The 72089-nt window shown below is 46.4% G+C and overlaps 1 protein-coding gene and 2 long non-coding RNA genes across 3 annotated transcripts; 1 reads left to right on the top strand and 2 right to left on the bottom strand.

Moving 5' to 3' along the window:
* The first annotated feature begins 11878 nt into the window (after positions 1-11878).
* Positions 11879-47271, top strand: LOC137415204 (E3 ubiquitin/ISG15 ligase TRIM25-like). Its single transcript, XM_078768970.1, has 3 exons — positions 11879-11991; positions 40356-41027; positions 47245-47271. Exons 2-3 carry the CDS (start codon positions 40401-40403, stop codon positions 47269-47271), a joined length of 654 nt encoding a protein of 217 aa, XP_078625096.1. The 5' UTR covers positions 11879-11991; positions 40356-40400.
* Positions 47272-48948: 1677 nt separating this feature from the next.
* LOC137417497 (uncharacterized) lies at positions 48949-49356 on the bottom strand. Its single transcript, XR_013621589.1, has 2 exons — positions 49216-49356; positions 48949-49002 (listed from the first exon to the last, which is right to left on the bottom strand). It is a non-coding gene; the product is annotated as an uncharacterized LOC137417497 (long non-coding RNA).
* Positions 49357-49367: 11 nt separating this feature from the next.
* Positions 49368-50222, bottom strand: LOC137437383 (uncharacterized). The gene is made up of 3 exons (XR_010986515.2): positions 50109-50222; positions 49580-49677; positions 49368-49420 (listed from the first exon to the last, which is right to left on the bottom strand). It is a non-coding gene; the product is annotated as an uncharacterized LOC137437383 (long non-coding RNA).
* Positions 50223-72089: the final 21867 nt, after the last annotated feature.

Here is a 72089-nt window from a genome sequence, read left to right as displayed (position 1 = left end):
ATAAAAGGAACCACCAGGTTATTTATTATTGTCACCCTTGCCTTAAGCGATAGAAGGTGGTGCAACCGTTTCCATCTAGCCAGTTTCTGCTTAATTCTTTCCAAGAAACCCTCCAAATTTTTTTGTTCATATGCTTGGACTCCGAGAAATAACCCTAAATATTTAAACCCCTCTTTGTTCCACTGCATTCCTCCTGGTAACACAGGCAGAGCTGAGGAAGGTGGACTGGGGCCCACCCATAAGGCAGCACTTTTGTTCCAATTTACTTTTGCCGTGGAGGCGAGCTCAAACTGGGACAGACATCGAAAGACCTCACCCACATCATTTTGGCTGGAAACAGCAACACAAATGTCATCCGCATAAGCTGAAGTAACCATTTTGTGGTTTTTTGTTAAGGAGACTCCTTCCACTGAGTTTCGGAGCAAAGCTAGTAAAGGTTCGACCGAGAGACTGTATAGCATTCCTGAAAGCGGGCAGCCCTGACGGATGCCTCGCTGAAAGGGAAAATGGCAACATAAGCTGTTGTTTACCTTCAACAGACAGGATGCATTTTCATACAACAACTTAACATAGAAAACAAAATTTTGTCCAAAACCAACTCTCTGTAGTACAGCAAACAAAAAAGAATGGTCAACACTGTCAAAAGCTTTTTCTTGATCTAAAAGAACCAAACCAAAACCATGAGATGTAGTACGACCGAGACTGATCAAGTCTCTCACCAAAAAAATGTTATCGTAAATAGAACGCTCAGGAACACAATAAGACTGATCAATATCAATCAAAAGGGGGATGACTTCCTTTAGACGTATCGCGAGCGCCTTCGACAATATTTTATAGTCCGTATTTAGGAGTGACACAGGCCGCCAATTTGTGGCGTCTTGCAAGTTCCCTTTTTTTGGAAGGAGACACAAAACTGACCTCCGGCAACTTAGTGGCAATTCACCTTGTTCAAGGCTATCATGAAAGATGTCAAGTAGAGTAGGGCCTAGAATGTCCCAAAAGGCCTTGTAAAATTCAACTGGGAGGCCGTCAAGTCCAGGGGCTTTCCCATCTTGAATTCCTTTAAGAGCAACAGTAAGTTCTCCGAGAGAGATGCCAGGCTCCAGTTATTGTCGCTGGTCTTCAGACAAAGATGGGAGCAGTTCAAACATCTCGTTTCTGTTTTCCTGGTTCACAGTTATCAAGGCAAACAGCTTTGAATAAAAGTTTCGTAAATCATCTTTGATGTCACTTTGAGAAGACAGAAGCGCACCGGCAGAAGAGCGCAAAGCGTGAATTTGTTGAGGGGTCTTGGCTGTCTTTTCCAGGTTGAAAAATTCTTTGTTTGGTTTGTCAAGTTGGATATTGTCCATTCGCAGTCGGACGAAAGCACCAGATGCACGCTCACTCACCATTTCAGCCAGTAGTGTTCTTTTCTCTGACAACTGCTGGACATTTTCGTTGGACATTCCAGATTTCTGCTCACAATAAAGTATATCGTTTTTTAAGGCAGTTATCACACCGAGTGTGTTACAGGTATTATAACGACAGTATTGCTGGCAAAAACACTTAATTTGGGATTTTGTGCAATCCCACCATTGCCTTAAATTTAGGTAGGAAAACTTTTGCATTTCACATTCCTTCCATACCATTCTGAATGCTTCTTTGAAATGCTCACTTTGTAAAAGTTTGACATTGAAAGTCCAATATGCACTTCTACACACGTGATGAGGTAGGCCACATACAACAACAACCATGTGATGATCAGAAAAACCAGATGGCCTTATATATGAATTCTTGACAAGATTTACCTTATCATGGTTAACATAAATTCTATCCAAACGAGCCATTGTCAAAAGATTTCTTGCGGCACAAACCCACGTGTACTGCCGGATATTAGGGTTCTGTACCCGCCACACATCCACAAGTTGAAATTTTTTAATGAGCTGTGCCAAAGGCCTTGCACTCGGTGGATGAGGCTCAGGAGTGTTTCTATCAAGTTGTGGGTTGAGGGTACAGTTGTAGTCTCCCCCCAAGCAAACCAACATGGACAGGTCAATAGTGCTTAAAAAATCTGCTAACTTGTGAAGAAAAGCACTTCTTGCAGAGTTTGCACTAGGGCAGTATACATAAGTCGTGCAAATTTTTTGGTTACCGCTGACAAACTCCACAGATAGTAAATGGCCCTTGCAAATTTCTCTACATCTGATCTCCAACGGCTGGAGTCTAGGATGTAAGACTACTGCAACACCAGCCTTGGCATCAACAAAAGCACTGGAGAAAAAGTGACAAACTTTAAAGATTTTACGCCACTCAACCTCAGAAGACTGATTTGCATGCGTCTCTTGTAACATCAGCACATCAATTTTTTCATTCTGAAACATTTGAAACACCTGTAGGCGAAGCACACAACTGCGACCACCGTTGATGTTTAAGGATGCTACTTTTATCTCCACTCTGTTAACTATTCATAAAGTTCCTTGCCCGCTCGAGTTACACATTTTCTTAGCCTCTGGAATTGAGGTTCTGACATGTTAACCTGATAAGGTTCACGAATCATGTTCTTTGCAGTCAAAATAAAATCATGCAGATTCGGAAAGTAGTCTTTGATTTTTACATGTCTTTTCCTGAACGTTTCTTCAAGGAACTTGATAACATTTTCTTGAGAAACCATGGTGATGGTATTGTCATCACATGCCTCACTCTCTTGAGCACTTGAAGCACTAAAGAGTGGAGTAGAAGAGGTTTCATCAGAATCAAGTGCTTCATCTTGATCTGCATCTTTTCCTCCTATTTGCTGAACACTTAGTTTTGGAAACAGCAATTCTACAGGGTCAAGGACCTCCGCACTCTTTGCAGACCCTTCCAAATTTACCATATCCTCTGTGGCTATAGGTATGTCCCCCTCCTCATCATCCCTTTCATTTTTATCTGTCAGGGAAGGGTTAACGTTATCCTCACAGTCGCAAGGACTTTCCCCTTTATCTATTTTTTCCTCACTAGCAGATCCAGCTGCCAACTTGTCTGAGCGAGTTTGGTTATCAGGACAAGGACTTACCACATCCTGAGAGGATCGACTATTTTCCGGGTCATACTCAATCTCAGCAAGTGGTGCCAGCGAATCTTCCTCATGTACACACACTTCCTGTACCATCTCCATTACCGCCAAGGAGTTTCCGGTGTAGGCCTCACCCTGGAGGTCCTGCGAACCTGACACGATCTGAATCTTATTTTGTTTTTCTTCGGAATCACAGGATTCATCACTTGAACGCTTCTGACCTTTTTTCCTGGTGTCCACAACGGATACTTCCATGGTATCGTCCGCACTGTCGTGTACCGTGGACGAAATGAGAGAGGGTTCAACCACTTTTATTCCCACCTTAAGTGGAGGGGCAGGGTTAGTCACCTCACGTTCTAAGTCTATCACTCCCTCCCCCACCCCCCGGTCGGGGGGGACGGGTCTGGCGTTTCACTCACCGCAGTCGGTGCGGTGGGTGGCTTAACCACTCGATCCGCCTCCTCCCCTTCATGGTGCGGTGAAGAGGAGTCGCTCCTCACCAATCCTCCGCGTTCCTGCGGTTTAACCGCATTGGGACAGGCACTCCTCACATGCCCTTAAGCCCCACACTCGAAACACGTCATAGCCTCCGAGGAGGCATACATTTTGTATTCAAAGCCGTTGATTTTCACACTCAACACGACATTGAGCGTTTTTACATTTGCAGGCAGTATCATGTACACCACTCTCTTAAAGGACATGATATGTTTGAATCGATCGCAAACATTTCGCATCGGCACCATCGAAATCCTCGATACGACCTTACCGAACTTGTTTAATTGTTCACGTAACTCCTCATTTCTAATAAATGGCGGGATATTACTGATGTTAATCTTTACCGTCGGGGCTTGTAAAGCGAACTCAGAGAGGAACGTGTTCGGTTCAATGAACAAGCCTTGTTCGACTACACTCGCTACCATGTGCTCCTCGGACAAAAAAACGACAAATTTCTTATTCATACGAGAGGCAGCGCGAATACTGTGTGCACCAACGATGTTTCCAATGGCGGAAAGCACATCGTTAATTTCCACCTCGTTGGGAGGAACACAAGCTAGGCCGTGTTTACGAGTTAGCGATTCGTACGTATCAATGCGGAAACGTTCGCCCGCCATTCTAACTCGACCAAATAAAAGTTTGTAGCCAAGAACCGAGAGAACCCAATGTTTGTCGAACACCAACAAACAGATCAAATTCCCCCCCCCCCCCCCTTGTCCGGACCGGACAAGAGGGTATCAAACCTAAATAATCGAGCTAAAGTAAAAAAAAAGCGTGCGTTCTAAGCACAAAAATGGCTTACAAAGCGCCGTCAAAGCTAGTAGGCCGCACCCAACAAGGGCCCGCTCTCAATCCTCTCTCTCTCGAAGACAAGGGTGCAGAACGGATGAAAACACAATGCCGAAGCACACAGGATGGAGAAGGAGAGGGAGGGGGGCAGGGGAGGGGAGGGGAAAAACGCAACGGCCTCACCAAAGCACAGAGCAGTTGCTCACAGCCGCCATGACGCCACACCCAACGCACCAACAGCCGATAGGTGGCGACAGAGAGAGAGAGAGAGAGAGAGAGAGAGAGAGAGAGAGAGAGAGAGAGAGAGAGAGAGAGAGAGAGACTTGACTTTTATGTGCTTTTATTATAAAAGTATCAAAACACACATGAAAGAACACCGCAAAATTTTTACAAGAAAAAGAAAGTTGCACAAGCAAAAAGAATGTATATACATGTATATGTGGACATTGAGCGTAGGTATAATTTACAAAAACAAACTCAACACCTCATCTGTAAAACAATCATCGTTCACACTGCCGAAACTTATCCGGGCCGACACTATTCCTTTGAAGCAAAACATCACATTTTCATCTCTGCCACTCAATTTGATCTTTCTAGTTTTATATATTGCGAGTTTAGCAATTCCGCACAGAAAATTCAAGAAAGGGACCGCTGTCTTGTTCTTGGTGCTCCTTTCAATGCCATACACAAAAATTGCAACAGAAAAAACAAACTGAAATTTATAAAAGAGCTGTTGGAGGAAACAAAAAAGGGGTACCAATCTCTTACATTTCACAAAAGCATGGGTCACATTTTCAGCCTCTTCACAAAAAGGACAAACATTCAGTACAGAAGGATCAAACTTATTAAGTAAGTATTTGGTGACCAGGGCATGATGAACTAGTCTCCAATTTAAGTCTCCGGTTCGACCTAAGGTTGGAGACCTATACATCTCTTTCCACACTGGAGATAGGAACGAATTAGCCGGAATGATCTCATCCCACCGATTTTTTAAAGGTTTTGTGAAACCCGGTATAAGCACCTCTTGGCATATCCCATAAATAACTTTTTTTCCCATCACATGGAACACACCGCAACCATCTGACTTTGAGAAGACACCCTGTTGTTTTTTTGAGGTGATTTGGAGCTCGGGGAAATAGAGACGAGAGTCCACCACTTCATCTGCCCCAGTCCACCCGATATTTAATTCCCTGAAAGTTTTAATCACAACTCTCAAAACTTTGTCCACCATTCTGGATGACCGAACCCCCACTTCTGATGTGAGAGAACCGGTGGATAACCATCCATTTAGGGAAGGCTTCATCAGGTCTCGCACTCTGTTTATTCCATTACAGGTGAAGCAATGCATAAATGACCTGGAGGTTGAAATTTCAGGGAATAAAGGATTCAGAACCAATGGCTCATGCACATATTTTTTTGCATCGTAGGACACCTCTAATCGTTGTATTCCAAGGACTTGCCAGGCATTCAGAAGGCTCTGATGAAACTCGGGGAGCAGAGTCGTGTTGACATGCTGCAGGTCCATGAGGAAGAGCTCTCGGTCATACTTCAACCCATCTGCTTCCTGCAGCCAAGCGTTTGTGAGAGGCCGCCACGGGACACACTCACCATACAATAAACGCTTTATCGTCCACATGCGGAAAGCCATTATCCGACTCGGAACATGTATCAAGCTTTGGCCACCTGCATTTCGGGGTCTGCACACCGTGTCTGGTCCAAGCCAATGGTGGCCTCCCCAGAAAAACTGAGTTAGAACCCTCTGAATGCCTGTGACCAAGTATCTCGGAGGTTGGAGGGGGATAACTTTATGCCAAATAAAAGGAACCACCAGGTTATTTATTATTGTCACCCTTGCCTTAAGCGATAGAAGGTGGTGCAACCGTTTCCATCTAGCCAGTTTCTGCTTAATTCTTTCCAAGAAACCCTCCCAATTTTTTTGTTCATATGCTTGGACTCCGAGAAATAACCCTAAATATTTAAACCCCTCTTTGTTCCACTGCATTCCTCCTGGTAACACAGGCAGAGCTGAGGAAGGTGGACTGGGGCCCACCCATAAGGCAACACTTTTGTTCCAATTTACTTTTGCCGTGGAGGCGAGCTCAAACTGGGACAGACATCGAAAGACCTCACCCACATCATTTTGGCTGGAAACAGCAACACAAATGTCATCCGCATAAGCTGAAGTAACCATTTTGTGGTTTTTTGTTAAGGAGACTCCTTCCACTGAGTTTCGGAGCAAAGCTAGTAAAGGTTCGACCGAGAGACTGTATAGCATTCCTGAAAGCGGGCAGCCCTGACGGATGCCTCGCTGAAAGGGAAAAGGGCAACATAAGCTGTTGTTTACCTTCAACAGACAGGATGCATTTTCATACAACAACTCAACATAGGAAACAAAATTTTGTCCAAAACCAGCTCTCTGTAGTACAGCAAACAAAAAAGAATGGTCAACACTGTCAAAAGCTTTTTCTTGATCTAAAAGAACCAAACCAAAACCATGAGATGTAGTATGACCGAGACTGATCAAGTCTCTCACCAAAAAAATGTTATCGTAAATAGAACGCTCAGGAACACAATAAGACTGATCAATATCAATCAAAAGGGGGATGACTTCCTTTAGACGTATCGCGAGCGCCTTCGACAGTATTTTATAGTCCGTATTTAGGAGTGACACAGGCCGCCAATTTGTGGCGCCTTGCAAGTTCCCTTTTTTTGGAAGGAGACACAAAACTGACCTCCGGCAACTTAGTGGCAATTCACCTTGTTCAAGGCTATCATGAAAGATGTCAAGTAGAGTAGGGCCTAGAATGTCCCAAAAGGCCTTGTAAAATTCAACTGGGAGGCCGTCAAGTCCAGGGGCTTTCCCATCTTGAATTCCTTTAAGAGCAACAGTAAGTTCTCCGAGAGAGATGCCAGGCTCCAGTTGTTGTCGCTGGTCTTCAGACAGAGATGGGAGCAGTTCAAACATCTCGTTTCTGTTTTCCTGGTTCACAGTTCTCAAGGCAAACAGCTTTGAATAAAAGTTTCGCAATTCATCTTTGATGTCACTTTGAGAAGACAGAAGCGCACCGGCAGAAGAGCGCAAAGCGTGAATTTGTTGAGGGGTCTTGGCTGTCTTTTCCAGGTTGAAAAATTCTTTGTTTGGTTTGTCAAGTTGGATATTGTCCATTCGCAGTCGGACGAAAGCACCAGATGCACGCTCTCTCACCATTTCAGCCAGTAGTGTTCTTTTCTCTGACAACTGCTGGACATTTTCATTGGACATTCCAGATTTCTGCTCACAATAAAGTATATCGTTTTTTAAGGCAGTTATCACACCGAGTGTGTTACAGGTATTATAACGACAGTATTGCTGGCAAAAACACTTAATTTGGGATTTTGTGCAATCCCACCATTGCCTTAAATTTAGGTAGGAAAACTTTTGCATTTCACATTCCTTCCATACCATTCTGAATGCTTCTTTGAAATGCTCACTTTGTAAAACTTTGACATTGAAAGTCCAATATGCACTTCTACACACGTGATGAGGTAGGCCACATACAACAACAACCATGTGATGATCAGAAAAACCAGATGGCCTTATATATGAATTCTTGACAAGATTTACCTTATCATGGTTAACATAAATTCTATCCAAACGAGCCATTGTCAAAAGATTTCTTGCGGCACAAACCCACGTGTACTGCCGGATATTAGGGTTCTGTGCCCGCCACACATCCACAAGTTGAAATTTTTTAATGAGCTGTGCCAAAGGCCTTGCACTCGGTGGATGAGGCTCAGGAGTGTTTCTATCAAGTTGTGGGTTGAGGGTACAGTTGTAGTCTCCCCCCAAGCAAACCAACATGGACAGGTCAATAGTGCTTAAAAAACCTGCTAACTTGTGAAGAAAAGCACTTCTTGCAGAGTTCGCACTAGGGCAGTATACATTAGTCGTGCAAATCTTTTGGTTACCGCTGACAAACTCCACAGATAATAAATGGCCCTTGTAAATTTCTCTACATCTGATCTCCAACGGCTGGAGTCTAGGATGTAAGACTACTGCAACACCAGCCTTGGCATCAACAAAAGCACTGGAGAAAAAGTGACAACCTTTAAAGATTTTACGCCACTCAACCTCAGAAGACTGATTTGCATGCGTCTCTTGTAACATCAGCACATCAATTTTTTCATTCTGAAACATTTGAAACACCTGGAGGCGACGCACACAACTGCGACCACCGTTGATGTTTAAGGATGCTACTTTTATCTCCACTCTGTTAACTATTCATAAAGTTCCTTGCCCGCTCGAGTTACACATTTTCTTAGCCTCTGGAATTGAGGTTCTGACATGTTAACCTGATAAGGTTCACGAATCATGTTCTTTGCAGTCAAAATAAAATCATGCAGATTCGGAAAGTAGTCTTTGATTTTTACATGTCTTTTCCTGAACGTTTCTTCAAGGAACTTAATAACATTTTCTTGAGAAACCATGGTGATGGTATTGTCATCACACGCCTCGCTCTCTTGAGCACCTGAAGCACTAAAGAGTGGAGTAGAAGAGGTTTCATCAGAATCAAGTGCTTCATCTTGATCTGCATCTTTTCCTCCTATTTGCTGAACACTTAGTTTTGGAAACAGCAATTCTACAGGGTCAAGGACCTCCGCACTCTTTGCAGACCCTTCCAAATTTACCATATCCTCTGTGGCTATAGGTATGTCCCCCTCCTCATCATCCCTTTCATTTTTATCTGTCAGGGAAGGGTTAACGTTATCCTCACAGTCGCAAGGACTTTCCCCTTTATCTATTTTTTCCTCACTAGCAGATCCAGCTGCTAACTCGTCTGAGCGAGTTTGGTAATCAGGACAAGGACTTACCACATCCTGAGAGGATCGACTATTTTCCGGGTCATACTCAATCTCAGCAAGTGGTGCCAGCGAATCTTCCTCATGTACACACACTTCCTGTACCATCTCCATTACCGCCAAGGAGTTTCCGGTGTAGGCCTCACCCTGGAGGTCCTGCGAACCTGACACGATCTGAATCTTATTTTGTTTTTCTTCGGAATCACCGGATTCATCACTTGAACGCTTCTGACCTTTTTTCCTGATGTCCACTACGGATACTTCCATGGTATCGTCCGCACTGTCATGTACCGTGGACGAAATGAGGGATGGTTCAACCACTTTTATTCCCACCTTAAGTGGAGGGGCAGGGTTAGTCACCTCACGTTCTAAGTCTATCACTCCCTCCCCCATCCCCCCGGTCAGGGGGGACGGGTCAGGCGCTTCACTCACCGCAGTCGGTGCGGTGGGTGGATTAACCACTCGATCCGCCTCCTCCCCTTCATGGTGCGGTGAAGAGGAGTCGCTCCTCACCAATCCTCCGCGTTCCTGCGGTTTAACCGCATTGGGACAGGCACTCCTCACATGCCCGTAAGCCCCACACTCGAAACACGTCATAGCCTCCGAGGAGGCATACATTTTGTATTCAAAGCCGTTGATTCTCACACTCAACACGACATTGAGCGTTTTTACATTTGCAGGCAGTATCATGTACACCACTCTCTTAAAGGACATGACATGTTTGAATCGATCGCAAACATTTCGCATCGGCACCATCGAAATCCTCGATACGACCTTACCGAACTTGTTTAATTGTTCACGTAACTCCTCATTTCTAATAAATGGCGGGATATTACTGATGTTAATCTTTACCGTCGGGGCTTGTAAAGCGAACACAGAGAGGAACGTGTTTGGTTCAATGAACAAGCCTTGTTCGACTACACTCGCTACCATGTGCTCCTCGGACAAAAAAACGACAAATTTCTTATTCATACGAGAGGCAGCGCGAATACTGTGGGCACCAACGATGTTTCCAATGGCGGAAAGCACATCGTTAATTTCCACCTCGTTGGGAGGAACACAAGCTAGCCCGTGTTTACGAGTTAGCGATTCGTACGTATCAATGCGGAAACGTTCGCCCGCCATTCTAACTCGACCAACTGAAAGTTCGTAGCCAAGAACCGAGAGAACCCAATGTTTGTCGAACACCAACAAACAGATCAAATTCCTCCCCCCCCCCCCCCCCCCCCTTGTCCGGACCGGACAAGAGGGTATCAAACCTAAATAACCGAACTAAAGTAAATAATAAACGTGCATTATAAGCACACAAAGGGCTTACAAAGCGCCGTCGAAAGCCAGTAGGCCGCACCCAAAACGGGCCCGCTCTCAATCCTCTCTCTCTCGAAGACAAAGGTGTAGAACGGATGTAAACAAAATGCCAAAGTACACAGGATAGGAAGGAGAGGGAGGGGGGGGGGGGGCAGGGGAGGGCAGGAGAGAAGGAAAACTCGCAAATAACTCACTGCACCACAGAGCAGTTGCTCACAGCCGCCATGACGCCCCGCCCAACACACGAACGGCCAGCAGGGGGCGCGAGAGAGAGAGAGAGAGAGAGAGAGAGAGAGAGACAGACAGACAGACAGATACAGATGGGATGGGAAGGGGTGTTCAGAGCACTGAGGTGCTATACTGTAAATATTTAAATGTAAATATTTTAGGCCTGTTCAATCGGCTTAATTAAAGTTCTTTAAATTGTACACCAAATGGGTAGTTGGTCTAATGGCAACACTTTTGCTGTGTCTACTTTTGTTTAGTTCAACTGATTGAAATATAAATCTGTAAATTGCAATAGTAAGTTGTTTTGTCAGTCAATTAATTGATGTGGTGTTGAGTAAAAGGAAAACTTACACAAATCTGCTATTTAGGAATGCACATATGTGAGATTTAACTGAGAAATTGACTGAATCTCATTATCTATACTGCTGCTCAGACAAGATGTATTTTCATTGATCTGCCAACAATGTGGGACAGCACTGGCTACAAAGCCAATGCCAATGTATGAGTCTTATACATCAGTAAAATGCAATCTTTCTGATCTGCAGCTTAAGCAGTGGATCTGAACCTATGAAGTTTCTTTCATATCCACAGAACAACTAGTCATGCTCATCTGCTCACACTTTTCGTGGAGAGATATGTACATCCATAAAAGCATGAAAAATGGCTTAAAATTGGCAACAATTTCAAAATGTTCTAGTGGCGGGGCGGGGTGGTGGGGCGTCCCTTATTTTTCCACATTGAAGGTGGCAACCCTAGCCACATCCCCTGCTCCTCCTCCTTCCCCTCCTCCTCCTCCTTCCCCTCCCCTCTCCCCCTCCTCCTCCTACTCCTCCTCCTCTTCCCCACCCCTCTCCTCCTCCTCCTACTTCGCCTCCGCCTCCCCCTCCTCCTCCTCTGCCCCTCCCCTCCTCCTCCTCATGCCCCTCCTCCTCCTGCCCCTCCTTCTCCTCCTCCTCCCCCTCCTCCTCCTCCCTCCTCCGCCTCCCTTCTCCTCCCCCCCTCCTCCCTCCTCCTCCCCCTCCTTCTCTCCCTCCTCCTCCCCCTCCCCTCCCCCTGCTCCTCCCCCCTCCTCCCCCTCCTCCCCCCTCCTCCCCCTCCTCCCCCTCTTCCCCCCTCCACCCCTCCTCCCCCCTCCTGGAGGAGGGAGGAGTGGGACTAGTTATTCTAGTTATGCTGGTTATACACCAAAGCAAACAACAAAAACGAACGGGAAAGACTTATCTTTGAGGAAGTTGGCAGAGGTGAAAATCGCACATCCACTGCTCAGAGACTGGAACCGGTAGTGATGATACCAGGTGAACCTTTCGAACTTCGTTTTAATAAAACTCCCATTGAGTGATGGATCAGATGTTTCACTCATGAAATCTCATTATAATCTCTGTTTCTGTTTTTGTTGACACAAGCACATTGTCACGGGACACCTGGCGCTCTGTTGTGTTACCTGTGTTTGTGATGATCGAGTGCACCTTCTGATGATCTTCTTATCCAGTTTGTCATTTCATTTAATACCCTGAATGATTATTCCGAATTATACCGGGAGCCCAGGGGGGTCAGCCTTGCTGGAAAGTTAACCAATTTTCATGTATATAGCAATGGTCCATGTGCATGTCCATATAAGGAAATGGACGTCTTCCGGGCACATTATGGTGGGTGTGGTCAAAAGGGCCATTAGAAAGGGACCTCAAAATGGAGCTAGATCAACTCTGTGAGTTAACCTGATGAAACCTAGTGGAAAATGTTCGGCGTAGTCCGGGGTATGAATGGCCACTGCCAGACATTTTCAGTGGTGGGGTGTGCCTGCCAGATTAGATAACCGGAACCCCAAAATTGAGCTAGATCAGCTCGTGAGTTAACCCGGTGAAACCTACTGGAGGATGTTCGGCATAGTCCCAGATATCACGAATGACCACTGCCAGACATTTTCAGTCGTGGGGTTTGCCCGCCAGAAACCCCCGAATGCCCCCACACCCAAAATTGAGCTAGATCAGTGTGGTGAAATTGTACCAAAGTTGAACCCAGGTGTGGTGCTCCCTTAAACCGCTGGGCAGTGTCTATAAGACCTCGGACGTCCGTGACTCGTGGCCACTCCTGCGACATTATTATACAATGACATGTAGAATTGAATGGTACTGTAGGGGAATTTGTAGCTGAGAGACTCAGGACTCCAATGACCGGACACAGGTTACAAAAGGTCTAGTTTATTAACTGTATTCACTTCATCCAATTACCAAAATGATACCGCATAATATAATGGATCAGGTTAACTCTTTTCGCTGGTCCTTCTCGTTCATCCGACACTCCCGTTCGGTCAGCGCTTCACGTAGCAAGTCCTGTCGACTCCACGTTTGCTCTAGTTTATATGGACGAACTGGACTTAATCCTCTGTCCGCTGAAACGTTAATCCTTTCTCCGCTGATGCCCCGAGGTCATGCATTGCACCAAATCCTGGCATCAACTCGCTCCCCTCCTGCTGTGATTTCCATTTACACAGTAGGAGGGTGCTCTAGCCTGGGGCCTTGACCAGGTGTTTCAAGAGATTATCATGTTCATGCACATTCTGCTTCGTTACCAGATTTAATCAATGAGTTACCAGGGCCAATCAATACGTTACACTGAGTTACACTTCCACAATTCCCTCATCTTTTTGTTTTTGTTTATATTAACCATTAATCTAAACATCAATATAAGTAAACAATCAATCACTACTAGTAAACATCATTACAAGTATAAGTAAATAATCAATCACTTTGGTAATCAAATTCCCTTAGGCATACACCGTCATCCTGCAAGAATCACAAAACATTTCGTTGGTCATTGACTCCTTCCATATTGTTCAATCTATTGCATTTGCATCACAAATATATTTTCAAAACAACACTTCACCATCACCAAGATACAACAATTTCGCTTCATTTTCAAGTTTTGTAAAGCATCTGCACCATCTGGAAAAAACGTTTGCCTCCACACACATGTTGACTTTGTTTGAAAGGAAGGGCTGATCACTTGTGTTTGAATCCAGGTATGAAACATTTTCTCCTAATGTCTTCATAGCTCCTGCACTACTTCGTGTAGGATTTCGCTGTTGTGGTAACACTGCGGAGTCATAGACTGACCCTTCTCTCCATGTAGCATTCTTGCCACTTTTTGCTGTGAACCATAATGATTCCTTGAACAAGGCCTTCGCCCAGTTGTAGTCAACTTGCCTCCTCCCTCATTATGAGTGGGCAGCAAGTATTGGTGTGACGTTGATTGGCCAGCAAGATGTGGAACAGGGATGCCGGATGCATCCACAATGATGTTGGGACCATGGTGTTCAGGTCATCCATGGTCCATACCAGGCGTGGCCCGCAGAATCGCGCACAGCTGTTGTGAAAAGGCACAGCCATTGGTTTGCAGCTTCATGCTGGCTTCCCGGAAGTTGGTGAAGTAATAACATATGTCCCCGCATTTCACAGAGGTTGCAGGTAAAATGTCGTTGTCCTGCAACTTCTGATGTGATGAATGTTCGAAGCCTTCGAACAAGAGTAAGTGATCGCCTTTCTTTCATATGTTGCAGTGTGATCCAGGCAAATGGTCACATAAATTTCCTTGGTGAAGGTAAGCATTCATCTCCAAGTTACATGGGAGAATGTCTTCATCATTCTTTGAGAAAGAGGGTGTATGCCATGATTAACTTCATTTTTTAGCCACAAATTTTCTTTCTCGAACTTCTTCCCAATTCCGTTAGCAATCCCTCCAAAATGTGATCTCGTCTTATCTTTATGCTCAGTCACATCTGAATCTGCTTTCCGCACACACTGGATCAGATAGGGTACATCTTACCATGAAATCAGCATAATCATGTATATCTTCCGACAGTTTCACATTCAACAATTTGTTGTTTTTTCTTAACACAAAAAGTTATATTCATTTATATGCGTCACACAAATAATATTCAATCAGGTATGTATTTTATTACTAACTAAGAATAGCATTGTATATGATTACAATCACAAACGGGAATACCTAATTCCCAACAACAATTTTCCCAAACCAACAAATTAAGCATAATGTATTATTACCATAATTCCTCTCCACGTTTTCTTTTCCCTCTTTTTTTTCTCCTAACAGTGTGTCACTCGTGGTGATATGAGTTCATTGATATTGTAATTGACACAACTCATAACATTGTCGTTATGCCATTATCTTAATTCTACTGTTTATGTCGCCATAAAAGTCTTCCTTTTCTGGTTCCACATTTCTTTCCTCATTTGTCACTTCATGCGTTATCATCGTGTTGTTGGTTACCTTATTCAAACACACCGTCACTAAGGCTTTCAAGCAAGCCACCACTAAAACAATTGCCAATATAACTACTAAACCAACAAACAAGTCTGCTACTCCTTGTATATATTCATACCTATGACATAGTTATATGTCGATGACATTTAACATTATATACCAAACTAACAAGCTCCCTAAAAGGTAAATAAAGAAAATCCCTTAATATGTAACATAATCAGATTATTTGTCTTACCCTGATCCCCCTATCTCCCGGGGTTGAACTCAATCCCCTGATCATGAGTGTAGTTGTGATACATTTTTCACTCATGCTGTATTAATATCAGCAGGTAATTGTATGTCATGTAGGCAAATAAATGTCACTATTCCAAGTAGGAATATCACATGTTGAAAATGTAATGTTTATCAATGCAAGGGGTGTTAAAATGTAATTCAAATGACTGTAAATCACTACTATCATTTATCTACCACTGAATGTTCTGCTGGGCTGCTAGGTGCAGCCTCATTTTCTGTGGGATCGTCCACCTTAGCCCCATGTGCTTGTTTGCAATGAGGGGCATGAATCCAACTTTCTATTTTGGGTCCATCTTTTTTCCTATTCTTATCAATCTCCTATGGTTTATCATTTCGTTCCAAGATATCGCAACCAAAGGTTTTAACCAAAGCTCTACCAAACTATTTCCAATTTGAACAAAAATGCCAGTGAAACAATGATTCGAAGAATTAACTTCAAGGGGTCAATAAATTTATTCTATAGCCAGATCTAATTTTCCCATCCAATAGTTTGCCTTGCCACATGTCATATTATAACACCTTAATAAACCTTCGAAAAAATGTTTCCCATCTCAACAAATTTCCTTTTTTACAAATAGCCATGTGTAACTTACGTATTTAACTACAATTTCCTCTCAATTTGTTTGGCCTAACTGGCCGTAAAAGTGGCTGCCAGCATGCAGTACCGTTTTTTATCTACCAAGGAAGTGTTCCACACAAGACCTCTACCAAAATGTTGTTTGTAAAAAACAAATCTGGGATTTCTGATTACATGGATGCACACTCTCAGGACATTTTCAGGCTGCTGTTAACAATCCACTACGATGACTTAATTCCTTTACCCACAATCAAATAATTAGTACAAATTGAGGATATTATCCCTATCACATTCTTTTATAGATTCATTATGTTGGATCTAATTTTTCCCAATAATTTTCCACTGCTGTAAGGCGGAACAATAGCTCTCATAAGTCTTAGTAATATCGTACTTAATTTGCCCAGCAGAGAATAATTCATTTACTATCCTTTCTCATCTGTTAACCAGTGACTTTGTTTAAACTCCAGAACTGAAAACCCACAATAGTTCAAACCAGCAAAATTTTCTTTACTATTTTCCCATATCATCTATGCCTAAAACACATCCATACATACAGCACAATTTATATGCTGATAAAATTCAAGTTTATATATATAAAATCCCTGAGCAGAGTATTCTGGGAAGTCAGTGTAAGACCTCTCCCAAATTTGGATGATTTTGTACTTCCTCATTTCCTTTTATGAAGCTCATATCCATAAATAGATGTTATTCTCATATACATTCTATCAAAAAATGGAATCCCAAAATTACTCACAATTTTACTATTAATTAATGGCTGCTCATAACCCAGCACATCAAATTTTTTTATATTCCATTTCCCTTGACAAAAGAGATAATGTTCATAATCAAATTATATTTCTATTTTATTTTACGGATTCTCTGGATATTCAATCCCATCCACATATCCCAATCCCATCCACATAAAACTATCCATTTCCAGACAGGCACACTGTCGGTGTCAACAATCTTGTAAGATTGATACACAAAAACACACACACACATGCATTATGCATATTTGTTTGCGTTGGAACCATTATTTACAGATCAGATGGGTGTCAATTTTATTTCAATTTCATAAAATTTGTCAATCAAATTCAAAATGCTTATAGACAAATAAACCAAAAGTCCATTCTTAGAAAACCCTCATGATGTCACATTGAAATTACCCTTTCAGTCTTCACAATAATCTATCCAAATTTTGACTACACACCCATTTGCATGTCAGTCGACCATTGACCTATCAATCGTGCGGAACAATAGTCCGAAATTCCCACCTGATCATCATGTGCCTCTTGTCACTTGGTTTGCCAAAAAATTGCAACGCAATTGTTCCAAACTTTGTAAATTTAAAATTGCTGTGCCCAAAATAGAAGATCCAATTTTGGCATTTGATCAATTAATTATTAATTTGTTAACAAGCAAAAAAGAAAAAATGAATCATTCTTGCTCTGAAAACTTTTCAGACACAAGAATCATCGACAGTTATTCATGTTTGTCCAGTAATCGAATCTGTTGAGGCCAATCATCATTTGGGATTTGCAGCAATGAAGGCCTAATCATTGTCTGAGGTACCGGTAAGCACTGGTACCCTTGATCTTGGTTTGCCCCATGACCTTGTCTTCCTGTTGACATACGGACATCTTCTTCTCCAATGTCCCATCTTTCCACACTCGAAACACCGGTTTCTGTCGTTGTCTGATCTGTGCACCTGTGCACTTGTATTGCTGGGCTGCATCTCTACATCCCTGAGTTGCCACTGCAATCTCTCGTTATCTCCTGAAACACGAAAAAATTCTCTGTACCGTCCTTTTTGGGGAGACAACTGGAAATCAGATGGGACAACTGTGACTTTCATTCCTAATTTCGAGGGCAGTTGTGCATTTGTCTCCTCCACTGTATCCTGTATCCTTTTTATTTTAAGTTCTAGTTCCGTTATCCGTTCTTGCTGTTCCCGTTGTCTGGATTCACCATCCCAAAGATGGAATGCAAGCCAGTCTACCGTTAGATTCTGTCTCTTCCTGGCTTTCAATCTTTGTTCCAATCTTTCCAATCGACTTCGCTCAAATGTACCATCTCTTGGAAACGCCTCATCATGTCCCTTTGTCCACAAATACCAATTCTCGACCTGCCTTATAGCTTCTGCACCATAACGGTCGTACATATGATGTGTACAAGTACCTTTTTTTGGAATCTCTGGTTGTCCTTGTGTATTCTTGCAGGCTCCATTTCCCATTCTGCCTTTTATCAAAGTAGCGTTGGATGTGTTGTAGTTTGTTCCTCTAAAGCTTCACTCGTACCTCCAGGAAGGGTCTCTCCACCTGTTCGCACGGTGATTTCCAGAGAATCTCCCTCAGCCGTGGCTTTTGCACAATCCAATCTCACAGATCAGTATTTGCAGATGAGCCGGAGGGTCAGTATGAAATGGGTGAATCCTCAGGTGTCCGCTCTGTTGACGGGGAAATCACACAATGGTAACCGCACATATATATCTGTATATAAACTCACCACCTTGCTCAATATTCCCAGGTTGTCTCCACATTGTTAATATCACGCAAAGATATCAAAGCTTCTTTCTTGAGACCGCATTTTCATCAATCAAACAATCAATATATTCAATTCAATTTATTCAGTTCAATTTATTCAGTTAAATTTATTCAATTAAATTCAATCAATTAGATTTAATCAATCAGATTCAATCAATCAACAATTCAATCAATTATTCAATTTCAATTAATTCATCAATATTCATCAATAAATCAAATTAATCATTTTGGATGTCTCCTTGCATAAGCCCTTTCCCCAATGATGTCAGGACAGGTCCATCCATTGACTGAGATCGAATTTCATCGGTCGTCACCTCGGATTCGTACCTCATGTCAATTGATGAATCGCCGTCCTGTCCTAGGGTCATATCTGACATATTTTCCCATTTTGCCTGGTCTCCACAAATTTTTCTTTGCAACCACTAAAGGCAACTCATCCTTCATTCGTGAGACAGCCAAAATGGATGCCAGATATTAAAGTTCTTTGGGAAAAATATCTCATCATTTTTCTTTTAATAGTACCCAAAATCTCTTGGCAATATAAATTTCGTAAAACTCCTGAAATGGGACTGTCAAATTCCTTCAATCATGCTAAATTTTGAAACTCCATCGCTTGTAATACCCAATTTATCCCATAGGGCTTGAAAGTTCTTTCCCAAGTTCATGCAGCATTCTGCATTTGAACCCTATGATATCATTCATAATAATCATCATGATTTTATAGTCATGGTCCTATCATAATCATCTATTTAAACGAACATTTCCTTTATCACCACAGCTATGTGGTATAATCAACAATAGAATAAAACTGTACATAGCAACAGGCTACCTCATGGCCACTTAGTATACCTATTGACAATAAGTCATAACAATATCGAATAATCATTGAACAATTCAAAAATCGCTTCCACTGCTCTAGCCGCAGCATCCGTGATATTTGTTTGCTCATTCCCTATTCCTGATTCGTCATCAAGGATCTCCATCATCACACAGCGTACTTAATTCCGCATTTTAATGAGAATTCAACAGGAATTTACGACTCAAAGGAAAAAGAACGAGCAGACCTTTTGCAGGATGATCGTTACAAAATCGTTACATATATTAAAGTATTTATAATGTCGACAAATCATATCTTAATTCTTGCAAGATTTGGTTCTTTGAATAAATCACAGCACCGGGAGAACCAGCTCCAAAAATGGATCTTTGTGTTTATTCAGCACCCTAGTAATTGGTTCTTTGTGTACTAATTACACAGCACCCAGGCCCCGCTCATATGGATCTTTGTGCAGCGCTGCACAGCACCTGAGCAAAAGGGGTTTCATCTACATTTTCCTATCCGGCGTACCATCCGTGATATTTGTTTGCTCATTCACTATTCCTGATTCGTCATCAAGGATCTCCATCATCACACAGCGTACTTAATTCCGCATTTTAATGAGAGTTCAACAGGAATTTACGACTCAAAGGAAAAGAACGAGCAGACATTTTGCAGGACGATAACTGGAATTAGTCGTGAAAATATATCCAAATACCCAAAAATACACACCCACACAAATAAACAACATTTATTCCGTTTAACAGAACAAACATTTCCTCTATCATGACATGCATGTCTTCAAAATTATATGACCAAGAGAAAAGTAAAACTAATTAAAACTGTGGGCAGTGATAATCCGGGGACCATACCGCTCCATCCTGATTGGACGAGTGCGTGCTAGAGTCGTTAACAACGACAGTCCAGATCCGAGTGTTCAAAATTTCAACTCAATCGATCGAAAAATGAACGCAGGGATGCATTTTAAAGGTGCAGTGGCACTAACTGAGTTGCCACGAATATGGCCACGAAATTGCCAATATGGCCAATATGACAAAATATTTTCCTTAATCAATTGGCTCATAGCATAACCAATCTGTAAGTATTTCATCCGAAGATGTATCTCTGAGGACTTTTAATTAAATAAGTCATTTATAAATCAACGAGTTAATTTATTAAATGATTAATCAATAAATCAATATTTTCCTTGACAGCCACATCACTTGGTCAGTGTCATGTCCAAATATCAGCTTCCTTACTCAAAAGGTGCCTGAGTTAATGTAATGTAATTACTGTAATAAGATTACTGCAATTACTGTAATGATTACTGTAATTACTGTAATTACCGGAACTGTAATTACTGTAATTACCCCAGGTAATTACTGTAATGTAATTACTGTAATTTAATAAGAAATGTAATTAATTAAATGAGTACTTCATTAATCGCTCATAATGAAATAATTCCTTAATTTTCATTCGATTCACTTTACATTCGACTGGGATTTATATATCCGTCAACTATTTTATTCAATCACTACATTTTATTCAACATAGGCCAAAGTCCACAACAATTTGAAAAATCCTTCATTTTCATTCGATTCACTTTACATTCGACTGGGATTTATATATCCGTCAACTATTTTATTCAATCACTACATTTTATTCAACATAGGCCAAAGTCCACAACAATTTGAAAAATCCTTCATTTTCATTCGATTCACTTTACATTCGACTGGGATTTATATATCCGTCAACTATTTTATTCAATCACTACATTTTATTCAACATAGGCCAAAGTCCACAACAATTTGAAAAATCCTTCATTTTCATTCGATTCACTTTACATTCGACTGGGATTTATATATCCGTCAACTATTTTATTCAATCACTACATTTTATTCAACATAGGCCAAAGTCCACAACAATTTGAAAAATCCTTAATTTTCATTCGATTCACTTTACATTCGACTGGGATTTATATATCCGTCAACTATTTTATTCAATCACTACATTTTATTCAACATAGGCCAAAGTCCACAACAATTTGAAAAATCCTTCATTTTCATTCGATTCACTTTACATTCGACTGGGATTTATATATCCGTCAACTATTTTATTCAATCACTACATTTTATTCAACATAGGCCAAAGTCCACAACAATTTGAAAAATCCTTCATTTTCATTCGATTCACTTTACATTCGACTGGGATTTATATATTAATTCTGGACCGGCATTAGGTGGGATTGTCTGTCATGAATTTATTTGTTGATCGAACGAGTTTTAATTTGTCTAAATCCGACCAGTCGTTTCGAAAGATATAAGCCTTTTTGTCGCAGTACCATATTGGAAATATATATATATATAAATATAATTCCCTTTCCCGGTTCCCTGTCGCTCGCCGAGCGCCGAGCAAGTCAAGTGCTTCGAACAAGTGCAAAAAAAAAAAAAAGTACCCCATACGTGTACGGGTGGGTAAACGAGTGTACCGGCCTTACACGTCCTGGAAGCAAACGGTCGCAAGGTGCACACTTGCTCCGTTTGCTTCCAGGTCACAGTAAGACCCTTAATGACCAGCGCAAAAATACGTATTTACAGAAATCATTTAGAAAAAAAAACGAATAAATTGCTACAGTCGTTTATCGAAATCCCATTCGTGATGGCTCACGCCACCTATATCGCGGCATCGGTGCGCAAAGAAGCCCCAGACCACCTGCTCCCCCATGTATGTACCCATAACTTCCAAGTTCGTAAATCATATTGGACCAAACAAGACACACTCACCTTTTAAAGAAGACTTGTTTGTGTGTACAATTGATGTCAGCGGTGCCTCCAGATTGTAGGGGAATTTGTAGCTGAGAGACTCAGGACTCCAATGACCGGACACAGGTTACAAAAGGTCTAGTTTATTAACTGTATTCACTTCATCCAATTACCAAAATGATACCGCATAATATAATGGATCAGGTTAACTCTTTTCGCTGGTCCTTCTCGTTCATCCGACACTCCCGTTCGGTCAGCGCTTCACGTAGCAAGTCCTGTCGACTCCACGTTTGCTCTAGTTTATATGGACGAACTGGACTTAATCCTCTGTCCGCTGAAACGTTAATCCTTTCTCCGCTGATGCCCCGAGGTCATGCATTGCACCAAATCCTGGCATCAACTCGCTCCCCTCCTGCTGTGATTTCCATTTACACAGTAGGAGGGTGCTCTAGCCTGGGGCCTTGACCAGGTGTTTCAAGAGATTATCATGTTCATGCACATTCTGCTTCGTTACCAGATTTAATCAATGAGTTACCAGGGCCAATCAATACGTTACACTGAGTTACACTTCCACAGTACGTACCCACCTATATTCTAGGTTTGCTTGCATTGACTGATATATTCAATCTTTCTCATATGATGCCTAGATCCTGACATGTATGTTGCATGATGTACTTTACAGGATGATGTAAAGATCTGATTGAGATTAAACCATACATATGGAACACGTTGTGGATCTGGTTGATTTCCACAACACTTAATCTCAATCAAGATCTTCGGGAATGGTGGGACACGAGTCTGGCGATGGCCGGATGAACGCTGATCTCAGACGAGCGTTTCCCGATGTTCTCCATGCTCCTGCACGGCCCACCTCGGAGAAGAATTACCAGCTGAGGGCCCATCGAGCTAGCTCCAGCCACGGAGCTCCGATGACTCTCGCTGCCGGTCTACCTCGACGGGACCGGATGCACAAGCATTTTGCCGAACCGCGCCGTCAAAGCGCGAACTGCTCTCCTGGGGCCCGAACGCCGGAGCGGGCGTGACGGACTCCGGCAAGGCGCCTGGTGAAGGAGGCTACTGGGAAACGTCCTGCGGCCACAACCCCGTCGGAACGACGGACCCGCTTGGAGCCGACGGTACAAGTCTAGCCTTGGTTGCTCGAAACGCTAACGGCTCCGTCCGAGAGAATCATCCTAGATTTGCGTGCCTCGGCCCGAGATGAGATTCCCATGCGAGTGATCACGACTCCCATGTCGGCCATGCCTCTACACGGCCGGCACACTCCGACCACTCGCTGTTCGGTGGAATCGCCTCCTCCGCGCGGGCCGGCACACTCCGACCACTTGCTGCTCGGTGGAATCGCCTCCTCCATGCGGATCGCGCACTGCTTGTCGGGATCACGCCGTGCCTCACACGGCCGGCTCACCCTGACCACTCGCTGCTCGGTGGAATCGCCTCCTCCACGTGGATCGCGCACTGCTCGTCGGAATCACACCGTGCCTCACACGGCCGGCTCACTCCGGCTGCTCGGTGGAAACACCTCCTCCCCGCGAATCCACTCGCTGCTCGGTGGAACCACCTCCTCCGCGCGTATCGCGCACTGCTCGTCGGAAACACGCCGTGCCTCACATGGCTGGCTCACTCCGGCTGCTCGGTGGAATCACCTCCTCCGCGTGAATCGTGCACTGCACCCATCGCGTGCACTACTCTGGGAGGCCGACGATTCCGATCGCTGCTCGGAATCACCTCCTCGCCACGAAGCCGCACGTTGCTCCCTTTGCGGGCCCTACTCTGCGAGGCCGGCGATTCCTATCGCTGCTCGCCGGAATCTGCTAGGCCGGCGATTCCTGTCGCTGCTCACCGGAATCACCTCCTCACGCACGAATCACGCGCTGCACCATCGCTGGATGGAATCCTCACTAGGCACGACGCGCCAGTCGCGCGCGTCGCATCTTCGCTGGATGGACCCCTTCTTCACGCGAAGCGCATGCGATTCCCCTCGCTGGCACTACTCTGTGGCCCCGTTGCTGCTGGTCGGAATCCCACCTACGCATGGCTTCTCAGCGAGGCCGGCGAACACCGCTGCCCGGACTCGCCTCAACGCGTGAGGCTCGTTTGGCTCCACTCGGGGACTCGCCATAGCACGGATGTCCGGCTTGTCGGCGCCGTCATCTCGGTCCTGATTAACGGACAGGCCGCGAGCCTCGTCTGGCGGCTGCTTCTAAGGAAGTCGAGCATGGTCTTCCTAAACTTTCATCTTCTTACGCTGTCATAACCTTAATAAACAATCTTAAAGGGTTCTAAGGGGTTCACGGCACTCGGGCACTACAGGGGGATTTGTGAAATGTGAATTGTGTTGGCGTGATGTATCGTATCATGCTAGATACCATTGATAACTACCGCACTGCTGCCGCTATTCCCCGCTTCAACCCCGGACAAACCCGGCCCGAAAGCCATCGAACGAGACGCTACTTCAGGACGTGCAAATTATTGCGGCCCAGCATGCTCGCCCACTCGTCTCAGCATGCCACGCTGGCTCAACAGGCCGAGGACGACTTTCGGTTTCGCCAACGAACCCGCACGCGCCCGAACCAATTGATGACGTCACCGACTAATCACGCGTTTGCCCTATGGCGTCATTAACGTAATTGCGTGCTTCACGCGATCTCATCATCGGGGATTCGTCTACATTTCCATGTACCTTGGTAAACTACGTACCAAATGTCCTTTACGTAAACGACGTAAACTATGTATCGCGGCGCTACCTCGAGGTCGCGCGCCCGCGCCATTAGGCAGTACACGGTGACCTCGTGAAATGGTGACATTGAGCGTAGCGCCCGACTCTCTTGTCTCCTGCGCAAGTAACGGGGGCACCATACTGCCTGCTCGCCCTTGACTCTGGGCTTGTTGTTTATCAGACAGAGCTCTTGGCTCGTATCCACGCACATTTCGAGACTGCGAGACGCCTCGTCTGATTCCATTTTCCCTCTGCCCAGACTGACTGTGACTCCGACTGACCCAGACTGTGAAGGTCGTCTGACTTCGGTATGCAGTGCGCAGCTGCAACCTCGGTGGGGGGGGGGGGGGGGGGGGGGATCCCAGGAGGTTGGGCAATCCATCCGCGATCCGGATGCCGTTCGGTATAACGACTCCCACCTCGCCCCTTGTGGGGACCCAGGATGACGTCCATGGATGTCTTTGTGTCTTTGAGTGAGTCTTTGAGTCCATGGATGGTCGATCCATCCGCGATCCGGCCGGATCTGAGCCATTCAATGAAGGCGTTGAATGGATGGATCGGTCGGACATCCGTGGATGGCCAATCCATCCGGGACATCTAGCATGACAATCATCTAGACAATCCATGACATCCGGGACGTCTAGCATGACAATCATCTAGACATCTAGACAATCCATCCGGGACAACGCTGAGACAAACAAGGTTTGTCCAGCCGGGACTTTCTCTCGGTTTGTGAATGGGACAATTCAATTCGCTTTGAGTGGGACAATCCTTCCATCCGGGGCATCCTCTCGGTAGCCGGTATAGCCGATCTTCTCCTTCCTCCGAGCGCTGTACAGCAGGACAGGATTGCCATATGCATCCTGGAGGTTCTGCGCGCTTCGCTGGAGAGGCGCGTTTCGGCCGTTTTTGTCGTCCATCCGGGACGTTCTCTCGGCAGCCGGTAAAGCCGATCTTCTCCGATCCTCCGAGCGCTGTACTGCAGGACGGGATTGCCGTATGCATCGCGGAGGTTCTGCACGCTTCGCTGGGGAGGTGCGTTTCGGTCGTTTTGTGCGTCGTCGTAATCAGCCATGCCGGTCGTCCAGGCAGCCTTCAGAGGCCGCTCGTGTCTCGTGCGAAGGATCACTGCCAACGGTAGATTCACGTGCCGAAGCAAGAGTTTGTAATGCGTATGAGCTGCCGTCAGAGGACGCTCGAGTCTCGTGATTCAACAGGGCCGCTGCCGGTGTCGAGTAACTCTCGTTATGGCTCTCATCGATTCTCTCCCTCGGCAATTCCATGACATGGACCTAACATGGATCGACCATGCACCCTTGGGAGCCTAGGCCGGTACAGACCTACTGTAATGGACTTACTGTAATGGCCTCCTGTCATGTAACCTTACTTACAGTTACAGCTTACTGGAAAGAGGCTTACTGATTTACACATGTGTTGCATTGCGACGAATGGACATTCGCTCTTCGACAAGGTACAACGTATCCTATCTAGCTACTGTGCCGACGACCCCGCTGTAAGACTAGACTATTGTGACCCACGTGACCGTCCCTCCCTTCGCCTGATACACCCCTGCCTGAAGCAGTGAAGGCACTGAGGTGCCCCTCCGACACCTGCCTCCAGCGGCTACTCCGAAGCAGGGGGACTCCGGGCTTGGGGATGTCATACCCGGTAGTTTCCGACCCTGTGTTGGCAGGGTAATTTCGCCACCCTGACCGCTATGGATGGACCGACTGACTTTATAGGGAAATATGTCTTTAACACCCCAATAATAATATGATGACTTCCTCAATCCATTAATGCTGATGCGCACTCACTTCCTGCCGAGCAGCAGTATAGTTCTAACGGTGGGAAGAATGTGGTGAAATTGTACCAAAGTTGAACCCAGGTGTGGTGCTCCCTTAAACCGCTGGGCGGTGTCTATAAGACCTCGGACGTCCGCGACTCGAGGCCACTTTATTATACAACATTTATTATACAACCTGCGACATTATTATACAATGACATGTAGAATTGAATGGTACGTACCCGCCTATATTCTAAGTTTGCTTGCATTGACTGATATATTCAATCTTTCTCATATGATGCCTAGATCCTGGCATGTATGTTGCATGATGTACTTTACAGGATGATGTAAAGATCTGATTGAGATTAAACCATACATATGGAACACGTTGTGGATCTGGTTGATTTCCACAACAATCAGCTGTTAAGTTAACCCGGTGAAACCTACAGGAAATAGTTCGGCAGAGTCCATGGTATCACGAATGACCACTGCCAGACATTTTCAGTGGTGGGATATGCCCGCCAGAAACCCCCGAATGCCCCCACCCCCAAAATTGAAATAGATCAGCTAGTAAGTTAACCCGGTGAAACCTACAGGAAATAGTTCGGCAGAGTCCATGGTATCACGAATGACCACTCCCAGACATTTTCAGTGGTGGGATATGCCCGCCAGAAACCCCCGAATGCCCCTACCCCCAAAATTGAAATAGATCAGCTAGTAAGTTTACCCGGTGAAACCTGCATGAAATGGTTTGGCATAGTCCAAGGTATCATGAATGGCCAGTGCCAGACATATTCACTGGTGGGGTGTGCCTGCCAGACACCCCTGAATGCCACCACCCCAAAATTGAGCGAGATCAGCTTGTGATTTAACCTGATGAGAATAACATTGAGAATAAAATACAATGGAATAACAGCATCATAACTTTTGAAAATCAGATGTTTTATTTCAAGTCATGGGAAAAGAAGGGGTTTCTAAGGTGTAACACGTCATTTGTCGTGGGTGTTGTAAAGACGCTGACGTTATCTGTTAAATGTAATACATTGCCGAAACATTTATTTCCCTTTAAGTTCGTAAAATTCCGAGATTATGGTTTGATAAATTGCATACTTTATGAAACAGGTAGGGATTAATCAGGGAAACAATTTATAGAAATGTCAACTGCAGTCAATGCTATCAATGTTTTAAACATGAAAACAAAACACTTCTACTCATTGATTGTAGAGAGAAAAAAAAAGCAGATAGAACCTGATGTATTTCATCTTTGGCAACAACGATGAGCTGTGGTACTAAAACACAAAGATGAGCTGTGGTACTAAAACGCATGCCAGAGCTCTTTTGCACGAGTTGAAATCTGAACTGATTTTTTTTTAAACAGTAAACCAAACGAAAGGAATGGCAGACGCCAGGTAGAAAGATTGTTTGACATGCCACGGTACAGTGTTCGATTTCATTTGTCTGTACATTTATGTTTTGTAATGTGATTACTGATTACATATGATGAAACAATAAAGTCCTTCAAATGAGGCAAAGAAAGAAAAAAATAATGAATGACCACTTGACATTTTCTGTGGTGGAGTATGCCTGCCAGACACCTGGAACCCCCTCGCCAACTCCAAAATACAGAACTAGATCTGAGCTCATGAGTTACCAATCCCGATGAAAGTTGCTGAAAATGTTCAGCATAACACGGCACTGCATAGCCAACATGAATGACCACAAGCAGATGCCAGCCATTCATTCAAACAAATTCAAATTCTGTAGAGTGGTCTCCTATCAGTAATCCCCGTCTTCCTCCTCTGATTCTGAGTCTTCACTCCAGGCTTCGCCATCTGAATCGTTCAATAATCCATCAATACTTTCTACTTCCAACTCCGACTCGCTGTCACCTTCGACCTCCATGTCCTCTGCGTTGTTACTGCCATTCACAAACAAACTGTCTGGTATGGCTGGCCCTTCAAACCAGGTTGTCTTCAGGATATTGTCATTCACAGACCATCCATAATCGGTTGATGACAAACCGTCCCCAGGAGATGCTGTCAAGGCATGTGTCCACAATGCTGTTACATACTGCGTTCATCGAATCTTCATGTCAAGGGTCCGACGAGAAGGTGGCAGCAGCGCACAGTCGATCCGTTTGATGTTTGCTAATGGATTCTCCTGAATGTCAATGAAAGGCATGATTAGAGATGTTGTAAGGTATTCTAATTTTATAATGATGATCATATTCTCAGTTTCTCGTGCCTTAATTACCTGATCAACTTTGCCAGGAATTTGCATCAGTTTGTTGTACCCCCCCCCCCCCACCGAGGTTGCAGCTTCATTGACATCTCGAGTCTTGCTTCGTCCGTACATATGGCTTTTGCCACAGAAAATGCAAGTTCCTTTCAACATGCCCTGCTGATCAGACTTGGGAAGGACACTGCAGCGTCTTGTTCGGATCGAAGCCTTTTTGGCAGTTGGTTCATCAGGTGGCAGGGGTTCTTTCGGACGCTTCACTGCTGTGTGATGCTTATGACAGGAAGGGTGATAGCTGACAGTAGATTCGTGATCAATGCTTACCAAAATCTTGTGTGTGACCTCAAAGTATTTGTCAGATTTCAAATTTTTACGCAAGGCAGCAGCATTCTTTACTGTTGTCCATGTCCTGTCACTGAACTTTATCAGCTTGCCGTCCTCTTCTGTGCACTTGTAACAGATATAGCAGCTTGAAACACCCTCAGCATCATTGTTTTGGAATAAAAATAGGGTCCGTTAATGTGGAGTAAAAATTAAATGGTCCAGGGACCATATGATCACATGTGGATATAACTGTCAGCTAGGCAACCGCATAATGTTGGAATCGATATTCTGTGCAAATAAATTGACCTGTAACCTTTGATCTAATAACCCCAAATCTAATCATGTTGCCTCTTCTTCCAAGTGCATACAGGTAAAACGTTTGACGAAAATCCTTTCAACGGTTCTTAAGACATCGCGATAACGAGACTCGGACGGACGGACAACCAGAAAACATAAATTTGTGGCGGAGGCATAATGACGTTTGACATTTGGTTATGGGAATTCCGAATTTCACCTCTGTCCTTGGTTACAAAATTATGCTAACTCAGTAGACATTTTGAGAGGAGATTTCTCTGGTGGCTTGGTGAGTGGTATGAAAGGACAAAATGTCAATTTAGTGCTTTGTGCAAATTCAGTGCTTTAGTGCTTTAGTGCTTTAGTGCTTCAAGTCAGTGCTTTAGAATGTGCAAATTAAGTTTCATTACCCTTACCTCTTGATTGACAATAGTGGATGAACGATTTGATCCTTGGGCTGACTCTCCCAAACATTGCTCTTCTGAAGTCACACATGTTTCTTCTGGATCCATCCTCCTGGGTGATTCTTCCGAACCTTGCTCTTCTGCAGTCATCCTCCTGGCTGACGTCGATAATCCAAAGCTGAAAGAATAGAATAATGCATTGTATTAAAAAATCCCCAGAGCCACACTTTTGCTAACACCCATTATAAAAAGAAATGACTACAGTAATATTAAATATTAATTGAGAGGAATCAAAACTGACATTTATCGTAGTATGGGCATTAGCTTACCTTGAGGGAAATGGTTCATTAACATGTACAAGAATGATCATAATGGTCCAGTCAGACACGAAAAATATATGCCTTCATTTAACTCGATCAAGAAAAGAGTATACATTCATTGTTTCCCTTTGAAATTAATGACCATAGACCGAAGCATAGAGGCTCCACTTGTAGTATATAGTGTGAGTAACCTTGGCTGCATAAGGTTCATTGAAATATCTATATCAGTCGATAAAGTAGGCCTAATTAATGGACAAGTGGCCCTCCATATGATGGATGGACAGCATCAGCAGGAGGGTGAGGGTTAGGTGACTCCTATGCAGTTTGTGATTAGGCCTCGACGCTATTCTGGTAACATACCCATACCTGATGGATTCAAAGGGATGTAAATGTACCTGTACCGCTTTGCATCATCATAAACACACTGATTTTGAGTATAGTTACAAAGGAGAGACTTCTCTTAAATCTTTAAAGTTTTAAAGCTTGATTAATGAGATAATATGTGGCAGCATGATATCTATGGGGAGCAATTTAAGTAACAAAACTTACCTCAGAATGCGTCGAATATCTTCTTGGATGTGTTGATGACTCTGATCCTCAATAAAATAAGTTGGGTTGCAGTGCAAAGAGAACTTGACTACCTGATTCCTATTTTAAAACTGACACATATACCGGTAAAAGTGTCACAAAACGTAATACATGTAAAGTAACACGCCTGGCACCTTAATGTTGTCTAGGTTCAGGCTTGGTCAAATACATGCTATATTGATAATTGTGAGTAAATTGCAATGCCACAGAATCAAGAGATACATTGGGCTTTTTCTCAGAATTCCGTCTGGCTCGATGGAGGGCAGGCATTTTGGGGTGTCTGGCAGGCACACTCCGCCACTGAAAATTCATGATACACGGAGTTATGCTGAACATTTTCCAGGAGGTTTCATTAGCATAACTCACGAGCTGATCTAGCTCAATTTTGGGTGTGGGGGAATTTGGGGGTGTCTGTAGGACACACCCCACCACTGAAAATGTCTGGCAGTGATCATTCCTGGGACTTGGGACTATGTCAAACATTTTCCAGTAAGTTTTACCGGGTTAACTCATGAGCTGATCTCACTCAATTTTGGGAGTGGGGGCATTCGGGGCATCTGGCGGGCAAAACCCACCACTGAAAATGTCTGGCAGTGACCATTCATGATATCTGGGACTATACCGAACGTTTTCCAATAGGTTTCACCGGGTTAACTCACGAGTTGATCTCGCTCAATTTTGGGAATCCCGGTTATGTAATCTGGCAGGCACACCCCACCACTGAAAATGTCTGGCAGTGGTCATACATGATATTTGGGACTATGCCGAACATTTTCCATTAGGTTTCATCAGGTTAACTCACAGAGCTGATCTAGCTCAATTTTTGGTTCCCTTTCGAATGGCCCTTCTGACCACACTGTTACGTGGTCCCCTCGGTGAATACCTGGTCTCGGTGACCCCCGGACAATGAGAGGAACTTCGCCAGAAAGCTGTATTATATATGCGCTTTCGCCGCGCACTCCATATGAATTTCACCCAAGAGACAACTGATGTTCAAGGATATATTTCAATGGTAATGATACCATACAATTTCAATGACACAACCACGGAGATTTTCCCCGAGCAATCAACAATACACAACCATCACCAATTCCCAATTCACAATCAATTCCCTATGATTAAGATGGCCATCTTATACATGTGTGTCCCGGTGAGTACTCACGACACCCTTTTGGTCTCGGTCCCGCACAATGTCTCTGGGCCCCTCCTGACCAAGATGATGGTCGCCGTCGCCGCACTCGGGCGGTTGAACGAACCCCGGGTGGACGTGTTTCCACCGGGCAGGTATCGTACCAGGCACCATGGCTGCAGCCCCTCGTGGCCATGCGAAGCGGATACGGTAGAGCAAGCCAAACCCCACGCCGCTTGCAAGGCGCGTTAGGCCCCAACGTGCGACCCGCACGCGTCTGTTTGGACGGTGCCGCGAACGATGCCAGACGCGGGGTCGATGCACGGCCCCACGTCAACTTGACGTCTCCACCGGGCAGGTACACATCCCGGTAATTCCTCTCGCCAGACAGGCTTCGGAACGCCGCTGTTCCACGCAGCGCAAGGTCGATCCCACCTTTTTGTCGGAGCGGGGCGAGGAAGAAGAATACTCATCCTTTTTTCCTCGTGTCTTTTCCTCTTCCGTTTCCGGTCACTTCCGTTTCCGGCCACTTGTTCAGAAGGGCTCCTGACCCTCCAACCACAACAACTACACAACAACTTAATATACTACACACGGATAAGCAAAGACCTGAATGGTAATTCACATACATTCACATAAATATGTAACACTCCCCCCCTTCAAGAAAGAAAGTTTGAACCCAGCGAAAACTTTCTTTGCCGGCCAATTTGGAGAAACAAACCAGATAACTCAACCCCCCCCACATTATCCGTTCTCCCCGGGCACAGTTATCACTTAAAAATAAAGCAACCAAAATTTCACCACAACCCCTCCAGATTACTCCCTCTGGACTAAGTACCAACAACGACATTGTCCCTGCCAAATCAAACTCCATCTCATGACCCTCTGACTTTGACCGTCAGTTTCTTGGGAATGAAGGTTAAGGGGTTGATCAAAGATCCAAAGTTAAGCAACTCGATAACACTTTTTCCGGGAGGCCAAGCCGAGTATTCACTACATGGATGCCTTTAGGAACGCGGAGTTCACGGTTAGTCCGTGCAGGAAAGTTCTCTACATGGGCGCCTTGAGGAACGTGGAGTTCACGGTTAGTCCATGCATGAAAGTTCACTACATGGACGCCTTTAGGAACGGCGTTCACGGTTAATTCGTGTAGGAATCTTGGCTCGGCGGCTCCGCCGCCTTCAGTGCTTCAACTTCTCAGAACTTCCCTAATAATTAGGGTGGGACCACTGGTCCCTGTAGTCCCATGAATAGCGGTCTCCTTCTCGGCCACTACTTTGCCAATCCTTCCTTTTGGAGCGGCCGTAACTCAGGGAGCCTCCAAAATAATATTGATTGCGGCCACCACCAAAACTACCGCCCAGTTGTCCTCTCCTGTAGACCTCTCGACGCCTACGAAATGCCTTCCCTACTGTTATGGTCCGACCCTCCAAATCCTTGCCATTCCAATTCTTCTCTGCCTCTCTGGCGTCTTTTGTGCTGGCAAACGTGACAAAGCCGAACCCTCTTGACTGTTGCGTTTCCCAGTCTCTTACCAACCGCACTTCCACCAGCGGCCCATATCTGTTGAAGACAGAGGTCAGAACTTCTTCCTCTGTTTTGAAGTTCAGTCCCCCTACAAATAACTTGGCACTTTTGTCGCCTTCCCGAGCTGGTGTGGTGTTATTTTCCCTGCTGGGCTCTTTACCAACCCTCAGGTTACCATAAACTTGACCCCCGGCCAAATCATTCCCGATAACCACAGATACACCCTCTACAGGAAGCGTGGCTTGTAAACCGACGGTGACCGGTCCTGACACCAAATCGGACTCCAACTGGATGACATGAAGGGGAGCACTAACACCGCCCCCGATCCCCTGTAAACGAACACTATCCCCCGTTGCCGTCTCCTCGGACCATGGCAAAATGCCTTCAAGCATTAAAGATTGATGGGCCCCTGTGTCCCTCAATATCCTAACCGGTCTCCGGTTAGTCGAGGCTCCATCCAGTGACACAAACCCCTCTGAAATAAATGGTTGGTAACCCTTTTGATGGCGATTTCTTACGCTAGCCATCGCATTCGGAGTTGTAATAGTTGGACTCCGCTCTGGGTTGTCCCTTTTCATGAGGTAACAACTGGACATCACGTGTCCAGGTTTCTTGCAAAACGCGCAAGTAGGCCCGGAGGAAACTCTCGGGGTCTGCCTCGGGCCCCCCGAACTATAAGTTTGTCTTGGGCCCGCATCCCTCTGATTTCGAACCGGTGGGGTATCATAGTTGTCCCCATAATCATCTCGAGGCCGCCGCCATGTATGGTCGTTCTCCGCACTTGCTGTTCCCCACCTCCCCTGCGGAGATCTAGGCGAGGAGTTAGGTTCGTGGACCCCTATTCGGTGGGTTAAGGCATAATCATCTGCCATGGTGGCTGCGTCCCACAACTTTGGTACTTTCTTTTCCTGCAGGTACACTTTGATGTCCTCGTGGACACACTGCTGGAATTCCTCCACCAGGATCAAGTCCCGCAATGTTTCGAAGTCTTTCCCGACTCCTTTTGACTCACACCACCGATCAAACATGTTTTCTTTCACTCTGGCAAACTCCACATGGGTCTCACTCTCCCTCTTCCTGGCATTCCTGAATTTTTGCCTGTAAGCTTCCGGAACCAACTCATAGGCCTTGAGGATGTGCTTCTTCAGTACCTCATAATCTGCACATTGGTCCATTGGTAGCGCCGAATAAATTTCCTGAGCTTTCCCCACCAGCACACTTTGCACGAGTATGGTCCAGGCCTCCTCCGGCCAGTTTAATTGTCGAGCCACTTTCTCAAAGTGTGGGAAAAATTTCGCGACTTCCTTTTCACTGAACGGTGGAACCAGCCTCACATGTCTGCCCACATCCCAGGTTTTCTGGTTAGGTGTCGACCCCGTCAGCAAGGGTGGTGCCTCTCCCCGTTCTCTCATTAACTCCAGCTCCTTGAATTTGATTTCTTGCTGAAGCTCCATGTCACGTTCCTTTAATTCCCTTTCCGCTTTTCTCTCCTCTGCTTCGAGGTCCCTTGCAGCTCTCCTTTCCTCTGCTTGTTCCTTTTCTCTTCTTTCCTGGAGTTCTCTTTCCACTCTCCTTTCCTCGGTTCTTTCTTGTGCTGTTTTCTCTTCCAACCTTTCCTGGAGTTCTCGTTCCACTCTCCTTTCCTCTGCTTTTTTGTCTTCTAACCTTTCCTGGAGTTCTCGTTCCACTCTCCTTTCCTCTGCTTGTTTCTCTTCCCTCCTCTCTTCTGCTTTCCTTTCTTCTTCTGCTCTTTCCTTTTCTGCTTTCCTTTCTTCTTCTTTAATCCGTTCCTGGCTCCGTAATTGCAACTCCAGTTTCCGGAGCTCAACGTCTTCTGGTTCTTCGGGTAGCCACTCCCAGGCTAACTCGTCCCATGTTCCTAATCCCACCATAGATTCTATCACCGTGGCCTGCAACTCTGCCTTCCTCAAATTAGTTCGGACCTCCAAGTTAAAATGTTTGGCCAATTTCAAGAGGTCCGACTTTAGCAACGCTCGGAACTGTGCCTCACTCGGGGTTACCCCAAAGTTCTGTGCCACAAACGCCATGGTGCCTATCGTTAACACCTGTTAACCTTCACCCAAGACTTTACCCCAATTTCTCAAAAAAAAATTCCAATTAATAATTAATTAATAAATTTTAATTAATAAAAAAAATTATTATTTTATTATTTTATACAATTTTATATCCCGGACGTAGACCCAATTGCGAAACCGCAAATCGTAATTTGGACGAGCCCCCAATTCTGTTACGTGGTCCCCTCGGTGAATACCTGGTCTCGGTGACCCCCGGACAATGAGAGGAACTTCGCCAGAAAGCTGTATTATATATGCGCTTTCGCCGCGCACTCCATATGAATTTCACCCAAGAGACAACTGATGTTCAAGGATATATTTCAATGGTAATGATACCATACAATTTCAATGACACAACCACGGAGATTTTCCCCGAGCAATCAACAATACACAACCATCACCAATTCCCAATTCACAATCAATTCCCTATGATTAAGATGGCCATCTTATACATGTGTGTCCCGGTGAGTACTCACGACACCCTTTTGGTCTCGGTCCCGCACAATGTCTCTGGGCCCCTCCTGACCAAGATGATGGTCACCGTCGCCGCACTCGGGCGGTTGAACGAACCCCGGGTGGACGTGTTTCCACCGGGCAGGTATCGTACCAGGCACCGTGGCTGCAGCCCCTCGTGGCCACGCGAAGCGGATACGGTAGAGCAAGCCAAACCCCACGCCGCTTGCAAGGCGCGTTAGGCCCCAACGTGCGACCCGCACGCGTCTGTTTGGACGGTGCCGCGAACGATGCCAGACGCGGGGTCGATGCACGGCCCCACGTCAACTTGACGTCTCCACCGGGCAGGTACACGTCCCGGTAATTCCTCTCGCCAGACAGGCTTCGGAACGCCGCTGTTCCACGCAGCGCAAGGTCGATCCCACCTTTTTGTCGGAGCGGGGCGAGGAAGAAGAATACTCGTCCTTTTTTCCTCGTGTCTTTTCCTCTTCCGTTTCCGGTCACTTCCGTTTCCGGCCACTTGTTCAGAAGGGCTCCTGACCCTCCAACCACAACAACTACACAACAACTTAATATACTACACACGGATAAGCAAAGACCTGAATGGTAATTCACATACATTCACATAAATATGTAACAACACCCACCAGAATGTGCCTGGCAGAAAGTCCATTTCCTTACATGGACATGGACATGCACATGGACCATTGCTATATACATGAAAATTGGTTAACTTTCCAGCTAGGCTGACCCCACTGGGCTCTCGGTCTCCCGGTGCGGGCTCCCGGTCCTTCTGATGATCTTGTCCAGTTTGTCATTTCATTTAATACACTGAATGATTATTCTGAATGTTAATACTCAGGGATTGTTCTTTATGTGAATACTCAAGGAAAATCCCGTCTAATGATGGATTCACCAACTCAACACACGAGATTACAATAGATACAAAGTTATCGATATTACATCCAATGAATGATTTACAATAAATAATACAGTTCAATAAATGAGACTTTACCTGGGGAGGATTAGTGGTGAGAGGAGAAACTTGTCAAAACATTCCATATTGGAATGAGAGCATTGCAGCTTCAACATGCCTCCCCGAACAGAATGGTAAGGTGATCTTGGGCATACCAACCCCCTAACCCCGACCAACAGGAGGGTTATGTGATCTTGGGCATACCAACCCCCTAACCCCCACCAACAGGAGGGTAAGGTGATCTGGGCATAGCAACCCCCTAACCCCCACCAACAGGAGGGTAAGGTGAACCTGGGCAAACCAAGCCCCTAACCCCCACCAACAGGATGGTAAGGTGATCTTGGGCATACCAACCCCCTAACCCCGACCAACAGGAGGGTTATGTGATCTTGGGCATACCAACCCCCTAACCCCCACCAACAGGAGGGTAAGGTGATCTGGGCATACCAACCCCCTAACCCCCACCAACAGGAGGGTTATGTGATCTTGGGCATACCAACCCCCTAACCCCCACCAACAGGAGGGTAAGGTGATCTGGGCATACCAACCCCCTAACCCCGACCAACAGGAGGGTAAGGTGATCTGGGCATACCAACCCCCTAACCCCCACCAACAGGAGGGTAAGGTGATCTGGGCATACGAACCCCCTAACCCCGACCAACAGGAGGGTTATGTGAACTTGGGCATACCAACCCCCTAACCCCGACCAACAGGATGGTAAGGTGATCTTGGGCATACCAACCCCCTAACCCCGACCAACAGGAGGGTTATGTGTTCTTGGGCATACCAACCCCCTAACCCCGACCAACAGGATGGTAAGGTGATCTTGGGCATACCAACCCCCTAACCCTGACCAACAGGAGGGTTATGTGAACTTGGGCATACCAACCCCCTAACCCCCACCAACAGGATGGTAAAGCCATCTAACTCATCCAGACACACATACAAACTTGCACCTGCACACACGGAGGTGGACGCTTCAAGGTCTCCGTTGCACCTCTTGAAACCCAACCATGTTTAAACTGTGGAGGCAGCAGCCAAGCCCCCCCCGCCCCCCCCACACACAGTTATATTCCATAAGCGGCCAATGGCGGATGTTTGCATCATTGCTGGGAGTGTATGGTTGGTGTATGTTTAGATGTGCCCCTGATGTTAAGATGTGCCGGCTGTCCCGCTGATGCAGTGCCCCCTGTTTATACTAACCTGGTTCTTATTTTGCCGACATCAGAAGGATGACAGGCTGAATCAACCCACCTGATGTTATTTAACAGCACGACTCGGGTACAAACATATTGCAGCAACCATATTACAACATACAGGAACCATATTAGAACATGCAGCAACACGATTACTAAATACAGCAACCATATTACAATGTGCAGCAACCATATTGCAACATGTATCAACCATATACAACATACCACAACTATATTACAACATACAACAACCATAATACAACATACAACAACTAAATTACAGCATACAGCAACCATATTGCAACATGCAGCAACAATATTACAACATACAGCAACCATATTACAACATGCAACAACCATATTACAACATGCAACAACCATATTACAACATGCAACAACCATATTACAACATGCAGCAACCATATTACAACATGCAGCAACCATATTACAACATGCAGCAACCATATTACAACATGCAGCAGCCATATTACAACATGCAGAAACCATATTACAACAAGCAGCAACCATATTACAACATGCAGCAACCATATTACAACATGCAGCAACCATATTACAACATGCAGCAACCATATTACAACATGCAGCAACCCTATTACAACATCCAGCAACTATATTAGGCTCAATAATAAACCAATGAATGTACATGACGTCAGTGTGATGTCATAGTCGGTGTACTACTTTAGTTTAATTTAATATTCCTGGCTGAAAACTTCCTGACTGATACTGGGAAAGGCGGATCGGGGTTGTTGGAGCGGTGCGAGCGGGAGAGAGCTGCGGAATGGAGTTGGCAGGATGGAGCTCTGGGCAAGCGAGCAATCCAGACACCATACCGGGCCCATTCCAATATGGAAGGGCAGGTCGATTAATTATCACCTCATACACCAAATCTTTCTCTCTTCAAACATCCACTCTGTATGCACAATAAGCTCAACAAGGAAAAGCCCAAGACAAAGCTACCAACCGTTCTTTTTAGAGGGACCATCTTTGGGGTCAAGAGTTTGGGGTCAAGAGTTGAAAGGTCAAATGTCAGATGCCCGGTCACATAAGAATTATACTACCAGGCTAACTTGTCAACCACTCATGGGATTTTCAGCAAACTTCGTATAATTATAGTACGATGCAAAGATAAACTGATTTGAGTTTGTGGTCAAGAGGTCAAAGATCAGAGGTCATGTTAAGTTACAATTATTTAATTGCCGCGATAACTTAAGAACAGCTGAAGGGATCTATGTCAAACTTGGTGCAGGTATGTATAATGATGCAAACATGAAATGTTTGGAGTATGGCATCAAGAGGTCAAAGGTCAGAGGTCATGTCAGGTAAAAATGTGATAACGTGGGAATAGCTGAAGGAATTTAAATCAAATTTTGTACGAGTATGTATAATGATGTAGACATTAACTGATTAGATTTGGGGGGCCAATAGGTCAAAGGTCAGATGTCATGTCAAGTAAAAATTATGTTGCTGCACCAACTTGTGAGCCAGTGATGGGATTTTGAACAAACTTAGTATAAGACTATAAGTATATATGATGTCAAGATGAACTCATTGGATTATGTCATCAAGAGGTCAAAGGTCTGATGCCATGTCAGGTAAAAATGTGATACCTTGAGAATAGCTGAAGGGATTTAAATCAAACTTGGTACAAGTATGTATAATGATGTAATAATGTGAGTGGAGGCATATCGGTCGACTTCGTGATGTGGAAGAGTGTCTTTCTAGTTAATCCCTTGTGCATTATTGTTCCCTTGTCCATTTTGATTATGATTGCACCATTTAATTGCTTTTGTTGCTTATATCCTCCCCCGTGTCCCCTCATCCTTATAAATAAACCGCCTTGTTGTTGATTGTTCTCGCGATCTGTCTGTGCCTGTCCTTTGTTCTATTGGTCGAGCCCAGTCCACCTGTGGTGTTAGTCTGGGAGGTTTTCTACCATAACTAATTAATTGGCTCCAGTCCATGTCCGATGTGCACTGGAAGTTTTTGCAAATCTGCATCTCATGAAGATTTAAAAGATAAGAGCAGTGCATATCGAGGGTGCGAGACCCGGTTGGAAAATGGGTTGGAAAATGACGGGACCCAAATGTAAACAGTAATTTGACTGAGGACCCAAGGGAACCTGGTAGATTGATTGGCACTGCTCAGGTCATGGATTTATCCATGCCCGATTGACTCAGGCCCAGTAGTCTGGGGGAGGGGGGGGGGGGGAAACCGAGGCTTCCCCTTTTAGCAAGCCCCGGAATTTGTGGCTGCAACAATATATATGTATATACTTGCTCTTTAATTATCTTATGATTTTCTAATTATCAATCTCCATTTGCAGGTTTCAATTCAACCCTGTTTCACGCTCTTCTCTCACCCCAAGGAAATGGCCTCTTCTTCTTCTTCTTCCTCTGATGTGGGAGTTATTTTGAATGAACTCACATGCCCAGTGTGCTTTGAACTATACAAGGAGCCCATTTGTTTGCCATGCGGCCACTCATTTTGTCGTGTGTGTATAGAGAAATCCTGGGAGAACAGGGAAGAAGACACAGGTTATGTTTGTCCAAATTGCCGTGAGGTTTTTCCACAAAAACCAAAGCTCAAGAAGAATGTGATTGTTGCCAACTTAGTAGAAAATATGAAGTTGAAAGAGGGAAAGGTTGGATTGGAGGTTGAGGCTAAAGATGCAGAACATGGTGATCTGAATGTTAAGGAAGGAATGAAATCATGGGGCAGTGAGAGTTACTGTGAGGTTTGTAATGGAGAGGCAGCCAAGAGGTGTGTACCTTGTGAGATCCTCTGCTGTGAGAAACACCTGAAGCCTCATCAACAGAAAGGGCACAAACTGGTGGATCCGGGAGTGAAGATTGAGGAACTAAGATGCATTGAGCATGGAAAGCCAATCCAAGTCTACTGTAAGAACGATGGGAGCTTGATGTGCGTCACGTGCATGGGTGAAGAACATCAGGACCACAAAGTTGTTGGTGTGGAGATTGCTCATGCTGAACTAAAGGTGAGTAAATCAGTGAAAATGGTTATTGTATGTATTATATCCTTTTTTTTTTTTCTCTGAAATAAGTTCATAGAATGGGTCCCAACGTCCGGCCATCCGTCCATATATGCGTCCGTCCATCCATTAACGTTTGACGAAAACGTCCTCTTCTCACAAACTGCCTGACCAATTAATTATGGAATCAAATTTGGAATGATTCATCAGGCCAGTAATGTCTCATGTGGTTGTGTCTCTCATCCAAATCCACCCCCGACAAGAGGCTGAAAAGAGGGGTTTTTTTCTCTGTTGAGCACGAGGTCATGTCGCTGATCGGATTTCTCTCTTCTATATAATTACCATCGCCAGAGGAGAGGGTATTGCATTTGAGTCTGTTTGTCCGAACAGAATAAATATGTTTTGTTTTTTTCTGCAACCATTGCTCCGATTGAGAGGAAATTTTCACTGTGGGTGCGCATCCTTCTCTAAAATTTTTCAATGATAATTATGTCGTCTTCTCGGGGAGTGAAGATGGAGGAAATGTCTGGGTATGGGTGAAGGTCACGTGGTACGGGCACCAACTTGGAAAAATCGAAAACATTTGCACCTCTATATCTCCATTAGCGCTGTGTAGAAAAAATTGAGACATTGCTCATTGTAAAGAACTTTCCATGGGGAATAAAATATGTTAATGATGTCATACGTGCCTCCATTATGACGTCATAATTCGACAAGTACAAAACTTCATCCGATCAAGATGAAATTTCTTGAGCATCATCTCGGGATAAATTGGTGGAGAAAAAAAATTACTTTGTTGGTCACATGGTTCGGCCGCCATATTTATTTGAACACAAAGCCTTACAAACCACTACGATCCATTTTTCACCGAAACGGCGAAACAGATTGAGGCAAAACATTACATGCATGATGGCATACCCATGACAAACAAAAGGTCACATGGTTTGGTGGCTACGATTTTTTGAAGAATAAAACTGGAACAAGCCACTCCTCCAGAACGGCTGAACAGATCGAACGGAAACTTCAAACATATTGTTACGGTTTTGCGCGACCCTCCTTCCCTTACCAAGGGGAGATTTAAGCCCCTTGCTCTTTTTGGGTAGTCGCAACCGCGAGACTTGTCGCCACTCCCGGGCAGACGCAGGACACGGTTTTGGGACAATTCTCGCATGTACCTAAGTACCTATGCCGCCATGGAAGCGGGGATCAAGTCTCGCACGAACCACGTGTAATTTGTGTACGTCCGATCAGATGGCGTACCACGTGGTCCGTGCAGTTATCTTATTATTGGAACCCGATGAGAGCGATATAATTCGTACCACGCTTAGTCAATAGATGGAAATGACGGGAACAGTTGAATATAAGGAAGAACCCAGTTTATTTACAGCTGTACAAGGTGAAGAGACACAGATCAGGCAATTAAGCAGTCTTAGCTTATTCCCCAGACACGGGCCCGTTCACACTCACAGGGGGAATGAAAGAAGGATGGTTCATGCACTGAACGCGCAGGCTCCGTTGTTCATGAACAGCTTGCCCGGCGTGGCCCTCCGCGGTCACAGCACGTCCCTCGAAGAAGGCAGGCAGGCAGGCGGGAGGGATCATTGCGGCACGTATCTCAAGCAAAGGCAGGCAGGCGAATATGCGCATCTCTCGCCCGGCTCGGCGGTCCTTCACAGCGCGATTTATATAATGGCGCACTTTCACCCTCGTAACTCAATAGAGGATCTGCCTCAAGCTCAACCGCGCAGTTAACTTGTAGCTCAATTCAACACCGCACACTCTCAGAACTGTTCAACAGAGGACCCCGGCTCATAACTTGTTCAAGCGCCTCTCCCCTCAAAAACTGAGGTGGGGGCTTCGTGCAAAGGGTTATATTGCCATGCCCTTACCCCGCATCGAGTGTTCCAAGCCACGCCTTTTGACGCAGTGGTAAGCCACTCCCTTTGAGCCCTGATTGGCGGCTCGTGCTTACCATCACTCCCTCTCTCCCTGCTCCACCTTCCTTCGGCCTGGATCGACTTGTCAGGCCGGCCTCGTGGTATTTCGCGCCAAAACCACCGCAATCAAGGCATCATTGTATTGAAAGGAGACCTAACTCTCCTTATTCATTGGAAGGAGACCTAACTCTCATTATTCTACTCAACGCAAAACTAACACAGGAAAAGGACTACACTGACATTTACTAAGAAATAACTGAGCTTTAAATGAGGCTACATGTTGTAGTTTAACTAACTATGGGAGAGGGGGGGGGGGGGGGGGGAATTAACCTTTTATTGCACAACCACAAAACCGCAACAATATGTTCCCCATGCCTTGCATATGCCCTGCTGCCCTTGAATAATTCATACGTCACATGGTTTGGTGGCCATATTTGATTGAACAAAAATCATTTAAAAGTTCTACCTCTTGAACCATTTCATTGATCGATGTGAAACTTCAAAATAATGACGTAGTCACAAAGCAGAACACGTGTTTAAAATTTCAATATGATTGGTCTTACGGTCTGGCAGCCAGAAGTTATTGTTTGAAGAAGAAGAAGCACCACTTTATTATCTTCTCCAGCCATGTGAGCTTTCAATATATCTATTAATTACGTACTGTTTGAAGTCAGTGGCATCCTTTCTTAATTATGTAATATCGGAATGTACCTTTCGACACTTTGGACTGCTGAGACCCATTGGTCCTTTGAAGAACCTTTAAGACCCCATCAAGACCACCAAGGCCCCAACATACCCTGAAGATCCTCAAATACCATGAAGAACCAGAGGACCCCAAGGACCCAAAAGACCCCGAGGAACGAAAAAGACCCAAAATACCCTGAAGACTCCAAAGACCCCAATGACCCAAAATACCAAAAAGACCCCAAGGACCCAAAAGAGCCATAGGACCCGGATGACCCAAAAGACTCCGTGGATGCGAAAGACCCTGGGAACTCCAATGACCCCGAAGACAGGCTCATTAAAAAATATATTTTTAAATACAATACTGAATTCAGTTTTAAAAAGAGGATGTCATGTGTCACGCGTGTCTGATGAAAGTGTGTTTGTACAAAATAATGAAAGAATGTACGAAAACACCCCACAAAATAGACCTCACAAACACATCTTGGCGAGGGTCTGCGATCTCTGATTGCTCTTTCTTGTTTTAATGTCGCCTTTTTCAACTTCCATATGTAGAGTGGGGCATGGGGATATAGCCATCAGTCCCCACACGGGGCCAGTTTTATATGACGAAGGCTCGTGTGGAGGTCTGCATATTTTAACTTTCCGATTGACAATTATCCATTTCTGTGCAGCTTGTTACGTCAACGTAGCGGAATATTCTTCATAAACGTGAGATTTCTGGGAATGAGTTTATCATCAGAATTATTTATCATGTGCTGTTGTTGATCATTCACCTGTACAAGACGTGACGGGAAATGAATAAGTTTTTTCAGGTGACCATCTGATAAAAGGTGAAATTGTTGATTTGTTGATGTGACAAGGGTTCAGAGTTCACCAAAATGTTTGTTTTGTAATAAGGAAGAATGCTTACGGCCTGAGCTACTTACAATCCTCGGACTTAAAGACGAATGAAGGTTAAATAAAGATTCGTCATCACAGAATTTTCACGCAAAAAGGTGTGTTTAAATAAAGCAGAGAGATGTCGGTAAGTCGTTTCCTGCACCCCAACGACACAACTTACTGAACGAACTATCTTTGGAATATTTAAAATCAGTACAAATCAACTTTTCCTGATCGCCAGCATCCCTGAACGGATCACAAATTAACGCTCTGACTTAGAGGGCACTGAATCAGTGACACACATGCACCCCCAGCAAATGGTATAACCATAGATATATATATATATATATAGATTGGCAGTTGCCGGCCAATCGCAAGCGGCCGAGCGAGATTTGCGTCCGCCATCTTGCCACAGGATAACTGGGCGTTGTCATCAATCTGCGCTGCTGGTAGCCAGTGGTAGGTGCCACGTCTTAATGAAGTCTGACGTCGGCCAGGCTTCAAATATCACAATGTGCTTTAGGCCTTTGCTGTAATTATATTTTGAAAGGAGTGGGAAGTCAGAAGATGTTTGGAGACTCTTGTAACGGGCTCGAGAGAGGAAAAGGAAGACGTGACTGGCACTGACAGCTCTTGTTTCAGGATTCGCGATGGTACTCTATATCAGCCTGTGGGTATGGCCTTTTGTTTGTTCAGCGATTTGTTGTTACAGACGCAGTTTTAGATGTTAGTTTACCGAGCGGTTTGGTATTACCGCGTCCGAACAGTTACTCCCCGATTAGAACCCTATCCCGCCCGATTCCACTCGAACGTTGGCCAAATCGCGCTACGCTAAATCAATGAAGGAAAGGACACAACGGCTGGGATTAATGCAACAACACAAGGGGTACAGTTCTCAAGACCTCCGGAGGAGGATATAATTGGTGATGCAGAAACGGGTAGATTACACGGTAAGAGGTAAAGCACAGAAAAGATGGGCACTTAAACACAGTCTTATCTATCCCCGACAGACCACAGACAAACGGGACAAGACTGACTTACACGGGGATTGATGGCAAGGAAGAACAGGCAGTCGATAGCACAAGGTGCACCTTGGCTCAGGGGCAGAATCAACACGGTCCGGTCCAGAGATGCGGGGAGGTATTTCAGCGCTCGGAGGTGGCGTCTTCTCTCTCCAAGCTCGGGGCGCATCTGACGTCACCTCCCTCTTCCTGCGCATGCTCAGCAGGGAGTGACACGCCCTCGGCTCGTTGGCCCCGCCCCAGATGGGATCGGTCCGCCACCTCTATTGGGTGTGGGGGGTTACCGGGCTCCGCCCTTGACGAGGAGCTGACAGCGAGCTCCTGCATGGTAACCCCGTCGGAGCACATGTTCAATGGCGGCTAACCAAGCCGGAGTGAGGACGCACACTCCCCGCGCTGCCGCCGCGCCGCCGCCGCGCCGCCGCCGCTGTTGTTGTTGTTGGTGTTGTTGTTCCATGAGGAAGAGCTGCGGGGAGGTATTGGGAGGTCCTAAACTTACTAATGGTGCCATACAATCACATTCTGGTGCAACGAAGAGTCAGAATTAATGGAAACGAGTCCTTAACTGACATAGACTAAGAATAACTAGCAAGATGTCCTATAGTTGTCTACGTGAGATGCGGTGGACCTGGATGCGACATTTAATGGGGGAAATAGGGGAAGGTCGGGTCTACAGAGTGCTGTTTACAGAAAATGGGACTAGGGAATGGGGGATTGGGGATAGTTGGGAAGTATTGGGGAAATAGGGGAATATTTACAAGCGGATATGGATGGAGGCCAATCTCATATCCGCAACAATATATATATATATATAGATTGGCAGTTGCCGGCCAATCGCAAGCGGCCGAGCGAGATTTGCGTCCGCCATCTTGCCACAGGATAACTGGGCGTTGTCATCAATCTGCGCTGCTGGTAGCCAGTGGTAGGTGCCACGTCTTAATGAAGTCTGACGTCGGCCAGGCTTCAAATATCACAATGTGCTTTAGGCCTTTGCTGTAATTATATTTTGAAAGGAGTGGGAAGTCAGAAGATGTTTGGAGACTCTTGTAACGGGCTCGAGAAAGGAAAAGGAAGACGTGACTGGCACTGACAGCTCTTGTTTCAGGATTCGCGATGGTACTCTATATCAGCCTGTGGATATGGCCTGTTGTTTGTTCAGCGATTTGTTGACCATTCAACAAGGATAAATGCAAAGTCATGCATATTGGTCCTGGCAACAAACATATCGACAACATGGAAGATAAAGAATTGAGCGAAACATCACCAGAAAATGAATGTTGGTGTACGGATTAATATAATGATCTCAAACCCAGACTGCAATGCTCCAAAGCCGCAGCTGAAGCCATTTTGGGGCTAATAAACAGACCATTTAAATACATGGACAAGGATTAATTCATCCTATTGTACAATACAGTACCTTATACTGAGCGAGGGGTCTGGGACTATTTGCCCCAGTGTGAGAACAATATGTTCACATATTAATTATTGTAACAGTGTCAAGGCGTTCATTGTTTGACTTGCTATTTGCAGGAGTTGAAGGTTGTCACTCACAAGCACAATGTGGATCTGTCATCATTGAATTTAACTGCTTTCTTTAACATTTGTACTTGTCCATTTTTGCGTTGAAAATAGCAATAAATATATAGGCTTACATTATATGCACCACACTTTCCTTGCGGTTTGAACTCTGCCTCACAGCAACAGCAGACCAGCACATCACACTAGTTAACGACGGTGCAATGTTCGCAACACCAACGAAAACTGCTCTCCCAAGCAAAGTTGAAGGGATATGAACAGAAAACTTACGCAGACACCCACACAAAATACCAGCAGCTGTGGCCAAATCTCTGCCAAGCATTTGTTGGTTTCCTGTGCAAATATTAACGGAGAAATATTTGTTTGAATTAAAGATGCCACTATCATTGCGCAATTTTAATAAAAAGAATCAAAGATTGTTACATGTAATATATTCATGGATATACACAGAGCTAAGAAATAAAACCACATCACACGTTAACAACATTTTAATAAAACACAAATACACGGGTTAGTGATATCACACATGTACATATGTACACTGAGTGTGTGTACAGTAACTGTACACTGGGTATGCCTGTCAATCACTGGCCTTTGAACAGCACCAGCTTGGTTGACTCGTGTCTTATTGACATCCCCATTCGCCTAACATTGTAGGTCTTTGCAATGTGGTGCTGCCTCAGGTTATAATAAGCATTGGTGAGAATACCTATCAGGTCGTACAGGTGATTATCTATGCCATATTGTGTTTCAATGATATGATTGCCCATATCAAAGAGTTCTTCTGAAGCTGTCATTTCCTTCACACATAGTAGAACCTGCTGAAATGTACAGAGTTTGACTGTGTGCACATCCATAAGGCTCTGGATGGCCTTCTCAGCAGTGTGCAAGACCTTCACCACACCTGGTGATGGGATCATAAGACCACCATTGTTCTTCAGCCTGAGCAGGTGGTAGGACTGAGAATAATTCTGAGGCCTCGAATCGGAGAACAAAGCAAGTCTGCAAGTGTTGCACTGCACAGCTTTGCACACACGCCTGACTATCCATCCGGCAATGTATGTGATGCTGTTGTCCAGTAGACATTTGTTCTGTGGTGGTATCCAGTTTGCATAGTCATGCTCAGCCATCACACACACAACACTGTCAAAGTTGTCACAGTCATCCGACTGGCTTGTAGTAGCCATGCAGAGTGTGCCATCTTGAGCACGAACATTTCCAGTTTTGGTTGGCTCAATTCCGCAATGAACAGACAGCTTCCGGTATATAGACTTGAACTGCTGGACATTGGGATTGTTGTTCCAGCCCCCTGAAACAGAATGTTTGCCTTCATGAGAGAAACATGTCCTTTTAATTCAAAAGTACAGTACTTAAATAATTTCATACAACAACAGATATGATTAAGTAAAAAGCAATGAGTGTATCTATTGTTGGCGTGAAACTCTGGAACAAGCTCGATGTAAAATTACGACAACTCACCACTGACAAAATATTGTACAAGTTTGTGTTTACTGTCCCGAAATAAATTATATACATAGAGTACAGTACTTAAATTAAATCCCATATTAGGTCATATCATATATTAGGTCATTAAATCCTGCATAGCTATGGAACTACAACATCACAGCACAAATAATATGCATGAGCAGAATATCACCAGACAAATATGCCCCCAAAAAAAGATGATTTTTCACTAGGACTATGTAAATTACCTGTAGTACGTGACTAATTTTTATATAAAAATCAATCAATGCTAGCATTTTAAGCTACTAATTCCAATATACATACATCAGGTATACTTGAATGTACATGTCCACTGTCAAGGCTTTTTGTATTGGATTCATGCATGTGAGCCTGATGGTCGTCCTGGCGCTCCTCCAATGCCCTCTTTGAAGTTTGCGTTTGACGTTTCTTCTCATGCTGAAAAGCAAACATCAGCCACATATTGTCAATGTAAAGTATACCACAGAATAAAACATGCAGTTACTTTATCTGTCTTAAAGTTAGAGTCAAAAAAGAGTCCGCCGCCGCGTACTATTACATATAGTTCCCACACATTTTACACACTGTCCAAATATTAAAGTATGAAGGTTTTAGTTCGTTTGGAAAAGATCACAAACAACACAAACATACTTTTTGCAAGTGCTCTGGTAAGTCAAACTTTGATGGGACTGCATCATGACGTAGTCTTTTGGTTTGGCCTGTAAGATCGAAGTCCACAGGTAAAAAGTGTTGGCTGCACACGACATCCCAGGGCTTTGGCTTCCACCCCTCTACCCGTTTGATCTGAATACACCATTTCCTTCTTCTTTCTTCATGCCCTTCACTGGTGGGGAAGCTGAAAATAAGATAGCTAATTGTTTAAATTCAATCTGATTGAGCTGCATGGAAAGCAGACCTCAAACCTGCAGATTGTATTAGGTCTACTACCCTGTAAACACAAATAAGAGATATACATGTCATATATTTAGAAGAGATATTGTGGTATTCAACTTACAGATGAAATGTCAGACCATTCCCCTTCCTCTGTATATTTCGGCATCTTGCATGTGCACACTGCCTGGGCATCTTAACTGTAGCCTAGGCTACTCCCTCCTATATTTGAAGAAAGAACAAGCACAATGTAAAAGTTAATGCTTATATTTATAATGCTTATATAAATATAATAGGCCTACCTTTGACTGCCTGGCAATAATATTGAATACAGGATAAGTCAACCCCTTGGTGTTGAAGATTTCGGTCGAGAATTCTAACCCCATGAGAATTCCTGAACATGGCCAAGTTTCCTCATGAGTCATGGATAGTCCCAAATGTGCCCCAGAATCTCCTATCTTTATTCAATGATTTATGAGAGCTGCATTTTGGAGGTACATGTACCTCATGGACAGAACATTTAAGAGAATTAACATTCTACTATGAACCAGTGTTAGTGTAGACAGGCAGACGATGCGTTAAATATCACCAAAGTTACAACATTATCAGAGTCTAGCAACTGAATGTGTTTTAATCCAATGTACGACACTAACCTGATACTTTGTTCGCCAGTTGTAGTCAATTTAATCAACAATAACTTGCAAATGACGATGACGCGAGTGCATTCCACAGATGGCAACTTGAAAGCTTTCCTGTGGCAAGATGGCGGCCGGAAATTTCGCCCTGTGGTGACCCACTGCCAATCTATATATATATATATATCTATGGGTATAACCTGCAGGAATGTGCTTCATTTGAAAGAAGAAGAAGAAGAAGAATTCATTTTGAACAACCTTATACACTCTATACCTCTCTACCTTTCATGGTCTTTCTCCTATATTACAAGACCCTGTGTATCTCATCTTGGATAAACCACAAAGGTATTCAAACCCAGGTAACAGGTGATCCATCTATCATTTCAGACCTCAATTGAGGGGATCTTCATCTTCTTCCCAATCTGAAAAATCCCTTGGATTAAATTCGTATTTTTAAATCAAATCAGCGTACAATATAAAAATCCCATTAAAACCACATCCTGAAAACAGTTCACTTCCCGAGAAAACTTTCTATATGGTTCGATGTTTGTAGTTGGACATTTTAGGTTTTCAAACATTTTCCAGCAATTTAAATTACAAAATATATCGATCTTTACCTTCACACCAACATGTCACGATGACGTCATGTAATGTCAGTGCAGCTACCCCTGATATAATTATATAATTATTTAAATGTAGAGTGATGGAATCATGACTGCTTCCGTGCTTCAGGAAATAAAATAAATCTTTATTGTCCCATTTTCAGGGAAATTATTCTTTGGTGACACCGTAAGTTGACCATCATTAAAACATAAAACACAAAGGGAATAAGAAAACAATATAAAAAAAGATATAAAATATAAAATAAATATAAAATATGGAAGATTGACTAAACAGCAAAATGTCTAGGAATTTGAATTTAGCATTTGAATTGCACATGGTACAAATGACCTTTTGGAAATGTTCTTCTTCATCCTCCCTACACAAAAGCGTCTCCCTGATGGCAGTTTTTCCAAAAGTCCGTTCAAGAAATGACTCATCAGTGCACACCTGCACCGCCTTCCTTTTCAATGCTCACAAGTATAGAGAATCCAGACTAGTTGAAGGCCCACGTACAGCTTTAAATGCCAGTGTAATGACCTTTCTAAATCGTGACTTATTCCGCACATTAAGATAACTGTACCAGGAAATCAAATTAAATGATAAAACACTGATCAGTAAGGAAATTGTTAACATCCGCATCACATGAGAGCTAACGCCAAATGAATTCAACTTCCTGAGAAGATACAATCTTTGCATTGATTTCTTGTACACAGCATCAGTATTTCCATCAAAAGTTAGCTTGTTATCAATAAAGGTGCCCAGGTATTTAAATTTGCTAACAATTTCCACCTTATCACCATTTATGGTTACAGGCTCATGATTGTGACCTTCCCGAAAGTCCTAAATTATCTCTAGTTTTGTCCACATTCAGAGTCGGACAAAAGTCCCGACACCACTTATTCAATGTGTCAATCTCGTCGAGGTACGATACAAAAGATGATTGATCGGAAAGACAGCCAACAATGGCGATATCGTCTGCATACTTAATAAAGTTACAAACTTCTTTAAGAGCCACACATCCATTGGTGTACAAACTGAACAGTAGAGGTGACAATACACAGCCTTGTGGAGCACCAGTATTCAAGATTGATATTTTGATAAGCTACCATTCACCCTCACCTGCTGAGGACGGTCTCGTAAAAAACTTTCCACCCAAAGTATGATATGGGGGTTCAGGCACAGGTCACTCAACACTTTCAGAAGGGTAAATGGCTGCATAGTGTTAAAGGCTGGCGAGAAATCAATAAATAACACACGGACATAGGTTCCATTCTGGTCAAGGTGACTTGTGATTAGATGAAGTAAGCTGAGCCAGGCATCTTCAACACCTCGTCTTGCTTTGTATGCAAATTGTAAAGGATCCAGTTTAGGAGTTACATCTGATGCTGTAAACTTCACGATCAATTTCTCCATACATTTACACAAGATGGAGGGAAGGGCAACAGGTCTATAATCATTGAGCTGCCTTGGGTGAACCTTTTTTGGCACGGGAATAATAATGGACTTTTTCCAACAAATAGGAACAGTGTGAGTCGCCAAAAGTAACTGAAACAATCGGGTAAAAACATTACTAAGTTCTAAACAGAACTCTTTCAGAATACCAGACTTAATGCCATCTGGACCACAAACCTTCCTTTTACTCAACGCCCTAAAACACCTCACGACATCAGGTTTAACCAAACATCGACCTTCAAGCCAGCTGAGACAGTTTTAGTGGTTAATGTCGTCCTGGGACTTTTTCTCGTACCGCTCTAGAGTTAAAGAGAAGAGAATATTTATAAATTTTAATAAAACTCCCATCACATTGACTGTGCTGCTTCTCACAAATGTATACTCTGTAGGAGCTATGCTCCAACGTAAATCGAAAGAATGGACGCGACAAAAAGCTGGAATTCGTCCGAGTTTCTTTATTGTGTCAAATCAACTCGGGTACTCTGAAAAGCCCGTTTATTGGGCAGCAATATATATACACATTATCCCGGAGCGTTTGCCCGGGAAAGGCGAGAGGGGGCGTGCCCGTGCGTCCCGGACGAGGCCTGGCAAGTCGAGAGCGGGCATGCCCGGGCGTCCTGGGCGAGCCCGGCATGGTGATCGCTCAGCGTCCTCGGTAGGTGCAAGGCGATTGTGTATACCCAGCGGTAGCCGCTACACACGTCCCTCCAGAATCGACTTGCACTGGCAGGGTCAATTTAAGGGGGGTCCTGATGACCCGGCCGAAGTGACCCCTGGCAGGTCATGGGGGGGGTGGGGGGAGTCTGGGGTGGTGGTGGGTGGTCGAGTGGGGGGCACTGTGGACGGGGGGCGGCCTCGCCGCGGCGGAAGGGCCAACCGTGGCGGTTGGTCGATGTCCACATGCGCCGGCTTGAGGCGGTCCACCGCAATCCGGTCCGACCTGCCGCCGATGTCGATGACGAACGACTTGTCGTCCTGTCGCAGGACCCGGAAGGGCCCGTCGTTCGGCGGCCGGAGGGGCCCCCGATGTGCGTCATGACGCACAAAAACGTACTCCGCTGTGCGAAGCGCTGGGGGGACGTAGGACTGGGGGTCACCGTGGTGGGACGTTGGCACGGGGGCAAACCGTCGGGCAGTCTCCTGGAGGTCCGAGCGCTGGTGAGCTGCGGACCAGGGACTGGTAGCGTCGGGCACGAATTCGCCCGGGATGCATAGCGCCTGGCCGTAGACAAGCTCGGCGGTGGACGCCCGGAGGTCCTCCTTGGGGGCCGTGCGGAGGCCCAAAAGGACCCACGGCAGCCGGTCGGCCCAACCGCCGTCCTGAAGGCCGGCCATGAGCGCGGCCTTCATGGAGCGGTAGAATCGCTCGCACAATCCTTTGGCTTGGGGGTGGTAGGCCGTATTATGGTGGAGCTTGACCCCCAGGTTGCGGGTGACCGTGCCCCACAGCTCGGAGGTGAACTGCGGTCCGCGGTCCGATGAGATGTGCGCCGAAGCGGGCGACCCAGGTGGCGATGAAAGCCTGCGCCACGTCGGCGGTGGTGGTGGAGACGAGGGGAACTGCCTCCGGCCACCTGGTGGTCCTGTCCACCATGGTGAGCAGGTGTGTGAAACCCCGTGATGGGGGGAGGGGGCCCACCAGGTCCACGTTGACGTGGTCGAAACATCGTTCGGGCACGGTGAAAGGTGCCAGCGGGGCCTGGGTGTGTCGGTGGACCTTGGCCTGTTGGCAGGCTGTGCAGGTGCTGGTCCAATCACGGACGACCCGTCGAAGGCCGTGCCAGACGAATCGCACTGACACCAGCTTCTGGGAAGCTTTCTGGCCCAGTGGGAAAGGCCGTGGAGGGAGGCGAAGATGCGGCGTTGCCAGGTAACGGGCACGATGGGGCGAGGCTGGCCTTGCGAGACGTCGCAGAGCAGGACAGTGTCCGCGAAGGGGATGTTGGCCAGGTGGAGGCCCGTGTCCGCCGCCCGGAGGGCTTGCACCGTGGTATCGGTGGTTTGGTCCGCCGCCATAAGCGCGAAGTCCACGCCGAGGTGGAGCGCATTCGCGCTGGCCCAAGACAGACAGTCGGCCATGGCATTGTTTTTGCCAGTGAGGTGCCGGATGTCCGTGGTAAACTCCGACACGGCAGAGAGGTGGCGCTGTTGGCGGGCCGACCACGGCTCCGTGACCTTGGCCATTGCGTAAACCAACGGCTTGTGGTCGACGAACGCCGTGAAGGGTCAGCCCTCCAGGACGTGGCGGAAATGGCGAACAGCCAGTTGTAGACCGAGGAGCTCACGGTCAAACGTGCTATATTTGAGCTCGTTCGGCCGGAGTTGCCGGCTGAAAAAAGCGAGTGGCTGCCAAACCCCGTTCACCCATAGCTCATGTATGGCGCCCACCGCGTAGTCGGAGGCATCCGTGGTGAGGGCGATGGGAGCGTTGAGCACCGGGTGAGCGAGCAGTATTGCGTCGGCGAGGGCCCGCTTTGAGCTTTTAAAGGCCGCGTCCATTGCTGCGGACCAGGCGACGTCGTGCTTGGCCGGCCTGCCCCGGAGGGCTTCGTAGAGGGGCCGCATGAGTTGAGCAGCGCGGGGCACGAAGCGGTGATAGAAATTCACCATTCCCAGGAATTCCTGCAGGGCCTTTATGGAGCGGGGACGCGGAAACGTGGTGATGGCCTCGACCTTGGTTGGCAGTGGCACGGCCCCGTTCTTGGTGATGTGTTGGCCCAAAAAATCAACGCCCATCGTGCCGAAGTGGCATTTGGCTGGTTTGACGATGAGGCCGTGCTCGCTGAGGCGCCCGAACAGTGTTCGGAGGTGGAGGAGGTTCTCGGCCCGGGACGTGCTGGCGACGAGGATATCGTCCAGGTAAACGAAGAGGAACAGCAGGTCGCGCAGCACGCCGTCCATCAAGCGCTGGAACGCCTGAGCCGCGTTCTTGAGGCCAAACGGCATTCGCAGGAATTCGAATAAGCCGAAAGGCGTGATGATGGCCGTTTTTGGGATGTCAGCCGCCCTGACAGGTAATTGGTGATATCCCCGTATTAAATCGATCTTTGAAAAAATGACCCGTCCTGCCAAACGGGCGGAGAAGTCTTGGATGTGCGGGATCGGATACCTGACGGGGGTGGCAGCGTCGTTAAGGCAGCGTTAGTCGCCACATGGGCGCCAGCTGCCCCCTGGTTTTGGGACGATGTGTAGTGGCGAAGCCCACGCGCTATCGGAGCGCCGCACGATGCTGAGGTGTTCCAAAGCGTCGAACTCGGCTTTGGCCACGGTGAGCTTGGCTGGGTCGAGGCGGCGGGCTCTGGCATAGACCGGCAGGCCCGTGGTTGGTATGTGGTGCTCGATCCCATGTCGTACTGCGACGGCCGAAAACGTTGGCCGCGTGAGGGCCGGGAACTCCGTGAGCAGGCGAGCAATCTCGTCCGCCGCCGGGAGGGCGCATGCCAGCTCGGTTGGTGCGGAGCTGCTCAATGTGCATGGCAGGGAGCTGAAGGTCTCGGCGTTCATGAGGCGACACTGTTGGACGTCCACCAGCAGTCCGTGTGTGCAGAGGAAGTCGGCGCCTAGCAGAGCCATGGGCACGCTTGCGGTTACAAAAGTCCAATTAAAGCGTTGGCCACCGAAGCAGAGGGTGATGTTGCGCGGGCTGAAGGTGCGGATGGCCGATCCGTTGGCCGCAACCAAGGAGGGGCCGCAAACCGCGGACTGCCTGTCCTGATCGGAGGCGGGTATGACGCTCAGTTGGGCGCCCGTGTCACACAGGAAGCGCCGTCCGGACGCTTTGTCCACGATGAAAAGTAAGTTGCCCGTGTGGCCGGCGCTCATGGCTGGTAATGAACGCCGGCCCAGCCGTTTCCCGGCTTGCCGAAGGTTCTGTCCGAACCTGGCATGATAATAACACCACGCCTGGTCAGGTGGAGGCTCCGGTCATCGTGCTGGAGGTGGTCGGCGTGGTGTAGCGGCCGCCAATTGCGTTGGCAGTTCGGTCGTCGACCGTGCCGGGTGCTCGGGCGCCATGGGCGTTGCTTCGGACGGCAGTGGGCTCCAGGTCGCTGCTCCAATGCGTTGGCCTGCCGTAGAGATCTTGTCGGCTTCCCTGGCGAGGGCGCGGGGATCCGTGATCGTCGTGCTTGTCAGGGCGAGGCGTACCGGGCTAGGCAGCTGTCGGAGGAACAGGAATGCCGGAGAGTGCTCGCTGAGCAGTGAAAGCATGTAGTCCATTCGCTCGGATGGGCGCGTGTCACCGAGCTCGGGCAGGTCGAGCAGGCGCCATGCGCGTTCCGCTGATGAGAGGGCGAAAGCGTCGAGGAGGAGCTTTTTAATCGCGTCGTATTTGTCAGCGGCTGGCGGGCACTTGAGGAGGCTCAGGGCGCGGGCCGCAGTGGCTGAGACGAGTGCTGCTACCACATGGTGGAAGTGGGTGTCGTCGGCCGTGATGCCTCGCAGGGCGAACAGGGAGTCCGCCTGGGCGAACCAAACCGCCACGTGAGCCTCCCAGGAGGTAGGCAGTTTGAGGGCAACTGCCGTGTCCATGTCGGGTCACCAATGTAGGAGCTATGCTCCAACGTAACTCGAAAGAATGGACACGACAAAAAGCTGGAATTCGTCCGAGTTTCGTTATTGTGTCAAATCAACTCGGGTACTCTGAAAAGCCCGTTTATCGGGCAGCAATATATATACACATTATCCCGGAGCGTTTGCCCGGGAAAGGTGAGAGGGGGCGTGCCCGGGCGTCCTGGACGAGGCCTGGCAAGTCGAGAGCGGGCATGCCCGGGCATCACGGACGAGGCCTGGCAAGTCGAGAGCGGGCATGCCCGGGCGTCCTGGGCGAGCCCGGCATGGTGATCACTCCGCATCCTCGGTAGGTGCAAGACAATTGTGTATACCCAGCGGTAGCCGCTACAACTCCATATACATATAATTATAACCCCATCATATTGCATACCAAGCCTCTTGGCAAATGGAAATGCAAGAAAACATTTTCAATCCTACAGGTTAGGGGGTTCAGGGTGGCGCGAAGACCCCAATTCTCTCTTTGTAAATGTGTATCGTATAGCACCACCCGGTGTTAGCCCGTATTACAAATCATCTTGTATGTTCTAAATTCTTTCCACACAAGGTGCGGTTACCTCTGCTCGTATTTATTTAATTTTGTGCAGGATGTTCCTTTTTAATCCACCACAGGTTCACGATTCTTCATTCTGTTGTTTCTGTATTCTGTGCAGGTTGTATTGGCTGCAAAGTATCCTCATGTGTCACAGTCAATGCAGAGTGTTGCATCCAACTACGGCAGGTTCAGAAAGAGGAAGATCAAACAGAGGTGGGAATCATCAAGGAATGGGTGTTCTTGAAAACTGGGAAAGGGTCATGTCCCCCACCTGGTACCCCATTTAAAAAAGGAATGCAATCGAGGGATGTGCTCAATCACCTTCATTTCGCTTCGAATAAGTCATCGTTGTTTTGTGAAGGGATGTATGATAATAATTTTTTTTAGAAGTGAACTAACGAACTCGGCAAAAAAAAAAATGCGGCAAGGGAACAATTAATTAGTCAACGAATTATATAAATAAACAAACAAACAATCCGACAATGGTATGTATGCATGTTTGTGTACATGTGTGTGTCAGAGTGAACGACTTGCCCAATGTGTTCCTGTCAAGTTTTGTCGTTTTCAGGGTACCATGGGCAGAAAATGTGCAAAATAATTCCTCCATTCCCAGAAATCTCCCTCCTCCCCGCCCATCCTTCCCTTTAATCTGGCACCCTGAGGAGACAACACCTAATTAGGGTGTATATTATTATTTATTTGGCTTTGTGGGCACCTTTGTAAATATAATCACTCTGTGTTTAAAAAAAAACCAGGTCCTGTAATAATACTGTTGCGGTTTTGAAATAAAGGTTAATTTCCCCTCTTAGTTAGTTACACCACAACATGAAGCCTCACAATAGTTCAGTTATTTCTTAGTAAATGTAAGCGTAGTCCTTTCCTGTGTTTAGTTTTGCGTTGAGTAGGCCAGTGAGATTAGGTGTTCTTTTGGCACTTTGCTTTGATGCTTTTGGTTTAGCGCTGAAATACCACGCGGCAGGCCTGAACAAGTCGACCGAGGCCGAAGGAAGGCGGGACAGGGGGGAATGGCCGGTAAGCAACGAGCCGCCAATCGGGGCTCGGGGGGAGTGGCTTACCACTGCGGCAAGAGGCGGGGTTTGGAACATTCGGGTAAGGTCAGAAAGGTGCCATATAAGGTCCTGCCCCGAGCCCATTAACCAGAACAGTGAGAATGTATGAGAATGCGGCAGATGAGGAGCAGAGCGCATGAGAAGGCAGACGAGAACGCGAGGAGTTGAAAAGCGAATTGAATTGCCGTTGTACATGAACTTGCCTCGTGCCCTGTTCCCCGTGCTCTGCGCTGTATTAATCGCTGGCTGGAAAGGATGACCCGCACCGGGCCACGTACGTGCCCTGAGGATTTCCTCCTGCCTGCCTTCGCTTGGATACGTGCCGTGAACATCGGAGAGCCACGCCGGGCAAGCTGCCAAGGGGCGACTGATGGTGAACTTCTCTTCATCCATCTCCCCGTGTATATGAGTGGACCCATTTGTCTGGGGATAAGTTAAGATTGATTAAGCTCTGCTCTGTGTCCCCTTTCCTTCTACAAATCCTTGTAAAGTGTAAATCAATTCTGTTATTCCTCTGATTTGACCGTCCTATCACTTCCACCATTGGCTTCCCATGGTACGAATAAAACAGCTCGAATTGGGTTCCAATAAAAGTAACAGCACGAGTCATGTGATACGCATCCGCTTGGGCGTACTCGATTAAGCGTGGCTCGTGCGAGGCTCGATCCCCGCTTTTGTGGCAGCGTGGGTACCAAAGGTACATGCGAATTTGTCCCGAAACTCTTTTTGACGTTTGCCCGGAAGTGGCGATTCGGTCTCGCGGACCCGAAGACCCAGGGGGAAAAAAGGGGTTTAATCCCCCTTTGTAAACGGGAACGGGCTTCGGGAATCCGAAACAATTTGGTGTCAGGAGTGGGATTTGAACCCTGGGAAAAAAAAATTTGGACAAATTGGCCACAGCAAATTGGTATTTGGGAGTGTAAGATAATTGGACTTGGAGTGCACTTCATGTACTCGAAATTACGAGCACACAAAATTTAGTTTAAGAACCAAATTATGTTCGTACCATGGCTGGCCAAGGCAGTCAAATGCCGGTGGGGGTAGAAGTGGAGGTAGAATTGATGACCCAGGACCCACAGGAGGAGTTCGTAGACGAAGGGAAAATTGATGAGGGTGCGGCAGTTGGCGAAGGAAATGGCGGCGCCTCACATGTGGCAGCGGTAGCCAAGCCCGCTGTGCGAGCCGCATCTGATATTGAATTGCTCCTAATCCAGATGAATGCAAAAATGGATGCCATGCTATACGAATCCAGGTGCGATATGCAAAAGATGAGGGAAGAAATAAAGGAATCAAGGTGTAACATGGTAGGGTTGGAAAACAAAAAGCGTGGCCAAATGAAAGAATTGGGGGACAAATCCACCTGGGAAATGGAAAAATGAGAGAAGAATCAAGAAGGGAAAAATGGAGGTGTGACATGGAAAAGATGAGGGAGGAATACAGAAGGGACATGGAAGAGGCAGGGGAGGAGATAGGGCGCATGTTGAGCGAGAAGTTTGTGGTGGTACGCGACGAGGTGAGGCGGTGCGGGGAATGCCTGTAGAGTGAGGTAAAGTGGAGCACAGCCAAATTGACCGCGGCTATGAGGGTCGCGACACGGATTGTAGAAGAGCCGACGGTTGTCGCATTGGAAAATAAAATTTTGGGGGCGCCGGCGAAGGCCGAGTTGGAAAAAGAAATTTCATGGGCGCCGGCGACCGTCGAAGAAAAAGAAATAATTGGGGCCGAAGAGACAGTAGAATCGGAGAATAAATCGCGGGAGAAAGTGATGGAACCCGCGCAAAGTCTGTATTTGCACCGTGATGCCGAGCTTGCCAACCCAATTAAAAGTTTGCAGGTGCTGGCGAAAAAGCCGGGGAAGGAGGTCCCTGAGGTGAGTTGCGAAAATGGCATGAATGTGTTTGGCGTGAAAGGGTTTTTGGCGCGCTTGGGACAAAGGCGGGACCCGGGCGTTCGCGATGGGCCCATTGTGCGGTGTACGAGGGCGACTGGCACAATTTGCGAAGGGCCCATTGCATGGTGTATGAGGTCGACTGGTACGGAATGTGAGAGAGTCCGTACCCGAGTGCGTTTAGAGCGAGTGTGTTATGGAGTGTGTAATGGAAAAGTGTGCGCCGGAGTGTGCAGGAAAAGAGTGTGTTACGGAATGTGTATGAGAAGAGTGCGTGGAGAAAGAGTGCGCCAGGGTGTGCGATGATGGGGTGCGTGAAAGGTGCGAGTGCGCCTGGGTGGTGTGCACCTGAGTGTGTAAGAGAAGGGTGTGCACAGGAGAGTGCGATAACGGGATGTGTGGGAGGCGTGGGGGCGCCTGGGTGTGCGAGTGTGGAGTGGGTCGTGAGTGGTGAGGATGCGGTTCAAGCATCGACACCGACCGGGGGAAGGGGGGGGGTGTGGCGCCTAGCAGGATGGATAGCAGACGCGAGCCCCTGGTGAGTTGTGTGTTGCAGGGACCGGAGGGAATCTGCGCTGCGTCGGTCTCACAAGGAATGGCGTGCACGATTCGTACCGGCCCCCGCCCTGTATGGTTGGTGCCGTGCCGTGGCGGCAAAGGCAATTGGCGAGGTTCAAGGGGAGGTAGGAGTTTTCTGAGTCGCGCACCCTATCGGGTGCGGTGCTCCGCCCGTGGCCGGATGGGTCACCGTGCGTGGGACCACGAGGCCCCACGAAGGGATGGAACTAGGCACCTCGGCCCATCCATTCCTCCCCCCTTGGATCGAAAATGTCGGACGGACACCACATACAGGAGACCAACCACCCGAATGGATCGCTCGGCCCTTCGAGGTCGAGCTGTGACAACGAACATCCACATGGAGAGGCTCGAGTGTAGTGGATTGATGAGATTAGTGTACCCCACATGGGGGAATGGTAGTGTCACCATTCCTCACACGACGGGGCCCACGAGCATTAGTTTAGGGGGATGGCAGTGACAGGCACATGGGGCTGCCAGCAATGGTTGCCTCCATGGGGCACCAAAGCTAGCTGAGGGAGGGCTAGGATAATGTTAGGGATCTAGCAGACAGTAGAGACCAAGATTTAAGTAGTGACACCTGTACTGTAGAGGGGACGTAGGTAGCTTAGATGGATGTTAAAAAACAGGGTGTGCATAGTGTAAAGGGACAACGGGGAAGCACGAGTTGTAGGGGAAGTAGTTAGATAGATGATGCTGTGTGTGTGAGGAGTTGTGTAGTAGTGTTTGAGGAATTGTGTGTGGAAAATAAATGGAATTGTGTTTGAGGTGTATTGAGCACAAAAGGTGTGTGAGATAAGTGGTGTGGAATAAAAGGTGTGGAATGCATGGTGTGAAGGAGTGAATGGGGGGAGGAGTGGAACCCATTCACGAAAGCCCGGGGTGGGTAGTGTAAAGCCAGGTAGAGGGCAAGGTAAATTGTATGGATATTGACACCTGTGGTGCAGGTAGTAGCAAATTGTGCTTTGGAGGGTGCATGAGTCAGTGACATGGCTGGGCGTGTGGCTTAATTGGTGAGTATAGTTATTGAGGCACTCTGCCACTGGTAGTTTGTCGGCCAGGTGAGGCCACAGGTAGGCTCTGGGAGCTGGTTAGAGTAGTTGTGATTTGGGCCCGAGGTTCCCAGGAGAGGACCCGTGTTGCCCGATGCCAAAGTGGGCACAGAGGGGGTAAGCGCCAGGAAGGGCCTTCCCCAGTTAGGGTAGTTGTGAGTTGTTGAGTGGGGCCCGAGGATCCCAGGAGAGGACCCGGGTTGCCCAATGCCAAGATGGGCATCAGGGGGTAAGCGCCAGGGAGGACCTTCCCCAATTAGGTAGTCGCAGGAGCATGTAAGCTCGGGTGGCGGCTTCAGTGGCAAAGGTGCGCAGGTAGTTGGACCTGCTGGTAGGGCCACACGACCCAGCCCCGAAATTGTGCGAGGGCACAGACAGAAAATTTGTGGGAGTGAGACCCAAATTCAGAGGGCACCGCAGATTGGACAATGGGAATTCGGGGTACTTAGAACCACATAGTTTAAAGAGGCCAATTGGCAGGGTACGACCCCGGGTAGGGTAAAAGTAAATGTCAGTCGTGTAGTTCGGATGAGAAATCCATTAACACCATCCACAGCCAATCACCAAGGAGGACGAGCTCCACACCAAGGCTCTGTGAACTGTTTGAGTTGTGAGACTCATCACGACGTAATGTGACATTGTGTTTGTTCCATCCCTTCCTTCTTGGGAGGGATTGGGAGACGAATTCGGAGATAGAGGGGGATATGGGAGACAAGACGTAGTGACGGATTGTAAATACAAGGGGGGCTAGTGTAGTGTAGCCAACGGTGGGGGGTACGGATGGTCAGGGATGAGCCTGCTCTGCTCGCTCTTCCGCGTCCCTCATGCCGCACCGCCTTGTTTTCTATGTGCCATTGCGTCTTTTCCGCTTGCTTGTTGTGCCTTGTCTCTCACCCCACCCCAGGACCATTTTGGAGGCCGAACTGTGCAGCACCATCGACCTGTGCAGCATCCCTTCTGCACCTTGCTGCCCTGGCTTTGCTACATCTGTGCAGCTGACCTGTGCAGCACCTTGCTGTCATATCCTTTTGCTGCACCTTCGCTGCACCTGTGCAGCCGACCTGTGCAGCACTTTGCTGCCAAACCACTGTGCTGCACCTTATCACACTAATGGACCACAAGCCTTGTGGCCTTGCACCTCTGCTGTGCAGCATCTTGCTGCAAAATCATCTTGCACTTCAGACCACTTATTTGAGTGGCATTAATGCCACGCAGTCGGACCATGTGAGAACGGCCCTGCTGGCCAAATAAAAGCATTTTTGTGCATTTTATTATTGTGTGCTTGGCATAAGAAGATGTGCAAGTTTAGATGGCCTTGAAGTTTCAATTGGCCTGTATACCGGTCAGGCGGCCAGCCGGTTCGATAGACGCACGTGGAAGAAGCAAGAAGCAAGAAGCAAGCAGCAAGTGCCATTTATGAGTTTGTTTTTGCTGTGTTTTCTCTCCCCTCCAATGTTCTCTTCCAAAAAGAACAGGTCCTGGGTCAAAGAATTGTAAATATTAGGACGTGCCCGTACGTACGTGCTTGCCCGTACGTGCTTGCCCGTACGTGCGTGCAAAAAAACATGCGTGCAAACAACAACAACAAAAAAACAACTTTGAAACCACGTGGCAGTAACGACGACAGAACCCCCCCCCCTCTATTTACATGAAATGGTTTGGTCCATTCGCAAAGCCAGTAACGACCACAGAACCCCCCCCCCCCCTCTATTTACATGAAATGGTTTGGTCCATTCGCAAAGCCAAAGCGAACGGCTTGCGAGTACGGTGACCATACGTTGGGAACCACTTGTCCGATTAATTTCAAACCTTGAAAAGGCACATCCTCGGGTCCCCAGCAATATACCTGGCAAGTTTCAAGTATATCGGATCGGTAGTTGTCGAGAAACAGCGGTCACAGACACACAGACAAACACACACACAGACACACATACACACAGAGATTACTGGAATTATAGATAGACTAGGACGTGCCCGTACGTACGTGCTTGCCTGTACGTGCTTGCCCGTACGTGCGTGCAAAAAAACAACTTTGAAACCACGTGGCAGTAATGACCACAGAACCCCCCCCCCTCTATTTACATGAAATGGTTTGGTCCATTCGCAAAGCCAAAGCGAACGGCTTGCGAGTACGGTAGAACCCCCCCCCCCCCCCTCTATTTACATGAAATGGTTTGGTCCATTCGCAAAGCCAAAGCGAACGGCGAACGGCTAAATCGCCATAGCTCGGTAACTACTTGTCCGATTAATATGAAACCTTGAAAAGGCACATCCTCAGGTCCCCAGCAATATACCTGGCAAGTTTCAAGTATATCGGACCCGTGGTTGTCGAGAAACAGCGGTCACAGACACACAGACACACAGACATTCACACAGAGATTACTGGAATTATAGATAGATACGTGCTTGTAAATATAAGAATGCTGCCCACCGGCTATGTGTTTAGTTTGAAAATTCCGGAAATACTCAGGTAGTTGTGGGCGTGAAACTGTTATGTAGCTGCTCAACGCAATAGGAGGGACATATCTAGTGCTAAAACTGTCACGCACACGGGTCAGAGTAAATGGTAGGGGGAACCACACCTATGTGTCACATTTAAAAGTAAGGTTAATTTTGTATGTCTGGCTCTACCGGTCGTTGCACTGGTGGTTTCTACTCGGGGCGAGTCTGAAGAGGGACGGGTGTCGTGTTGCGGTTTTGAAATAAAGGTTAATTTCCCCTCTTAGTTAGTTACACCACAACATGAAGCCTCGCGATAGTTCAGTTATTTCTTAGTAAATGTAAGGGTAGTCTTTCCTGTTTTTAGTTTTGCGTTGAGTCGGCCAGTGAGCTTCGGTGTTCTTTGGGCGCTTTGCTTTGATGCTTTTGGATTAGCGCTGAAATACCACGTGGCAGGCCTGAACAAGTCGACCGAGGCTGAGGGAAGGCGGGGCAGGAGTTGTCGGTAAGCACGAGCCGCCAATCAGGGCTAGAGGGGAGTGTCTTACTACTGCTGCAAGAAGCGAGGTTTGGAACATTTGGGTAAGGTCGGGGAGGTGCCACAGAAGGTCCTGCCCCCCCCCCCCCGAGCCCATTAACCAGAACAGCGAGAACGTATGAGAACACGGCAGATGAGGAGCAGAGCGCATGAGATCGCACGAGTACGGACGGCACGAGAACGAGAAGGCAGACGAGAACGCGAGTGGAGTTGAAAAGCGAATTGAATTGCCGTTGTACACGAACTTGCCCCTTGCCCTGTTCCCCGTGCTCTGTGCTGTATTAATCGCATGCTGGAAAGGATGACCTGCGCTGGGCTACATACGTGCCACAAGGATTTCCTCCTGCCTGCCTTCGCTTGGATACATGCCGTGAACATCGGAGAGCCATGCCTGGCGAGCTGCCCCGGGGCGACTGACGGTGAAGCGCGCTTGGCGTGTGAACTTCTCTTCCTCCATCTCCCCGTGTATGTGAGTGGGCCCATTTGTCTGGGTATAAGTTAAGATTGATTAAGCTCTGCTCTGTGTCCCCTTTCCTTCTACAAATCCTTGTACAGTGTAAATAAATTCTGTGCTTCCTCTGATTTGACTGTCCTGTCACTTCCACCATTGGCTTCACATGGTACGAATAAAACCGCTCGAATCGGGTTCCAATAAAAGTAACAGCACGAGTCATGTGATATGCATTACGCTCGGGCGTTCTCGATTAAGTGTGGCTCGTGCGAGGCTCGATCCCCGCTTTTGTGGCAGCGTTGGTACCAAAGGTACGTGCGAATTTGTCCCGAAACCCTTTTTCACGTTTTCCCAGAAGTGGCGATTCGCTCTCGCGGACCGGAAGACCCAGGGGGAAAAAGGGGTTTAATCCCCCCTTTGTAAACGGGACCGGGCTTCGGGAACCCGCAACATTACCAAATGTGAATAATAAATAATTACCGAAAAAAAGAAAAATTGTTGGATGTCTGTCTGTCTGTCTGTGTGTGTTCGTGTTTCTTTGCAAAGACAGCTGTGCCGACAACCACCAAATTTGGCACACAGACAAAGTCCGACCTGTGGATTGTCCTCATGGTATTTTCATCCACCACCTTAGCCTTCAAAGACCTCCAAGACCCTTTTTACATGCTTGAGAGTTTAGAACCCAAAGACCCTGAAACACCTTTAAGAATACTTTTACTTTTGAGACCCGTTCAACACTTTTAGATTCCTTCACCCTTCAACTTTTTATACCCTTTAGACCCCAATAACCTATAGACCTTTACACTCCCTAAGTCACTTGGACTTCAACACCATTTGGACCCCATACACCCTTCAGACAGATTAGACATATTGGACCCTTGACCATTTATAGCTTTAGACCACTTGGACCTTTTTAGACCCTTTTTGCATGCTTGAGAGATTAGACCCTTTTGACCCTTCAGACACTAACTATGATTGGAATATACCCTTTAGACTATCTAGAATCTTTAAAGCACACACTACATCAACATCTGTGGACTTCTTGAAAAACACAGACGATACTTTTCCAGTAAGTAATGTGCAAACGCGACCCACCCAGAGGGAGGGCACTCTGCTATATCTAATATATAAAGAAAGTTTGTGTATTTGTTTGTTTATGGATTCGGACCTTGAAGGAATCAGTGCGACCAAACTTTATATGACCTCCTCTTTCATCCAGAGAAGGTCGAGGGCTATGTTTGGATAAAAAATTGACCCCCGATAATTGACCTGCAGGCGTCAATTGGGTCTCGTGCTCATACACTGCCTGGGATTTTCTCCCTGGAGTCAAGTAATTTGTATTGTGAAGATCGTATGTTGAAGTTGCAATGAATTGTTGCTGACAACACAAATTCAATTATGAGAGTATTTCATTGAATTTCTTCGTGCAACACCAGTTACTTTAGCTTGCACGAAAATGACAAACACCAATTCATTATATATATATATATTTAATATATATACAGACTTGGCATTTAATATGGATTTTTTTCTTTTTTTTTTGACTTGGGTTTACTTTCTTAACTCAGTATATCAATCTGGTGAGTTTCTTTTACACTTTGGTGATTTATTTGTTAAAAGAACCATGTCACTGATTGTCTGTCGCAGCAAGAAGTCAACAACAGGATTATATCACAGGTGGCGTGGCAAAATGTACGGACAGGTGCATTTGACGATTGGCTTCACAGTCGGGTATACAAGGGTTGTTGCATTCTGTATTAGTGGAAAACAACTGCTGCACGTCTCCAAAAGTTATTGCCGCTTCCTCTGGAGATGGTCCGTCAACTCGACAATGCTGTTTGTCATGGAGTGGTGGCTTTACGAAATTACGGCATGAAAGACAGTGCTATTGCTCGGCAGTATGGCATCACTCAAGGTCAGGTGTCAAAGATCCTGAAACGAAATGCTCAGAGGGGTGTCCCTACTCTAATACCGAGGCCAGGACATCCCCGCAGAACCACAAGGAGGGATGATCACCAGCTGCACCGGTTAGTCCGCAATGGCCGTACCAAGTCAGCTAATCGGCTTAGGGCTGAGTGGCAGCAACTGACAAATGTCCCTGTATCCAGAAGGCTAGTCAACCAACGACTGGTTCAAGCAGGCTATCGTGCCAGGCGTCCCCTGAGAAAGCCACGCCTGACCAGACAACACCGCCAGCGCCGATTGCAGTGGGCCAGAGAGCACCGTCAATGGCAGCCAGGACACTGGAATCACGTGATCTTCAGTGACGAGTCTAGATTTCTGTCCTATCGTCAAGATGGCCGTGTCCGAGTGCGCAGACAAGTGCATGAAGCCTACAACAAAGATTGTATAGTGCCAAGAGTCCAAGCTGGAGGTGGTGGGGTGACCGTTTGGGCTGCTTTTCATGCAGGGGGCAAAACTGACCTGGTTGTTCTGAATGGAAACCTGAACCAGTACAAGTACAGGGCCATTCTGGAAGAAACATTGCTTCCATTTGCTCGTGCAGCCTTTCGAGGAAACGTTGTCTTCCAAGATGACAATGCACGGTCTCATCATGCTTGCATGATCCAACACTTTCTTGCTGACCGTGGTGTAGAGCATATGGAGTGGCCTGCCATATCCCCGGATATGAATCCGATAGAGAACTTGTGGGCAGAATTAACGTGTCAAATCGACCACTTGGACCAGCAGCCGACCTCTGTGCATGAATTGCAGCAGGCTATTGTCACTGCATGGCAAGCAATTCCTGTCCAAACCTTGGCAAATCTCGTGAACAGCATGCCTCAACGTGTACGTGCTCTCCTGAATGCTCGTGGGGGTTACACGAAGTACTGAACTGTAATTTTACTGTCCGTAATCCCAGTCGTAATTTAACTTTTGTTTTTGTAAAAAAAAATTTTGGTTAATGTGCAAAATAAAGAGATACTTCTAGAAAACGTACAGAAGTTTAACACAGTACTGTCCATGAATTGAGTTCGATATCAGTTTACATCACTTTCAAGGATCAATTTATTTGTTTCGAAATGTCAAATGTGGTTTTTGTTTCTATGAAAGGTCACATTAACAAAATCTAGAATAATTTCAACATAATTCCAATGAACTTTTGGTTCTAAGACATCTTGAAAAGTAAGTTCACCCCCACAAAAAAAAAAAATCCATATTAAATGCCAAGTCTGTGTATATACTGTGTATATATATATATATATGTATATGTATATATACATATATATATATATATACATATATATATATATATATATATACGTATATATATATATATATATATATATATATATATACGTATATATACATATATACATATATATTGTTGCGGATGCGGTTAAGATGTTATTTTGACCGAGCGGTGGTGTATTACCGCGACCGAACAGTTATTCCCCGATTAGAACCCGATTCCACCCAAACGTTGGCCGGATCGCACCGCGGCTGCTCAATGAGGGAAAAGACTAAAACGACGAATGCAAAGAGGAAGACGAAGGCAAAGAAAGGGTTGGAAATACTACTAAATTTATTTACTATTTACACACATAAGCAAAAAGAAAGCAGTCACGTTTATTTACAGACGAGATTAGATACACAGTGCAACGCTAGCTTACCTACAGTCTTAATTAACCCAGGGACAGAACAAACAAAAGACAGACTCACGCGGTGAATGCTGACAGGAATCGCAGGAGGTGGATCGCTGGAGGTGAACGCTTGGTGGAGCCAACGCGGAGCTTGGTGGAGCGTTGGTGGAGCTGGAAGCTTGGTGGAGCCAACACGGAGCTTGGTGGAGCCTTGGTGGAGGTGAACGCTTGGTGGAGCCAACGCGGAGCTTGGTGTAGACTTGGTGGAGGTGAACGCTTGGTGGAGCCAACGCGGCTGGTGGGGGGTTGGTGTGACGGGTTCTCTCTCCTTCCCTCACAAGCTTCAGGACTCTTTCTCTCTCTTTCTTAGTCCCACCCAGTCCAACAACTTCCTCTCTTGCTTAGTCCAACTCAAGGCCTTTCTGTCTTCTGATCTCCTCCCTCCTCGACTCTACTCAAAGCGCATCTGCCCGGGAAACGCCCTGCCGTGGGTTATATAGGCCCCGCCCCTCAACCTTTGCGAACCTCCCCGATCGCTCTTCCTCCGCCCTCTCTAGCCAAACCCCTGGCTCATGGTTGGTCGACTGGGGCTGGCTCACTCCTCCCCTCTATGACGAGGTGGAGACAGGCCTTTCTTCTCTGACCCTGCCTCATGGTCAATGGCGGTAATTGGAGCGGAGGTAGTTTCTAATCGACGAAAAGGGGGAATGGAGGTTTTGGGAATGGGAATGAAAGTTTTGGGAGTGGGAATGAAGTTTTGGGAGTGGGAATGAAGGGAATCTATCTCTTTCACTGGTGCAATGGAGTATTTCAATTAATGGGAGACACAGCCTTACCCTAAAACACAGAATAAGATATAACTATCGAACTGGGGTATTCTATTATTGGCTGACGTGTATGCTTGTGGACTAATTATGGGACGCCCTTTTGACCTTTACACAGCTCCGGAGGCAGGAGGCGCAGACTCAAGCAATATTCATCACCAATTTACCACAATACAACACAATAAAAAAAATACAGTCCTCATATCCGTCACACTGCACCCTCCTCCTCTTAGGCACGGCCCGGGCCTACAACTTTTTATGTAGTGTGACACGTAGGTGTAGTTCCCTCTACTTTTAACCTGACCCTGAGTGCGACAGTTTTTAAAACATAAATAAATGTGTCCCGCTGCTCCATTGCACCCTGCCTAACAGACTTACGCCCACAGTTAACCGAATTGCGGAATGGTCTTCAAACTATACACTGACGGTGGGGAGCATTATTTACAATGATGCTATTTTTATTTACAAAACTAACCCAGGACCTGTAATTGTTCTTTCTGGGGGGTTGACAGTCTGCTCTGCATCAATGCACCATTAAAGCACCCAAAAACGCACCAATACACACCCAAGCACCAATCGGTGCAGTCACCATTGTTCAAGAAAATAAAACCAACAACCCCTAACCCTGCAGGTGATCTCTTGCTCTTCGGCTCCCTCCGCTGGTTATTATTATTTGTTCTTCCAGATGTTGTCATTCTTTCATTTTCTTACTGGCGGCCTATTTGCAATAAAGTGTGCCCAACGTGTCCATTTTATTTTATTTTATTTATGGCCCACAGGGCCGACTACGTGTGGTTCACCTGTGGGGCATCGGTGCCCTGTGGCCCAGGTCCGCCAGCAAGATTTCTGGCCCTCATGGCCGGTTCCAGCAGAGGGGCCATGCCCCAACCCATGGGGTCCATCAGTGGTGCTCGGCCACAGACATGTGGTCCATAATGTGGTGCATCGATGCAGACAGCTGGTTCTGAGAGTGCCGGGCGCACAATGGCCGACTCACGCCCGCTCCCCTCGGTGCCCAATGGCGCACAGGTCATGTGGGAGACAAAAGAGACAATTGAGCGAGGGGTAAGGTCACAAGGGTACACATCAATACGGCAATGCAAGGCGAAATGCGTACGGAGGGCGAAGTGAGAACGTTCGTCCCTACCGTACGTCACCCCCCTGTCACCTACACTACCCTTGCCCTTACCCCATATTTACAAAATCTACCTATTTACAAATTCGTCACTACTGTCACGTCTTCCCCATATTTCTCCTATACCAAATTCGTCTTCACTCCCCCACTATCCAAAATTTGCCATCACCCAATTCGTCAACAATCCTCATAAGGAGGAAGAGATGGAACAACAAAGCACAATGTCACACCCACGTCATGATGCGTCTCACAATCCTAACATTTGCATCAAAAATAATAAAACAACCTGGCATGGTGTGGAGTACCTGTCACCTCAGGTGAGTGGATGCAGATGGTGCGAGGAGACTTCCTAATCCTAACTATCCTCTAAATGAAATTAACACACTTTACACTACCCGGAGTCTCTCCCTGCCAATCCATTGGCCAACTTACACTATGGGTTCTAAAAACCAAATTCCCATTGACCAAACTGTGGTGCTTCTCAATTTGGGGTCTCACTCCCCTGATTCATCTCCCGGTGCCCTTGCACAATTTCTGGGCTGTGACGTGTAGCTCTCCCAGCAGGTCTACCCACCTGCACACCTCCACCACTGCAGTTGCCTCCCGAGCTTACCTGCTCCTCAACCTAACCTATCTAACTGGGGAAGGCCCCTCCTGGCTCTGTCACCCCATGGTGCCCTCTGGCACTGGGCTACCCGGGTCCGTCCTCCGGATCCTCGGGCCCCATCCACAACTACCGGCTCCCAGAGCCCACCTGCGGCCTCACCTCGCCGACATCCTCACAGTGGTGGAGTGCCCAAACCAACTACACACACTAACAGGCTGCATGCCCAGCCATTTCCACGACACTAATGCACCCATCCAAATATCATTCTTCCACTCGCACCACAGATGCCAACATCCAACCACAATTTACCTATACCCTCTTACCTAACACTTACACTACCCGCCCCGGGTATCCGTGATGGGGGTCCATCCTTCCCCCATCCACACCTTCGCACCATCCACTCCACTCCACAGTTTTCCACCATACTCACTCCACGACCATCCATTCAAATACTCCATTTATTCCACACTACCATTCTCCATACCTGTTGTTGCACACCTGTGCACTCACACCTGGTGCCACCTGCACCCTCCTCCTCTTCCTGGACCATTGGGTCGGCACAATACACAATCACCTTCACTCACTCATACACTGCTCCACACACCTGTTCAGTTGCACACCTGTGCAATCACACCTGTTCAATCCTCAAACACACGGTATCATCTCATCTAACTAC

Source organism: Myxine glutinosa, unplaced genomic scaffold (genome assembly GCF_964187855.1).
Source record: "Myxine glutinosa unplaced genomic scaffold, kmMyxGlut1.1 SCAFFOLD_790, whole genome shotgun sequence".
Taxonomy (NCBI): domain Eukaryota; kingdom Metazoa; phylum Chordata; class Myxini; order Myxiniformes; family Myxinidae; genus Myxine; species Myxine glutinosa.
Note: the sequence above shows the minus strand (reverse complement) of the source record. Positions and strands in the feature narration are given on the sequence as shown.

What these genes read in the sequence shown, in the direction of transcription:
- LOC137415204 (XM_078768970.1), top strand. Translation starts at nt 40,401, where the DNA reads ATGGCCTCTTCTTCTTCTTCTTCCTCTGATGTGGGAGTTATTTTGAAT. An exon ending in TTGCTCATGCTGAACTAAAG is followed by an intron (nt 41,028 to 47,244) that starts GTGAGTAAATCA and finishes TCTGCCTCACAG; the next exon opens with CAACAGCAGACCAGCACATC.